The sequence below is a fragment of the Sphaeramia orbicularis genome, chromosome 13 (genome assembly GCF_902148855.1).
Source record: "Sphaeramia orbicularis chromosome 13, fSphaOr1.1, whole genome shotgun sequence".
Classification (NCBI taxonomy): Eukaryota; Metazoa; Chordata; class Actinopteri; order Kurtiformes; family Apogonidae; genus Sphaeramia; species Sphaeramia orbicularis.
The window spans coordinates 22,731,160-22,803,248 of record NC_043969.1 but is presented as its reverse complement, the minus strand read 5'-3'; the positions used below and the strand labels follow the sequence as shown (position 1 = coordinate 22,803,248).

The 72,089-nt window shown below is 38.3% G+C and overlaps 2 protein-coding genes across 4 annotated transcripts in view; both read left to right on the top strand.

Annotated features, from left to right (window-relative positions):
* The window catches only part of cwf19l2 (CWF19 like cell cycle control factor 2), a 22,241-nt gene extending 5,574 nt beyond the window's left edge, over positions 1-16,667 (top strand). Inside the window, exons 8-19 of one of the 3 annotated variants that reach the window (XM_030152233.1) lie at positions 217-745; positions 985-1,222; positions 2,256-2,370; positions 3,525-3,626; positions 5,393-5,521; positions 7,448-7,585; positions 12,966-13,178; positions 13,835-13,951; positions 14,082-14,237; positions 14,361-14,441; positions 14,953-15,054; positions 16,400-16,667. In XM_030152233.1, coding sequence (XP_030008093.1) covers positions 217-745; positions 985-1,222; positions 2,256-2,370; positions 3,525-3,626; positions 5,393-5,521; positions 7,448-7,585; positions 12,966-13,178; positions 13,835-13,951; positions 14,082-14,237; positions 14,361-14,441; positions 14,953-15,054; positions 16,400-16,540 — 2,061 coding nt within the window. In that variant the 3' untranslated portion in view covers positions 16,541-16,667. Of the gene's footprint in view, positions 1-216; positions 746-979; positions 1,224-2,255; positions 2,371-3,524; positions 3,627-5,392; positions 5,522-7,447; positions 7,586-12,965; positions 13,179-13,834; positions 13,952-14,081; positions 14,238-14,360; positions 14,442-14,952; positions 15,055-16,399 lie in introns of all 3 variants that reach the window. The other 2 variants (XM_030152231.1, XM_030152232.1) reach the window with 2 other exon arrangements.
* Positions 16,668-26,563: 9,896 nt separating this feature from the next.
* On the top strand, positions 26,564-63,654 carry gucy1a2 (guanylate cyclase 1, soluble, alpha 2). Its single transcript, XM_030151868.1, has 9 exons — positions 26,564-27,999; positions 33,834-33,895; positions 35,173-35,297; positions 37,860-38,761; positions 51,665-51,877; positions 52,859-53,131; positions 55,805-55,948; positions 61,059-61,213; positions 61,326-63,654. Exons 1-9 carry the CDS (start codon positions 27,679-27,681, stop codon positions 61,543-61,545), a joined length of 2,415 nt encoding a protein of 804 aa, XP_030007728.1. The 5' UTR covers positions 26,564-27,678; the 3' UTR covers positions 61,546-63,654.
* The last annotated feature ends 8,435 nt before the right edge of the window (positions 63,655-72,089 follow it).

Below are 72,089 nucleotides of genomic sequence, written 5' to 3'. Positions count from 1 at the left end.
AGTAGTGGTTTATCAACAGATACAGAATCAACAGTAACAACCAGCTTTGTAGCTTATCACATATCCAATTTCTAAGTGCAAATGAGCACACAGATATTTCATTTTCACTCTAATTTTTATTAATTAAGTCCATGTGGCTAGCAGCGACACAGATGTGTTGCTTTGAAAGAAAAGTTTCTTCGTTTTAATACTATGTCCTGTATTTCTCCTTTTTAGTCAATGGAAGAATTTCAGAATCGACTTTCAGAGGCTGAAGAAGCAGCATATGAACAGAGACGAGGAAGAGGAGGAGACAACACAACAAGAGGTGGATGGAGGAAAGACGAGGGGGAGAACAGGGAAAGGTGGAAACAAAAAGAAGGAGACGGGCCAGAAAAAGATAGATGGAGGAGAAGTGAAAGGGAAAGACACTCATCGCCTTCTAACCGAGATAGATACTATGGTGGAAGAGGAGAGGAGAAGGAAAGAGGAGCCTATCGGGAAAGAGAGCACGAGAGAAGTCGAGATGGAGACAGATATAGAGAGAAAGAAAGAGGACGAGACAGAGATCGGGAGAAGGACATAGAGAGTGAGAGGAATAGAGAAAGAGATCGAGATAGAGACAGAGAGAGGGATCGGGAGAGACATCGAGATAGAAGTCGTCCTGGTGCAGCATCATCATCTGAACAACCCTGGAGTTCCCTCTCTACTGGCTCACTGAAAGGCCGGTTTCTCAAACCCTCTGATGACGATGACAGTGCTGGAGGTGGGTTTAGGTCAAAGGTCAAAGCCTCACTAACTATCTCTGCATTACCCTCCATCCACATTATTTTATCTATATTTGTCTGTATTTGGTGCCAGGCCCACTTAGTAAGCGTTTGCACTTGTGCTTTTTAATAGAACAAACAGTCAGATTAATAGAATATGACCTCACATCATATTTCTGTGCAAATGAAGCAAAGCATCTTTTCAAAGTCCAACGGAGGTTTATCCTTTTTTGAGCAGTTCCAGAGCGTCCTCCAGCAGCACGGTCATCCACGGGTTTTCTGAAACCCAGCTCTGATGATGAAGACTCTGGTCCAAGTAACATCAGAGTTTCCGCCTGGAAGAAAAGCAGCAGTCCTGCCCCTGATCCCATGCATGTAGAAAAACTGCAGCAGGACAAAGAGAGGAATCCTCAGAAACCTGTAGCTGCTCCTCAAAAGGCTCCACATGGTGACAGAGCTGCTGTGATAACATCAAGGTATTTGAAGGCATCTTTTTATTTTGTTGCCTTGGAAACTAGATTTTCTGTAACATTAAACATTGCAGCAGTGATTGAATATTCCAGTTTTGATTGTTTTGAGGACACTCCAAATTGTCCAATCTATTGATTGTCCGCACATTGTTATGACAGCTGTGGCTACAGTTTACACATCCACTGTTCTCTGTGCTTGGGTATCATCCTCTTCAAACCCCTCAGCTGTTGCTCTGAAACTTTGTATTTTGTCTGAAAGGTTTTTACTTTTCTGTCAACATCAAATGACTGGTGCTGAGGAAATGTCATAGTTCTCTGAGCTTTTATTCAAGTCAGAATTGTTCACCTGTAACAGTTGCACCAGCTCCTTCTGAGCCAGTAGTGGTATAAAAGTCTTTTAAAATCTCTTCATAAGAAGCTTAGGTGTGTTCCTCCTTTCTTTGCAGTCTAACACACTGTAGTGTTCCAGACCAGATGCAAGAATATGGGTGCTTTGCAAAGCCCTCTCAGTTCCTTGGTGTTTTGCCTCATTAGGCTAAGTTGTTTGGGTAAACTAGCACCCAGAACCCCTGCAGCATGAAATGAGTCTGCAGTGTCGCAGCAGAATGAAATGAGGCTATGAGAAGTGTAATAGCCTAGAACAACGCTTCCCAAGCTGCAGTGTACATCCTTCCGGGCACAGCTGTAATGATCTCTTAGGGGCAGGAAAACCAGATGAACCATGGCAGATAAACAGTGTGAGAGTGAGAAAGAAAACAACTAAATGGTTAAATGAAAACTTCACAAATAACTTGTTTGAGTAGATTAGTTTAGTTGTTAAATCTTCTTGTTCACAGGACAAGTTGAAAAAGATGAAATAGGATCCAAAATGTCTTTTACAGTATGGTCAAGAGCTCATTTATCAATACTATTAATGCACTTTTCCCAATCTTGAGCCAAACAGACAGAAACTTTTCATTCAAAACTCTTAATATGGAAGAAATGTTATGCTCCTTGGTTTTGCTCTGCTCTTCAAACTGTCCTCTTCATGCATCACAAGGAGTGATAGTGACAGTGAAGAAGGGGAGGAAGAGGAGGAGGCTCCACTGCTGTCAGAGGAAGAGATGAACAAACTAGGAGCCAAACTGGTGAAGGCAGAGATCATGGGCAACAAGGTGAGAAGGCTGTTAATTTGTCAGATGCAAAAAATGATACTTAAGACATTAGCTGGTTAAAGACAGTGTGTGAAGATCTGTGCACAGACACAAGATTGAAATAACATAAAAGTACCATAAAAATGGATGATCTATGTCAGTAGTGGAAGAAATGTAGAAATTACAGAACCAAACGAGGTTCTTTAGACTAATAAGATTTATTTTACTGCTTTTACCTTTCATTCTTATGTTTTTGAGCCACTTTGAGTGAAATTTTATTGCACTTAATAAAAACTGGATTTTCTGAGATTCTGTTTAAAGATGTGCTTTAATTTAACTTGGTGTAACAGGACGATTACAGCTGATGCGTCTTCACTTATCCCATTTGTTTTGACTTTTCATAGTGATGACTTAATGGCACGTAAGGGAATCCATTAATTTATAGTGTTTATTGATCTGTGCACTCAACTCCCACTCTGTCTGTCTTCATGTGTCAATGCTAAGAGTGCTTTGGGATTGGAAGAGTGTTAAAGGGCCGACTCTTACAACATGCACATGCATGCACATCCTATGACACTAGATATTATCAGCCTGACATCCTGCATCTCCCTACACGACAAAGCAATCATATGGGTATTCCCAAACCTTTTTGTATGTGTGTTAAGTGCCTTTAATGGTCATGCACTTGGCTGTAGTGCCCTGTATGTAAAGCTATCGATATGTCAGGCAGGAAGACATTTATGTGCGTTTATTTTTGCCCAAGACAGATGTGTAATCTCTCTCATTTGAAGTGTGAATATATATGTTTGGTTTTTTTGTCTTAAGTGATGTAAGCCATTTGAAATGAACAAATGACAGAATATGAAGGCATTTGAATACATTAAATTCAATTAATTAAAATGAGAACTGATGTAAAGTTTTCTTTGAACTAGACTCTTGACAGAAAATAAGCTACAGCTACTTTGATGATATAAAAATTCTTAATATTCTCAGGTTACTGCACTACACTGAGGTGCTTTTTTTAAGCTTAGTTTACTCATATTGATACTTTATCTTTAGGTTCAACAGGTACGAAACAACTTGCAAAGTGTGACATTTTACATTTTATTGTGATGCAGATTTCCTTTCCACATTTTCCTGTTTCTGATATATTTGTGCATTTGTATACAATCAAGGCCATGGTTGAAAAGTTGAAAGCTCAATTGGAAGCAGCTCAAAAAGCCAAAGAGAGCCACACAGCCCACAAAAAGCAGCAAGAAACGGCTCAAGCAAACAAGGTACGTACAGTATGTAGATGTTTTATCCAAGTCCAGTACTAATGAAGAATATGTACAAGATTAACCTTTTTAATACAACAAATACAAACAACACCGTAAGTCACAATTACATAATGGTATGAAAGATGATTTATTGCAAAGCTTTTTCAGCCAGGTTGAATTTACCAGAGTTCTTAATATTAATCATTTATATGACAAAAATCACTCTTAAAAGTAGACTTTTTACTTGCTTTATACGTGTTCCCTCTCTACTGCACTGCTACTATCTACACAGCACAGCTTCCGCCTGATTTATTGTACGTGCAACACTCATATTCACACAAATTCTCAGACATAGATGCATCTTCCCATAAACTCCACATCTTTACTGGACATGACAGTCACATCTCACACAGATATAAACACATCCACCACCAGGATAGGATGATGACAGACACACCGATTGACTCTCTCCTCTTGTCAGATTTATCTCCTGGCTTCTATTTGCTTTCGTCATAATCTAAATGTTAATCCAAACACTCAAGGCTATTTCTTTTCTAAACGTACTACTGCAGCATCCATCTCTCTCAACGTGCTGCCAAGAGAAGTGTCTTCAGATGAAACTGAACTCTGCTGTCATGTCTTAAAGCTTTCAGGAGGAATGTATTTGTTTGAACTCTCTTTTCTGCTCCACTTCTCTGTTGTTTTGACTGTATGGACGCTGCTCCTGTTGGATGTTTTAAACAAACTTAATGGGAAACAAATGTCTTTAAGTGCGCTGAAGACACGCTTCTACCAGGGGCCATTAAGAGTGTGCATACATTATTTGTGTGTTTGAAAAAGATAGTAACAGAAGAAAGACAGTTCAGGAAAGAGATTGAGCGATTGTATGTGCCATTCTTTACTGGCTTCACATAAACATGAATCTACAATTAATCAGCAGCTTATTTCTCACAAATGGACTCCAGACAACACATGGAAATCAAGCTATGATTATTTGTATCATGTACAAGTAAGGCTGATTTTATCTTAAGTATAGCAACCCGTCTTAAATGAGAAGATCATGGTGAAAACATCGTAATTCTCAGGTTTTAGAACACTTATCAGCTGAGAGCTACTTAAACCCGCTTAGTGTTTGAGTGCTGTTGATTCAAGATCCTTCCTATATACTTGATATATCTTGTCTTTGTTGTTCTGGGTTTTGACTCCTGTTGCCTGTCTGTCTTCTATTTAGTATATTCAGCTTCTTGTGAGGTCTAACTGTGGCCAGTGGAGCTGACGAAACATTTATTTCCTTTTGACAGTTCATCCACCCCTCTGCTTTTGACTTTTTCTTATCTGTCTGCTTCCCTTTTGTCAGATTGAACCTCAGAGACTTTTTCTTTTCTTTTGGGGAGGGGTTCCAATCAGTATGATTGACAACTCCAGAGAGAGTGCTTGATTTTCTTGCTGCAAAAAGTTTGGAGAAAGTGTGTTGTTAATGAAAATCAAGGATAGCTCAAACACGTGATACTCGTACAAAAACTCAACATAATAAGCCTTTAAGTCCTTGAAAACACAGATACCGAATGTCCTAAGTATTACATTTTCACTGAAGCAGGACTTTCAGAATGTCATTTACATAAGTTGAATATGTGAATTATATAAGCCTCATCATGCGTTTTCAAAACCTATTCAACTTCTTTTAGAATAATTATAGTTATTTGAGGTGTTCATGGTATTTTACCTTTTATTAACTGCGAGAAATGTCTTTTTTTATTGACCTCATTGTCCCTTTATTTTTGTAGGTTCCAGATCGGTCCAGTGAGGATCAGGAAGTCCTGCTGTTCAGAACAGACCAGTCAGGTCGTGCCTGGCCAGTCAATGCTCCCTCTGGCTCTCAGGAGCCCCACGGAGGACGGCGGAAGAAGAAACCGGTAAGAAGACGGGGTTAAAGAGTGGTGTGAAGATGAAAATGAAATGAAGACAGCAGTTTTATTTACTAAAGAAATGATACTAAAAACAACTCCCAAAGTTCTTTACAAAAGTGCATTTTCAGCTTCAAATAAAATGTAAGATTTCAAAAGGAAGGAGTTCTGCACCAATAGAAGGTTCTTGCATACAGTTTCACTAGAGGATTTATTCATCAAGTGAGGAATTCGGGAAGAAAAATCTGTTCTTGGCTTGTCAGTCATCAGTAGGATAAAACATTTGTGTCCTGCTATTTGTTCCTCGTCATTTGGTGTTCATCAGTGTCTGTAATGAGAGCAGACTCCACCTGACATTGAGTTAAAATGTGTGTAATATAAACAGAACGCTCCACACTATTCTGTTTAAGGTTCCTATAAAAGTATGAAGTGGCTTCGTCTCCTTTACAGTGTCTGTCTCCTTAATGATCACCATCTTCTCTTGCTTTGTCTATTTCTGACTGTCACTGTTCATTTAAAGAGATGAACACTGACAGACGGTGACATCTCTCATTTCCAATCATATTTTTCCCCGTTTGTCCTTCCATTTTTTCTTCTTTTGTGCTACATATTCATATTTCCCCTTAAAAATACTTTTGAAAGTGAAGTAATAGAGTTCAGTTTTACATCCATTACCAAATACAGGGTTCTTATGGGTGCTGGAAATCCTTGAAAATGCTTGAATTTCAATGTTGTGTTTTCAAGGTCTGAAAAGTGCTTGAATTTTAGTTTAAGTTGTTACGACTCCTTTGGTGTGTGAAAAGGAGACGTTAACCCAACAATCAAAATGAAGATAGAGTCAGTGTAAGTGTGAAACAAGTGGCAAAGGTTTATTGAACAAAAAAATTAACAAAGGATCACTAATGTGGAGGAGGAAGGGACAAGGGGGTTGTGCCAACCAAAATCAGATAAATACAATAAAATTGTGCCTAATCTGGTCCTACCTTTAAAACAGGACTCCAACAAAAACCTAACTCCTATCTAAAAACAGAACTTAACCAAAAGATGAATACAGAAGTGGCACCAACCCTGTAACCTGATATGTCTAGACAACAGTGATCTACGTGTAGGAAAGAATGTACAGGGTACCCCAACTTACCTATGCCCACAACCTCACTCCACAAATGACTGACATTAATTCAGCGTGTGACATGCTGAACACCACGACCAGCAGCTCCAACAGACAGAGAGAGAGACCAATCACTGCAGGCATGGTCCTTTTATAGGAGGGCCCTGGGATGTGATTGGCCACCACCACTTTCCACAGGTGCAGGCCAATCAGGCTGATGGCACCTGGAGAGCAGACAGATTAGAAGAGAGAAAGGACCAGGAGGGAAAAACACCCACAAACACCCCTGCACTGCATCACTGTCTGGCACGTAACAAAGTGCTTGAAATTACAACTCTGTCATGTGATTTATTTATTTATTTTTAATATTAACTCTGCTAGGTTAGATGGCAAGCCAAAGCTACTTATAGAAAGGTGATACATTTTGAAAAATAAACCTTTATGTCAAAAAAGAAAATTCCCGGGTGCTCTCAGGTCGACTCCAGTTAAATTCTTATCTTACTCTTTGTCTTAGTGCGAGTGTGTCTGAAGAACGCGAAGTGGCTTCCCTTTTTTTGGATAAAACTTCATGTTCTCCTTTAATTTCTAAACTTTTTGCTATTATGAAACATAATTTTAGATGTTTATAGCATTGTGATAAAAAGTGGAAAAATCATGAGCATATGTATTCTCATAGATATGTATTTTACCCCAGCGATAAGGTGCTGTGCTGGAAAAATTTGAAACTGACCCTTAAAAGTGCTTGAATTTGACCTTGAAAAATGTATACGACCCTGCAAACATCTTCATCTTCTAATAACAAACATCCCTCCCTCACTCTCCGTCAGATTGAGACCCATGTCGACGGGCAGCGTGTGAGGTACTTCCAGGATGATGACAACATGGGTCTGATGGAGATGGTCAGAAGAGAGAAGATGAGCACTGCACAGGATCAGAATGCCCTCTACTCTCGCATGGCTTCCAAGGTAGGAGAGTGTTACCATAACCTATTAAGCCCTTGACCATTTGTTTCTAGTCTGAATAATTTCAAAGTAACACAAAACAATGGATTAGCCGTTTGCAGATGTTTAATTCATATGAAGCCAAGTTATAATCAGAAAACAGCAATGGTAAGGTAATATTCATAATCATTGTGTCATAATTCGATCTTTATTTTTGCTCTTCGTTGGTTTGTTCAGTGAGTTTTAGCCATAGAGAAATAATACTTGACTGTTGGATCTACTTAGCGCTGCAAAGTTTGCCGCATTGGTCTTTCGTTTTGTCAAACTATTCATGACATGCTGCTCTCGGACTGTTGGCTTGTTTTTGATATTTGCTCATTTAAGGGCTGTTTGAATTGTGTACCGTTTTCTGAAAATTCGTTTTGTTGAACTTTTAGCTGACATCCTTTTGGTTTCGTGGAAGTATAGTATGTGTCTATTGCTACAAGTGACGTGTCATTACCATGGCAACACAGACGGAAGTGTGGCCGCCCTGATACCGGAGGCATCTGGGTGTCAGAAAAAAAACACATGACGGCAACTGCCTGAAAGTACATAACTAATTCACAAAGGCAAGAACTGGGAGGGTTTAAAAAGCATATGATTATTACCAAAATGATTGATGAGAGTTTAGGGCTCAGTTGGAAATCCAGAGAATATATCATTTGATTTCTAATATGGCAAACTAATATTGTACCACTGACTGCATTTTTTCACATTTTGGCATCCTTTGAGCTGATGTTATCATAAAATTGGAGTTCCAAACTGAAATGATCTTGTCCAAACACTTCACTCTAATCACATATAATCAGAGCTCCAAGGCTTCATTCAGTGAAACGATACAATCTGCCTATTTAGTTCTTTCATGCATATTATTATAAACTTAATTTTTATTTTTATAAGGATGTTTCCTCCCATCATCCAAAGACATGCACTGATAGGTTAATCGGTTAATCTAAATTGCCCAGGTGTGAATGTGAGAGTGATTGTTTGTCTCTATATGTCAGCCCTGTGATGAACTGGTGACATGTCCAGGGTGTACCCCGCCTTCACCCATAAGTAGCTGGGATAGGCTCCAGCAACCCCTGCTACCCTAGTGAGGATAAATCGGGTTCAGATAATGAATGAATGAATGTCTCCCCCTTCTTTTCTGCCACTGATCTACCATTCTTACTGTGATTTCCCCAACTGTTAATTAGTCAAATTGGAAGCCACTTCGAGCTTGGAAGCAGAGAGTTCAGTATCTGCATCTAACGTTGCAGAAACTACCGTACCTTATCACTTGGAAAAAGTGGTTTTATGTGTTTTACTCACCTGTCCTTGCCTATGGTGAGTGAATAAGGTGAATTGAGTTTTTCATGTGGTCGAAGGAAACTCACAAGATCATATTCGCAAAGTATTTTTGGTCCTCTGCATGTGCGCTGGTACACTGAAATCATCCAGTAAGACCTTTAAAAATATGAGCAGTAACCGTGACTCATACAAGTAGTCTGTTATTTTGTGGACACTTAAAGTTCAGTAATTAGAATACAAATAAGAGTAATAGTAACAAAACGTATAACACAGTAGTTTAAAATTTGCTTGAAAATAAAAAATGTCAAAATTTAAATCAGGCAGAAACTAGGGTTGCATGATCTAGGAGAAATCAAGTGTGTAATGACATTTCAGTGCTGGTAGACCTGAAATAAATTAATAAATACTGACGAGTGATATATTGACTTCAGTAGTAACACCTGTAACATAAACTCCAAGCACAGCTGTTTGACATGTTTTACAACAGTAGCTGAGTTTTTAGCACGTCATCTCTTCTGAATCCAGAATAATTCCACATAGCAGACCTCCTTTTTTTTTTTATTGTAAGATTTTCATCAACCACATTGTTTCTGCTCTCCCCTCCTTCCTCAGACATCATGCCTCACAGTCGGCACCAAGCTGACACCAATTAATCTGAGGGTAGCTTACGGCTAGCTGGGGCTTCATTTGATTAGCCAAATGGTGTGAATGCACGGCTCATGTATCCAGGGTTCCAGCTGATAGGTCAAATGTTCGCTTCCCTAGAGTAGAATGATACTGTATAATGAGTTTCATTATTCTCTGTGTTTTAGTCTCTTGCTGCATTCTTGTTATTGTATTTGCTCATTCTTTGATGCTGATGAAAATGGTAAAATCAAATGTAACTTTAGCTTAATGGACTGATTTTGATCAGAAATTATGGCAACATCCTAGACATATTGGATGCAAATAATTTCTTCTCTATGCATGCTCAGTGGATGTTGATACATTTTAGAGCACAGACCTCTTTCCAAACAGAATCGAAAACCTTTTATACACTCAATAAACACTACAGTTTACATAAAATGACATAGAACCTACCAGTGTTTTCCCATTCTGGTGTAGGTGATGATTGGAGAGTGTAGAGTGTAAATGTGGTCAGTAGTGCAGTGATTTGGTAAAAAGCCAATTTGCCCTTTACTCAGGGCCTCGTGTTGCATAAGGAAGGCCAGCATCTATCACTCTCTATATCGCTCCCTCTCTCTCCCACTGTGTGCTTGAAATAGACATAGAGTAGCAGATAGGTACTGGCAGATTGTAATGTTTGTGTGTCAGCCTGTCAGCAGTTTTACAGTCTGCATTTTTTCATGTGCAAAGATATATTTTCCACTTTTTCCTTATTGTCTTTTTTTTTTTTTTTTGCACATCTTTGTTCCCTTGCATTAGATGACAAGTAGTGTGAAAATCCCCCTGTGTGTGTGTGTACTTACATGTGAAAAGGAATCCTTAATAAACAGACATGTTGGAGTTTCCATGGTGATTTAAATTAAGACAAGTGCCTTATCTCCGTCCACATTTTTCCTTTTCCTTTCTCGCGCTCAATCACTTGCCCTCACTTATATGTTCACTACACATGCATGCTTATAAAAATACACACACGCTCTGCACCTACAAAGAGTCCCACTAAAAATACTTCTACAGTTACCATGGCAGGGCTTCTATAAATAACCACTTCTGATCACAGCTATAGATTTATGATCTGTGAGAAAGAGGGAGAAAACTGTATTTTGTCCTAGCGGCTCCCTCCATCACACTACACTTCCCTCTGCTGCCCTCCCTCATCTATTTCACTGCTTCTATAATTATCTGTACAGTCCTTAAATCTGTTTGTCCATGTGTTTCACTCAGGTGTAATAGTGTCCCCCCCCCATCCCTTACCCTCTCTTCCCTTACAGCTCAGTTCAGCTGGACTGTGGTTACTTAACATGCTTCAAACTATCAAATAATCTAATCAGCAGGAAAAGTCTTGGTATTAAGATTTCACAAGCCTTCCCATTTTCTCCCAATTTTTTTTTCTACAATCTGTGTTGTAAACTAATAAACTGTGCTGGCATTGCATGTGCTTATTTCCTTCACACTCCAAGGAATAGCCATTTTATTTCAGTGACAGCACTTTAGATGGTGGTAAATCAGGCATTAGTCTGTATTTTAGCTGTTTTGCTGACCAAATACTCCATCAGTTAATGTAGGGGAAAAAATCAATTCATTTTTTTTTAATTGCAGAAATATTGATTTTCTTTTTGGAATTTTGTACAGCTCAATGACTTGTTCAAGGACATGTTAACAGAGTGGTTGCTGGACCTAATCATTATTGCCACAATATATTATGTACAGAGACTTGAAGCCAAACTCTGACTTTGACTTAGCACCTTTAAATCAACTTCTTTTCTTCCACATTTCCTTTGGGCATTGCAGTTAGATGGAGCTCTCACTCTATATTCTTCTAATTCTAATCTTTTATCCTCTGTGACCCTTTGAGATATGGCTCTGTCTACCTTAATGTATCCTCTCCCCTCACTTTGCTTGTATGCCTGCCTTAGTCTCATTCAAGCCTCCCTGCTCCTGTTTTGTCTATGTGCACAAGTATCTATTCATTACCTTTCTTCTATAGATTGTTCTCTTTGGCAGACACAGCCAGATTGATTATAGTGGTGTTTCCCCTGCACTTAAGGGTGGAACTATGGGTTTCATTCATAATTTGATATACAGTAGATAGAAAACAGACAAGAAGTTGTGGCACTGAGACTGAATGTCTGATCTTGGGTTAGAGAAAATCAGAGTAGATTACGCACAGATCCTTCATGCGTTAACTGAACACACTTTACAAGATCATAGGCTTTTTGACAGCTTGTCACTCTCAGCTTTTATTCAGTTTGTAAAAACACTGACATTTATCAATAATGAATGTGTATCCAGAAAGCAAAGGTGCACCTCTCTGTGCCTCTAATGGCCACTGATTGAAAAGGCACAAAAGAAAAAAGCTCTGACTTCTCTTTTCCATTGCTCTGCCTCAGTGGTTTTCCTCAGAGTAAGTACAAACTGGAGCTATTGAATGTTTCATTCAGTACCTAATATAGTAAAAGAATACACAATGTTTTGACCCATTGGCTGGAGACAGATAAACAAGCTGCTCTGCTTGTTGAGTTAGCAGACTAGCATTATAGCTTATTTCTCCAATAAAACATGGAGCAGTATGTTAGACATGGGCTAACTCCTCTCTTGGTCTTCTTATCTCTTTAATCCTCACTGTAATCTGGAGAAAGACCATTAATCATTACCAAAAAACAGGTGACATGATAGTGTAAGAGGAAAAAAGAAATGGACGGAAAACCAAAATGCAGCATGTGCTGATGCACACTTATGTGCAGCTCAATGCACACACATACGCACACACTCCCTCCCTCCCACACTGTCACTAAACTAATCCAATTTTCACTCTCACTCACTCCTACACACAGACTCATGCACACACACTTCAGCCATGCTTGCCTCTCACTCTTTCACATATACACAGATTCCAACCTGTTGCCCGGTTGCCATGGTGACAACACGCAAACGTAGAAACACAGTCGATACTTGGTGTCCTGCCTCACACTGCTAACACTCGCAACTTACATACAAGGCAGTTCAGACACACAGAATATGACGTGGAAATGGTAACAACAGTATTATTGCATGAGCATCTACATCCACCAGTTAGTGAAGCTACCCGCCAGTTTCCATGAACTATTAGTGTCTCTACAGCAGTTCTGTAAAGATGCTTGGTAATGAATTTTTTTATCAAAATATCATAGGTTTTAGCAGCACAGTTTGAATATTCACCTTTTACTACACATTTCTGCCCGTATACTTTACTGAAAATCTTAAAAAAAGGCCTAGAAAAATCACACTCCTGTTAAAAACCACTCACGATCTGTATCTTTTCTTCTTTTTCTTCTATTGTTCTTCTCTTCTTCTACCTGTCTCCCTCTCTCCTTCATCTCTTTTGATGTACCCGTCTTCTCCACTACCTCTACTCCACTCTGCTCTCAAGATGATGGGGAAGACAGATGGTGACAACTACACACTGGATGACATGTTTGTGTCAAGTGCAGCGCAGCGGGAGGGTGAGGGGAGGGAGGAGGAGAGGATGAGGAACAGAGCCATTGGAGAGAGCAGGAGACTGGCTGCCTTCATGGAGAAATGCCACTACTGTTTCAACAGCCAAGAGCTCCAGAAGCACCTCATAGTAGCATTAGGGAGCAAGGTAAGGAGTTGGTCAAACACAATGATCGGGAAGTTGAAAAATGTCAGGTTTTGGTCTGTGACAAGAAAAAAATCTGTAGTTCAACACTTAAAATGGCGATGTCATTCTTATTAGGTTACTTCAAGAAATTGGAGATTTTACTTTAATGTTGTCTGTCTGGATAGTTATATTTATTATTTCACATAAGTTCTTCATTTTGGCTTACTTTGTAATTTAGTTTTATTTTAAGGAACAGGTTGGTTTTTAGTTTAGCTTTAGTTTAGTATTAGTTTTGGTGTTATGGGGATGAAAGGATAGGATGAGAGGTTGCAACATGTCCTCGTAAATATGATTTACAGAACCAATGTTTATTAAAGGTACTATAATGTGCAAAGCCATCCTATTCTTTTACACAATGAACCATTAACATGTTAATCTACAAAGATCAGTAATTAGCATTTGGCCATAAACAAAAGGCTAAATATCTAGTCAAAAATTATGCACATTTTACTAGCAATGGAATTTGGTTTATTTTTCCTGGATCACTGTAGTTCTTATTACTTATCTTTCTCTTCTAGCTTTAGTTTAGGTCTTAGTTTGCATAACCTACTTAGCCTTAACTGTGTTGATTATGTCTGTAATCTCTGTAATCTGTGTATTTGTGTACATCACTGCAGGTTTACCTGAGTCTGCCTGCAGGGGTGTCCATGACCGAGGGCCACTGTCTCATCTGTCCTCTCCAGCATCACTGTTCTGCCACCGGATTGGATGAGGACATCTGGTCGGAAATGCAGGTTAGCCAGTCAGTAAACTGTCAGACTGAGCTAAAGTGAATGCTTCAGTTGTTTTACATTCGTTTTACTTACAATGACCAAATGCTGCTTGATTAAGTCACGTGACTCTGTGCTGCTTTCCTCACCTTAGCTGTTCCGACGTGCCTTGGTGCGTATGTTTGAGTCTCAGGAGCTGGATTGTGTGTTCATGGAAACACACATGAACCCACGCAGAAGACAACACATGGTCCTCGAGTGTATCCCACTTCCAAGAGAGCTGGGTGATATGGCCCCTATATACTTTAAGGTTTGTTTTCCTGTGCAATTAGTTTTTTAATCACACAATAGGACAACAGTCGATATATAAAAAAAAAAATAAAAAATTTGTCCTTGCAAGTGTGGTGAAAACAGTGTGTCTTTGTGCCTTTAGAAAGCTATCATGGAGTGTGATGAGGAATGGGCCATGAACAAGAAGGTCGTCGACCTCTCATCCAAAGACGTCCGCCAAGCAGTATGATTTCTCTGGTTTTTATTCTGACTCCTGTTCCTGTCTGTCTCTTTGGTTGTATTTCATAGATGCAGTCACTGAAACAATTATTAGACCATCAAAGTCATCCAAAACAATGGTTATGCAATCCAGTACTAACTCCTGTGGGTATCATGTGACTAAAACAGACAGAAAAGAAAATATGGAATGCCTAAAAGCACTGTTTTTTTCAGTAGTGCCATAGCTATTGATGTAAGAACTTAAGTGATTTTGGTTATTATCAAGAAAACATGGAAAATGGCTAGATATCAGTTCTGAAATTAAAGTCTTATGAGCTATTTTTGTTGTTATCATTATTTTTGTCCAAACAAATGTATCCATAGTTGTACCAGGCATTAAAATGAACAAGAAATTGAGGAAAACAAGGGTGGTCTAATAATTTTTCACAACTGTAGTCAACATGTTCCTCATGATAATTCCTGTTAAAAGTGTTTCTTCCTGAATTATTATTCATGGTTGCATTTTGTCATCTTAGGTTCCTCGAGGACTGCCATACTTTGCTGTAGACTTTGGATTACAGGGAGGGTTTGCTCATGTTATTGAAAACGAGCAGAAATTTCCGCCGTACTTTGGCAAGGTCAGTGTCTGCATTAGGACTGTTGCTAATCCCCCGTACATCATTATAGATTTTTCTTTTTTTTTGTTCTTTTTTTAAAAACTACAAATCACTGGTTTTGTTTCCAGAAAGTTCACAAGACTGTGCTGGTTCTACATGTTTAGTTCAGGCCCATGTCTGAGTCCCCATAGTACTAACAGTAATGTTAAAAGTATGCAAATAAAACTGAATTGCACTGGGTATATTTATATTCATTTATACAGTGAAAGGTTGTGTCCTTGTGTACTTTACATTAGTTTATGTTGGAGTCTATTTTGTGGTGGGAAATGTTTTTTGTGTCTTTTTGGGGGTTTTTTTAACCCCTGCCTGCCCAGATATAGATACACTAGGAATTCTGTCCATCTGTCTTAGATTTTTGTCCAACCCATTTGTCAAAGACTGTTCACCTGATGCTTTTCAAATTTGATACATGTTCTTTGTATGTGCCTTTCTCCCACTTTTTTCTTTTTTTTTTTTTTTTTTTACAAATTTTTGAAAAGTTTTTGAAATGATTATTAACACTCAAAATGAATCCCTGGGTAAGCAGGGTATCAGTGAGCAGGAGAGGCAAAGTGTTGTGCGTCCAGATTGGGGTATAAGTAAGCTCTGTTTACTTTTTCACTTTTTTTTTTTTTTTTATTACAGTAGTTAACACCATTACAGTGCTAATAACTGTCTACCTGTATCTATAATAACAGCCTTACGATACTTTTTTTTAAGTCTTTATTTACTCTGCAGAGGGCTTGAGTTTAAAAAAGCAAAAATCCTAAGGTTGAGTGCAGAGTTTACAGAAAAAGAAAGAAAGGTGGATGACATTGGTCCATTCAGAGCCATTCAGAGCCATTTAGACAGTTGTGTGCTTCTTCAGGGCTATGACAACTCGAGACAATTCTGTTTCAACACCTCTGTGTTGTCTTTAGGATTTTCACAAAGACACAGTCATGTTGAAATGTCTGTTTGCACTGTTAAATGACTCAGATTGGATTTGTGTGCTCCATCTTTCATTCACTAGCTGTTGTTTGCTTAGGAATGCCCTCAGCTAACATCAAAAACCAACAAGTTCCTAGTACAGCACAGATTCCGCCATGAATTTCGTTTACGTACGCAGGTACACATGAATCTTCCATATAGAATGTATAGGATCTTTAAATAAACTACATTACATGGATATGTGTAATGTCTGCAGCCGCAGTATGTTACTACTGTTGCTATTAAAACTTTTTCTTGTGTTTATTTATATTTAGGACATGTGACGTAACCGCCTCCAAAAATTTGCAAGATACATGTTTTCCTGCCAGCTGAAAGTCAGTTGTTCTTTGTCTCCCAGGAAGTGGTTGGAGGCATGATGGACTTGGAGCCACGGCGCTGGAGAAAGGCGATCAGAGAAAACTTTGATGATCAGAGGAAAAAGGTCCTGCAGTTTGCACAGTGGTGGAAGCCATATGACTGTACCAAGACTGATGACTAGCGGGGCATACTGATGGACAGCTGTTCACTTGAAATAGATGGGATAGAATTTTACTTCCAAATTTCATGTAAAATTCTAGTTAGGAGTTGTATTTTTACTTAAATAAAAGAAATGAGTTTAATATGTTTGTGGCCATTTGTACTTTTCTTTCTCATGTCTGGAAATAATTGTATTTCTTGACAGTAGAAAGCCCTCAAGTTCAAAATATAATACCCTGTGATGCAAAAATAGATAATCCATAGCATGGATCATTATTTGGGGTGTTTATGGATAAAGATTTATTGAGCAAAATGGACTAAATAGATAAACTCACTTCATATTGCCCATGCACTTAGTTTGGTCCTCAGTGGAGCAAATATAATGTAAGTTCCTGCAGGTAATGCACAAATTGAAGCTATCTTTGTGTCATACTCCCTATTTTTCAAGCTTCTCCAGCCAATACTGTCCTGCACTCAAGACCTGGGATTTTATTTCTTATTCTGTGGCCTTATGAACTTTGCAGCTGTCACTTAATTTTAAGAGCTTTCAGTGTCATCGTAGCCACATGAGTGAAGTGTATATACACGCACCTGCTCATGCCTGACACACATGCGCTCTTCTTATGAGCAATCAGCCACCTTGCCCTGTTGTGTGACCTCATCATATTTTTTTTTAAACTGTGCTGTTGGCTCTCATCACATCAGGGACCCACCTTATTTTCAGGTTTCCATCTCAGACGTCCTATAGCGGTTCATGCTGAATTTGTTTGAATCACAAAAGATTAAGAATTTGCTTCATGTCTTATTACGGTATTTTGGATGTGGTCAAAGCCTGATGGTTTCCTCCCTCTTAGGTTTCTTACAGACTGAGGCAGTGCTGTCAAGATCCTACTGGTTGTTTTTGTAGCCAGTTGGATCATTTGTAAATGTGCATCTAATCATCACTTCAGTTCCTTTATGATTTAATTTGTGGGAGAGTAATTGTAACTATAGATAGAAAAAAGGCCATGACTAGGCAGGATAAACCGTAGGCACATCTTTGGAGTTTTACATATCAGGACATGATGTAAACAAGTGGTGTCAGGCACAACAAACCCCGCCCCTCGCACGTATTGTAGCTTATTTTGGCATCGATCCAGCTGATGTCATCATGTCTATGCGTGTGCTGATGTCGGCATATCAAATGCCTCTATACATGTGGCAAGTTTGAAGTAAATTGATACAAAATTAATGTTTTTATAGACATTTGAAATGTTGCCCATTTTAAGTAATTAGGGGAAGAATAAAGATTTTAAAAATTCAGAAAAAAATTAGAACTTTGACCTACTTTTCCCAAAATGTAACCACATCTATTCTGGGTCGCTGGCAATCTATAAACCCAATTTGGTATGGATTCAACCAATAGTTTGGCTGCTATGGATATTTGAAATTTCGCCCATTGTAAGCGAATAGGGAAAAAAAAGATTTCAAAAATTCATTAAAAATTAGAACTTTGACCTACTGATCCCAAAATATAATCAGATCTATTCTGGGTCACTGGCAATCTATAAACCAAATTTGGTATGAATTCAACCAATAGTTTGGCTGCTAGTGTTAAACAAACAAACAAGAAAAAGACTCAGAGAGCGCAGACCTCCGCCAAGACACATCTGCCCCCCCCAACCCGATCACCACCAAAATTTAATCATTTCTTCCTTGTGCCAGTATCAACATTTCCTGAAAATTTCATAAAAATCCATCCATAACTTTTTGAGTTATCTTGCTAACAAACAAACACGCATGCATGCAAACACACAAAGCAAATTGATCACAATACCTACTGGCGGAGGTAACAAACTGAACCAAAAACAATACCCCTTGCCTCCCCTTTGGAGGGGCGGGGTAAAAATCATCTGTTCCTTACCAGGTCTTCTGGTCATCTGGAATACACCATACCTTTATTTAGCAAACCCAAAATGTAGAAGTGGTGTATGAAAAACTAAGAGCGCCCTTACTGACCCATAGGAATTGGATTTACTGATCATCCACCTCTATAAAAGCACGGATTTTAGGACTTTGTTGGTCTGGTGGAATTGGAATTGTATTATCAAATGGAAAACATCCAGCACTGTTTCCACTATTCTCAGAAGTTGACATTCCAGCAAATTCATGTCAAGGTCAGACCATGCAGTGCTCAGAGAAACTGCAAAAAAAAAAAAACAACCTCAAGAGCTACATCTTAGACTCTACTGGCCTTACTGTGTTAAATATTAAAGTTCAAGATAGGTTACAATAACAAAAAGACTGAACTAGTACGGCTTGCAGAGTCTTGTTTGGAAGAAGAACATGACATCATGGCATCTGAACATACTACAAGACATCTTCAACAATGTCCTTTGTGCAGAGGAGACCAAACAGATGATGTTTGGCCATGATACAGAGTGTCACATCTGGCAAAAATCAAACAGCATATTAACAAAAAACACCTCATACCAACTGCTGTTCTGCAGCCACAGGACCTGGGCACCTTGCAGTTATTAGATCGACCATGAACTCGTCTGTAAATCGTAGTACTCCAGAGTCAAGTGTAATGCAGTCTTGTCTGACAGTTAAAGCTCAGCTGAAACTGGGCTATGCAGCAGCGCAATGATCCCAAGCAAAACCAGCAAATCTACAACAGAATGGCTGAAAAAGAAAAGGATCAAGATGTTGCAGTGGCCCAGGCGTAGTCTGATAACCTCAACCCAAATGAAGTGACAGCTGTGAATGAATGACTGCTCACAAGCCTCAATGAACTGAGGGATCATGGTAAACAGTGGTTTGCTCAGTGAGTCACAATTCCTTCAGAAATTCCAAGAGACAGACAGTTGAACAGGAAACAATTTACATTTTTGCTGTAAACCCATAAAGACCCAGGACTACTTATGCAGCACTTCCCAAATGAATTTTTCTCTCTATTTAACCTTTCTTAAGTGATTTATCTCCATTTTTTATAAAACTATCCTCTGTATTTTGTGTTTCTTCAATAAAAATCTGGTATTTTCCCATATTTAATTTACTGATCATGTAGATGTTCATAAAAGTTCAGCAAATATCATTAATTGAACATAAAACAAGTGTGTCCATCCTCTGTCATTTATCAAACTCCACAGGTTTTACTGGTGAATCAATGTTGTAGAACAGGGGTGTCAAACTCATTTTAGTTCAGGGGCCACATTCAGCCTAATATGATCTAACGTAGGCCGGACCAGTAAAATAATATAAATAATAGGATAATAATAACTTTCGAGTGAAAAAATTAAAATTCTGTAATGAAAATGTTTACATCTATGAATTGTACTTGAACATAACACGAACAAATATGAACAACCTGAAAATTCTTTTGTAAAATAAGTGCAATGTTAAGAATATTATGCCTTAGTTTATCATTTATACATGTGAATCACAACTTGGAGATCACAGTGGATCAACAAATACACAAAACATTTAATAACAGGGAGAATATTATTAAAATTCCACATACGTTAAGATATTTCAGGTTATTCACATTTTTTTTATATATATAAAAGACTAGTCTGTAAATCTAAACATTTTTGTGTAATTTTACTTTTTTTACACTAAAACAAAGAGAAAAATTTACAATTTTTATTATTTATAGGTTATTATGATAGTATTTTACTGGTCTGATCCACTTTAGACTGAAATGACCTAAAATGATTTTAACATCCTTGATTACCTCCGCCAAGGAGGTTATGTTTTTGCCAGGGTTTGTTTGTTTGTTTGTTTGTTTGTCTGTCCGTTAGTGTGCAACATAACTCAAAAAGTTATGGACAGATTTGGATGAAATTTTCAGGGTTTGTTGGAAATGGGATAAGGAAGAAATGATTAAATTTTGGTGGTGATCGGGGGTGGGGGGGCCCACGGGGGGGCCCATTTCCAACAAACCCTGAAAATTTCATCAAAATCTGTCCATAACTTTTTGAGTTTTGTTGCACACTAACAGACAGACAAACAGACAAACAAACAAACAAACAAACCCTGGCAAAAACATAACCTCCTTGGCGTGGGGGGGGGCACTGATCAGCCTTGGCGGAGGTCTGCGCTCTCCGAGTTCTTCTAGTTGTTAATATCTTCAGTGTGAATTTTTGCATTTCACAAATTCATCCCAAGGGCCAGATTGAACCATTTGGTGGGCCAGATTTAGCCCCCGGGCCACATGTTTGACACCTGTGTTCTAGAAGATGACGATGTTTCCATGGTAACTACAGAACCTCTGAACATCCAAATGGGTCATATCTGATGATCATGAAAAGATGAAAAACTGTATTTTACACCAATTATTTACATGCATTGATGGAATTAATGGATCACAAGTTATTAAGAATTGTATATTAACCTCCGCCAAGGAGGTTATGTTTTTGCCAGGGTTTGTTTGTTTGTTTGTCTGTCCGTTAGTGTGCAACATAACTCAAAAAGTTAAGGACAGATTTGGATGAAATTTTCAGGGTTTGTTGGAAATGGGATAAGGAAGAAATGATTAAATTTTGGTGGTGATCGGGGGTGGGGGGGCCCACGGGGGGGGCCACTGATCAGCCTTGGCAGAGGTCTGCGCTCTCCGAGTGCTTCTAGTTGTATTTGTATTTGTATTTATTTATTTAGCACAATAAAAAAAACAGTGCAGGGAGGGAAGGAAGCCCAAAGGGCTTGTACAGAGTTCCACTCCCATCATCTATTATAAAATAAAAAAAAAATAGAATGTACAAACATAAGAAAACAACAATTAACAATATAGAAAACACTGAAAAAGTCAGGACAGGGGATGTTTTTTCAGTGAGTTTTTGAAAGATGTAAATGACAATATAGACTTTAAAGACATGTCTAGATTGTTCCACAATTTAGGACCTCTAAATAAAATATTAAATTGATGACCAGATGTTCGACAGAAGGGTAAATGAAGATTGTCGCTATGTCTAGTTGAGTATAAATGTAAATCGGATGAAAAACTAAAAAAATTATGAAAAGTGTCCGGAAGATCTTGCTTATTATTGATAAACTTGTGCACAAATAAACATGAGTGATAAACACTGAGTTCATGAATGGGTAGTATTGAATATTTCCTAAAAATTGGTGCAGATGGTTCGTATCTACTAGACAGTGAGATTGTTCTCAGGAATCTCTTCTGGATTATCGAGAGTTTGCTGAGATAAGTTGGATAAGTTCCTGACCAGACACGTATATTGGTAGATGATTATGGTCACCAGTTGCTGTTTGGGTCTTTATGGGTTAAATTTGGCTCTATAAGCTACTGAAACATGGGGTGTAGGTAATCAGTGCTGCGTCTCTGTTTTGGCTTAATTTTTGTTCAGTCAATAATGCTGCTGTGGAATCTGTTGTTGACATTTTTAAAATTATGACCTTATAAATAAAACCAGACTGCAAAGAGGGAGCACTTACTTTTTCTTGTCACTATATGCTTTTATCTTTATTCCTCTATTGTACAGCACTTTGGTCAGCTTTGGTTGTTGTAAAGCACTTTAGAAATAACAATTGATTGACTGATTGATTGATTGATTGATATTTTTCAGTTTCAGACAAACCATTTTAAGTTTAAAGTAATAGAAAAGTTAATAGTCTACCCTACTTGCGCCTCTTTCAGTCCTCATTGAAAAGATTAGAGGGTACGAAACATGATGAGCACAGGGAGATTGTTTTGTCCTTTCAGGATTCAGCCTTCAGTCCTTGTCAGCAAGGACACAAAAGAACTGAGAAGATTAATTTCCCTGCGGTGAAAGAGTTGTGTATCATTATTATTTATCATTATTTGAACATCACCTTGGCAAAACCTGTTTTATCGTAAAGACCACCAAGCCGTAGCGACATCTGCAGCTCGGCAGTCAATGGTGTGTGGATTATTTATCATTTATAAGTGTGTGAGGGGCCTATTTCTATCATAAATCATCAGTAATTCAATTTGTCTGTGACTTGTATTTGCTCGGCACTTAAATATGATCTAATTGCCAAAAATCATTGATGCAAAATGTGCATTCAAAGGTCACGTCACTGTGTGTTTGTTTTGCAGGTTTCTCTAATGCATTTTAGTTTAACACCACAACATGATTTTTCTTTAAACCTGATTCTAATTGCCATCTGTCGCTTGAAGACAGTACAGTGGGTTATTTATGTCGGACAAGTGACTGAGAGGCCCAGGTTCATGGTTAATAGCTGCAGCATGGCTTGAAGTGATATATGGTTATGGCCAATTAGATTGGCTCGGGGCAGATTTATGACCGAGACAGCCATTTCTCTGTCCTGTCTCTGCCTTCCACACACATACACACATCCTCTCTGAAGTTTTTTGCAATCTCACACACAATACTGTTTCATAGTCATTGTGTTTTATTTATTCATTTTGGTCTGTCTTCCTCAGGTTTTTTCTTAGTGCAGTGTTTTTCAACCTTGGGGTGGCGACCCCACATGGGGACACCTGAAATTTCTAGAAATTGATTAAAAAAAAAAAAAAAAAAATGTAATTACTAATAAAAAAATGTTTAATGATTCCATATATATTTCATTATAATTAAAACACCACACACTTTTACTAATAAAAATGGAGTTCAAATAAAATGCAGGATATAATATCTGAGAGGGCATATCTTGATTGACCCGATCATGTGACTGTATGTATTACTACACTTCAACCTGCCCGTACACAGTCGCAGTCAGAAAACCAGACCAAACAGAGAATGGAAAGATTTCTTCGCCCATCTGGCCCTGCTAAGGCATTTCCAAGAGAAACAGAAGCAGACACCAAAAAGATTAATTATATACATTATATAGCCTAAATGTAATCTAAAATTAATATTTATTTGCAACATAGTATAGCAAACTATTACATGATCAAAAAGAAATTAATTTTAACAAAAAAATGTCTCCGTTTTGAATGTCTGGGGTCGCCAGAAATTTGTGATGTTAAAATGGGGTCACAAGCCAAAAAAGGTTTGGAACCACTGTCTTAGCAAGTGAGCTTTACAGACACCATGAAGAAATAATACAGTGTTATTCGTGAGACAAGACCAAGACTGAAATGCCTTCTAAAGTTAAATAGAGCGATCAGATCTGAAGCTCTAGTCAGTATAGAAGCACCAGCTGTGTGTGTTTGTGAGTCTCTGCATGCAACAGATACATGGATGGATGTACAAGGGTTTGAGTGACTTCTATGAGTGTCTGCTTATCTCTAGGGAAAGGCACCTGGTTTTGACCCACTGGTGTGTATCACTGTAAACTAAGCTCTCTTATCTTCCTGCATTCCATACTTTGATATATTTCAGCTCAGCTAACTTAGGTTCTGCTCAGTGTGTGTCTGTTCTTGGTTGAGTCCACCTATGTATGGCCCTGTCTTTTTTTTTTTTTTTTTAGTATATGTGTTTATCGGTGCATGTGTGTGCTCTAGAAGTGGCCAGGCTTTTAGACTCCATGCAAATATAAAAACTCAAAAGTCGCTGTAAATCTGTCTGCAAAACATGCCAGTTATTTCTGTCCTCTCCTAGCCTTTGGTGTTCATGAGTCTATTTACTCCAATATGGTAAAATATACTGCTTGTTATTTAGAAATTCAGAGTAAATAATGTCTGGTTTGAAGTAAACCTGTGTCAAAATATGTTTGGATTTTAACTGTGATTTGATGCAATTAAATTTAGTTATATGTAGAAACTCTAGATTCTAGTATTTGACCATGCAAGGTGGGAGAAAGCTCCTGCGGTTTTTCATATACAGAGTTGCTTCTTCCAAGGTTATCAGAAAAATTGTGAATAAGTTTGTAATGTGTCCAAGACCACCTGTTTGAAGACTGTGAAAGCTGTTTATTTTAGACAAAGAAACTGACAGTGTCTTTTTTTTTTTTAATCACCTATGATTAGGTGTAATTTCTTATGGCATTAAAATGTGGATGACCACATTAGAGTAAGACAATAGTGTGTCTGTCAGTCCAGCTGCTAAAGGAGCTATTGCCACTGAGACTTAGAGAAATAGGATGTCATCCATGTTAGATGTACTTTGAATGAGATTACTCTGAAACACCATGGTGCTCTATCTAGCTATTCTAATTCCATGATAGCACAGTTACAGAGATATTGCCCTGTCTGTAGTCAGATGGCTGGTTGCCAGCTCAAGGCAGTCCCTCAGTTAGTGAGCTTATCTTCTCTGGAACATTATTTATTCTATTGTAGTGCTGGCTTTATTAAATGCCCACATTATTACCGATGGATAGCAGACTGACTGTTAAAAGCAACCAACCAGATAAAGAAAGACAAAGAGAGTCAGTGTATTGTGTAGTAGGCCTACATGATGCCCGAGTGTGACTGCGAGAGAAGAGGACATGTGGGTCTTTGTTAGAGAGGAGTAAAACTCTATGCAATGTATTGGGGTCATGGTGCTCCTGAAAGTCAAATGAATTAGTAGGCACCTCCAGGAAATTACACTGTACTGCGTGTGTGTATTGGATGATGCATCATGTCTGTTTTAATGTCTCTCTCGCTCTCTCTCTCTCTGTCTCTCTCTCTCTCTCCCTCCACTTGTCCCTTTAGGGCTCTTAATGAACAGAAATGTGCTGCCAATCGAGGTCAAGGTCATGGCTGTGATTAGTGCCAGACATGAACATCATCCTGTTCTCGGGTGGCAGCAAAAACCCTGTACCACTGCTGCCAGCTCCATGATCTGCATATGGAGACAGATTTGTCCTTCTGTCTCCATGTTGAGCACATTTGGCACATCGCCATGAACTTGGCTTATTGACCATAACTATTGTTTGATTACAGTCACATCTTGCTTGAAAGCAATTTTGAGCTAGTGAAGTGGAACCTAAGGTACCTGTTTATTTACAGCAACAATGTCATAATGTTAAGGGTGTGCTCTTTACACTTTTCAGGATTAAAATTCCAATAACAATCGAATAATTGATTAGGACAGCTATAATTAAGATTATTAACCTTTTTAGGCATTTCTGCACATTAACCAACTGTTTTAAAGCATGAATTGTGTGATACATTGGGTATATAAAAGTAGAAGGGTACTGGCATTCTAAGGGATACAATGTTAGAAAAAAGACATTGATGGTGGCCTGTCAAATATTTTTATTGTGCCACCTTTTCTATGAGTCTGCAAAATCTTTGTTTGTGGCAAAGAAACTCTTAGTTTTGGCTTAAACAGCTCAGTGGACTGCATTTGTTATTGTACATGACCCATGTCACCAACACCAAAGCAGCCGCTGTCTCAGTCCATTTTACCTGCAAGGACAAAAACTATTAAAGGGGTGAAAATGATCACTGGTCATGTTAAAATTACAGAGATTTTGGTAATTTCCTCACAAAAAGCAAGCTAGGCCCATTTCTCCATCAGTGTCACACAATCATGGTTGTTCACAGAAGAAGCCAAATAAGTTGTGTATTCATTGTCTGGTGTGATCATGGTGAAATTCATAGAAATGGTGAGTCTTGGACACAGCCTTGTGATTGTTTTGAATGTACAAGGCCTACCCTGCTTAATAGGTAAATATTAAAGTAATAAAGTTAATAGGAATCAGTAGGAATCACTTCATCTGATATTTGTTGGGCTTAGATCAAGCATCTGTATGTTTCAGGAACATTATGAAATGAAATCATGTTTTGGAGACAAACAATTTTGTCCACCACTGTGGGCCTGTATGTGTCCCCTGACCAAAAATGAGTTTGGCAGTGACTGTTAACGTTTTCAATGTAATTAGTTTGCAAATAGTAGGCCTACAGTTACTTTAAAGCCCAAACCTGGTGAACTTTTTGTGCTCCTGTGGGCAGTTTGTATAATTAACCCACTGGAAAATGTGGAAATTTAAACAATCTGAGGAGCAGGTTTTCTAATTTTAGCCGTAGAAAACTGGCTTCATAAAAAAGACACATATGCACCTGACAGTGTGTGTTCTATCTGTGGTCTGATTGGTTGTGCTTTAGTCCATCTGAACGCAAACCAGCCTGTGCGTTGACGCTTACTTCATAGCGCGAGCTGGGCACACCGCTCTGAGCCGCGCAGACCATCACCGGCGCGTGCTGCTGTCCGCTCACCGCGCGCGCTCATTCTCACTCTCTCTCTCCGCTCCCCATCTCGCGCACCTCTACTCCGGCCACCTCTCTCTGCGCACACCGCCAAACATGCCCGAAAGACCGCCGACACGCCACGGAGCATCGATGGAGGAATAAGTGAAACATGGACAAACGATGACAAGACGTTTAGTTGGTGCACATAGGTTTCAGGAGAACCGCTGTCGCAGAGGACGAGAAGGAGGAGGAGGAGGAGGAGGAGGAGGAGAGGGGACGAAGGAGAGAGGGAAGCAGACACATCTGCCTTGACTTTGGGGATTTCTCTCCGGCTAAAGTAGGCAAGAAAATAGGACAAGCCACGCTCTCCGGATGCCAGAATTCACCGTGTGTGGGTGGAATATTTAACATGTGTCAGGATAACCGTGTTGGACCAACATGTTCTCCAATTTATCGACCTTTGGCATTTTTCTGTTTAATAATTTCACCAGTTAAGGTAACGTCTGCGTTAAAATAGTTCAGCGCGAGCCCTACGTTTACGCAGCCTTTTAACGGTTGATAAAATAGGCATAAAGACAAACAACACTGTTGCTCCATTTTCCCCCCTAAATTTTTATTCTCTTTTCCGAAGCATCCTCTGTATACGGTCTGGCCTCCCACGGAGCAAGGTGTATTTTGTTTTGGGGTAAAGTAGGACGGTTTTTAGAAGGCAATACCCCCCTCCTTTCCCTTACATAAATGTTTGCGTGCCGTTAGTGCTCTCGTTCTCGGTCGACCCCCCCCCCCCCCCCCCCTCTCCCTCCCCTAGGTTGCTGAGTCTCACGCAGACAGACAACTCACATTCACACATAGACACACAGACCTGGACAGGATTCCACGCGCGCACACACACGCAAACACGCGTCTCATATGCATACATAATCATACAGACAGACCTTACCCCCATCCAGCCCACTACCCCTCCACCAACCCACTCACCCCCTCCACCACAATCTGATGAGTCCCCGGCGTAGAGGTGGACGTGGTACGGAACCGGCTGTAGCATCATCATCATTATCATCATCCTCAACACTACCACTGTCATCATCACCATCCTCCTCCTCTTCCTCACCATCACCATGTCCTCATCGTCGCGCAAGATCTCCTCCGAGTCCTTCAGCAGCTCGGTTGGCTCGGATTGCGGGCTCGAAAGCCCCGGGGGAGACGGAGGGGAAGGTGGTTTGGAACCAGCGGAGGAGAGCCGAGGATGCCCCTTCGCCTCCTTCTCCTCCTCGCACAGAGCGGTCCTGTGGAACGGGCGCAGTCCCGTCGAGAGGTCGGTGTGCCCGGCGGGCGAGGAGCCTCAAGGACCCAGTGGACCGCACAAGAGGGTGACACGGAGGAGACGGGTGAACCTAGACTCGCTGGGGGAGAGCTTGAGGCGGCTGACCTCACCCACGGTAGGCCCTCAGATCTTGACATGCTTTTATTAACACGAGAACCGCCACAATGCAGAAGTTGTGTCATAGAAGCATTTTTCTACCGTCAGGGAATGAGTTCTCCACTGTGCCACTACTTCCATGACTAATGAAACCATTTTCTACTGTAGCAATATAAAACTCTATGAGGCCTTTTATATAAACCAGTAGATCTGCTTTACAACATCTGTACTGACCAAATCAGCGACATTGTTGGTACTTCCAGATGATACTCAAGGACCAAACAGTCAGAAGCATCTGTTTAGCCAAAAAAAAAAAAAAAAAAAATCTTAAGTCTCCAGTCAGAAAAAAAAGACATAATTCAGGTTATTGCTACAAATTGAAATCTAAATCTCAGAGGACTTCTGTTTTTGCATCATTCTCTGGTGTGTGCTGTGCTGTCTATGAAAATAACACATTTTATCCTTCACCTCTGATAGCCTGAATCATCTGGCGGATTATATAATAAATATGTTGTTGTGAGGAGGGAGAGAGAGAGATGCCCATGCCCTGTCTGTATCTGTACTGATGTGACGAATGAGCCCCTCACTGTGTCTGTGTGCGTCTCAGTTGTAGTACAGGCTGTAATGTAATAAAGCAGCTATTAGACCAGGGCATAACTGTGATAGATGGTGCGTGATTAGGACATTTTCTGTTGCTCAGGTCTTTGTGATGGTACATCATTTTGGGCTTTAATTACATCTCCTGTGTTTGAGGCCTTATTGGTATGTGTTTGGTCAATAATAAAATCTACTGATAAAATATAGACGGAGAGATAAAGTCAGGCAGACAAAGCAGAAAGCGCAACAAAGACAACATTGCTCACGAAACGACCAAATCAAACCCTGTTATAATCTCATCAGCAGCTACATATACACATAGTATTAACCCATGAGGACCCAGTGTTACTTTTATGGCAGTTCCCAAATTAATTTTTCTCTATATTTAACCTTCCTTAAGTGATTTATCACCATTTATTGTAATATTATCTTCTGTATTTTATGTTTTTTCAGTGAAAATCAGGTATTTTCCCATATTTAATTTACTGATCATGTAGATGTTCATAAAAGCTCAGAGTAAATTTGAAGGTTATTATATCAAAAACAGAGAAAACTGAAGAAAAAGTGACTTTTTCAGCATATCTATCATTAACTGAACATAAACCAAGTGTGTCCATCGGCTGTCATTGATCAAACTCCATGGGTTTTACTGGTGAATCAATGTTATAGAAGATGATGGTGTTTCCATGGGTCATATCTGATGACCATGAAAAGATGACAAACTGCATTTTACACCAATTACTTACATGTAATTGATAGGATTAGTGGATCAACAGGTATTAAACAATTTAGATCAGTAGATAGTTTTGGTAGACAGTGGATGTTTGGGTCTTTATGGGTTAAGTGAAATAGAGACAAAACGTCAGATGTTTAGAAGCATCAAATAACTTGTTCTCAGTTTCCACTATGAAGAGTGAAATGCAAAGCTACACCATAATGATCTTCAAAGTTGTGAAAATATGTTAGTCAATTGCTGCTAACTGCTTCCTACAAAAGTATACATAAGATGTGAATGTCGTAAAAGCAAATCGCTTCGTATAGAGTGGTTTATATATTTTCTTCAGTGTACAGTTACGTTCCATAAAATTACCTGAGAAATAAAATGTTAAACATACAGAGAAAAAGTCACTGTTGCACAGAGATGCAGATGTCCAGATGTATAAGTGATGAATTGATCAACAGTTTTGTGGTCTTGTCTTTATGTCTAATTGTGTGTGTGAGTGGGGGGTGGAGAGGGTAGATTTAAATACAGTGCTTTGGCCTCTTATAATAATGATACAGCTGTGTTTTAGGAGGCCAAACTGTCACTGGTTGCACCGTGTCATCTCATTCCTGTGAGTGCTGCAGCAGAGAAATTGGTGTTGTAGAGCAGTGATAGTTAGTCTTTTTGTTGCCAAGGCAGAACATAGCACAATCATAAACTTAAAACCACAGGGAGACATCTGAAGTTTGCCGCTTACTGGAGATGGCTGATGAGAGTCAACTTACGTTCTCAGCTGCAAATGACAATTCTCTATTTCTGTTAAAAACAAAGCATAGGAGACCACTTAAAGATAGGTTTGTCACATCCACTGGCAAACATGTAATGCCCAGCATTTGCACGTAAGCATTGCATTTTTTAAAAACTGGACAGTATGTTAGCTGGACTGACAAAACAGCTTCTTTCTCTGCCAGTAATCATACAGTGGTTTTATTAGTACTAATCAGTTAATAATCAAGATAATAACAGTGTTTTAATTACTGTCATGAACAAGCAAATACAATTTGAAACAAGTCCATATTCCCACAACTTCCCACAACACCAAGACTTGCTCACAACTCAAAGCTTTAGTACCTGTTTTGTTCTCATGTACACACTCAGCACTCCATCAAACTACACATACACACACTGTGGCTTCGTGCAGTGGCAGTGTCTGTTGTTGACTGCAATGGACCGTGACAGAGAGAACAGAGCATGCTCTCTGTGGTTGTCTTTACTCTGACCACACTGACCCAGAAGCAACTACACACACACATTAACATGTGCGCAAACATTCATTTTATGTCTCTCCCTCTCTCCCTGTTTCGTGTATACTCATGGAAGGTGGCCATTAGCTTAGTGACCCATGATGCTGATCAAAAGGCCTAAGTGTTGGCCACAAGTATGAACAGAAAACGAGTACAAGGGTACCCGTGTGTTCATTGTGGTAAATCCACATCCTATATGTGGGGTCACAGCTGTATAGACAGTTGTTTTAACAGCTGGTTCTGTCAGACATCTTATATGGCATTTATCTTATGTTTTGACTGGTTCTTTTATGACATATGTACATATTCAGTTTCTGCAGATTAAACAGTTAGACCATGTAGTTTTGTGGCCAGAATCATCACTTAGCTAAGCTTACACACTTCTTTTGCTTTAAATTACACTCATGCAGAAAATGTTTGTGTCCAAATTGAATTATATAAAAAAAAATTATTCAATATTTTGCACAGTCAGTTCATAATGCACAGGCTAGTCTAATACACGTGATCACAACAAAAATTGCTGCACTTCATCATCAAAATAATTTCTTCACCTTGCTCAGAGACGGCCTCTAAAATCCTAATATAAAATATATTGGTACAAAATTGTTTTCTTGTATTCCTTCTGTATTCCTTACCTCCTCCCTGAGTGGCATGATGCATCTCATGCTGTGATTTATCTTGTGGGGTCTCATCTGGTGTATGAGCTTCTATTTTCTTTAGTCGTGGTGGCAGCTTTCCCACTGTGCTGAAGCACCAGTACCCCCTAGTTTGTGACAACAGACCACACCAGTTGGAAAGAAAGATGGAATAAAAGGGGGACTAGACGAGCCGATCTATTGAAATATGTCTCTCAGTGTGTGTGTGTGTGTGTGTGTGCATGTGTGTGTGTGTGTGTGTGTATGTGAGTGTATTTGCATAAGAGAGAATCAGTCACTCAGGAAAGGCAGATTGAGATACAACAGGGATGATTATGACTGAGCAACACAGGGAGAGAAAGCACCGCAGAGCAACAGAGCAAGAGGAATGGAGAGAGCATTGGTGAGATTCTGCTCTCCTCCCAAAAGTAAAGAAACAGAGCAAACACAAGAATGAAACAGGATTCAATAAAGAAGACATGGGCTGGAGAAATAGAAGGGGAAGTTAAAAAGAGGGGTGTTTGTGCCCTTAGAGAGAAAGAAAGAGTGAAAGAGAGTTCACAGATTTTAATGGAAATGTTCATTTTCGCTCCCTATTACATACTATTTTGCCTGTCTTACTTCAGTTGTTTCTCAGTGTAGGTGTTTTTTTTTTTTTACCTTTGTCAAAATCTAGGCGATCTCTCAGCTCTGCTCACTGTTTGCCAAACACTAACATCTATGCACATTTGTGTGCGTGTGAGTGAGATTAATGTGTGATGAGGTATCGAGTTGTGTATACAGTAAATAGGCCAATGACTGTAACAATGCAGACTAATGATGATGTGCCCATATGTGTACTGTGTGTTTGCACATGTGTTCTTGTGTATCTGGCTGATAACAGTTTTTGCCTGTGTGTAAGGCATGTTGTAGAACCTTGTGGATAGTAAATGAGTAGATGATTCAAGGACACACAGCTGGGCTAGATTACCACGAGAAAACACAGTTTCTGTCTTATACAAACTCACCCACCCATACTGGTGTAAACACAAGTGGGAAAGACATGGTGACATGTAATAAAATTCTAGTTTTTTCATAGAGAGCCAGAGAAAATATGTCCCATTGGGTATTTTTTAGCAAACAGGACATCACAGTTGTCGTGTAAGGTCTTGGCTTGTTGCTCCTCTTGTTGGTAAGTTGACACTTAGCTCTGCAAATAAAAGAGAAAATAAATGAAGAATGCAAAGATAAATGATATGTATACACAAGCAGCAAACGTCAGGCTCTAAGAACTTGATAAAAATGTAAACAATCCTCCTTTAGTAAAAGATAGGACATGCCGACATTAAACTAGGAGTGAAAAAATTGCAATTATCTTTTACAAGTCCTGCCTGATGCATACTTCATATTTGTCTCAATGTCTCATCCTTTTGTTGTACAGAATATAACATTTTCTTCCTCTGCCTCTACCCTTTCTGTCTCTTAATATACCGACACAAAATCAGTCCTGTATCTGTCCGAAGTGGGCGGAGGCCTCACAATGACCTCTCCAGCTGGCACACTGTGTTCTAGTATTGTCACTACAGCCCTGCATTTGAGCCGTATCACAGATAATCACATTGGACCCGCCCTCTTAAGCTTAGTCTGTCAGAAACACAAAATACACCAACTGCACACACACATGCATGCATGCACGCACACACACAGAAAATCCTGAAATTTATTATGGACATTGTGGTGTTATTGTTGCAAGATTAAGATACTGATATTATGTCCTTGGTATTAATTTTCTTGATTAGTTTCATTTCCTGATTTTATTAAATTTGAGTTTACAGTATTTAGAACACATAATGTGAATGAGTATGTTTTGTTTTGTTTTGTTTTGTTTTTTTCATTTCAGATGGATATGTGTCATAAGGTATCATATAATCCTTAAATAGTAAATATATGGCAAGTAGCCTTTTTTAACTGTAATGTAGCGTAATGGGTCTTTTTGAAGGGTATAAATCTATTTTCCCCATAATCATTCTCAGCTTTTAATGGACCATTTCCTGTGGGAAGACTGTCATCACTTTTTTATGTCACTCAGAACTGTAAAATTAAATAAGTAATGACATCTTGTAGTTTTTCCTTCAATGGTTAAGCTGTGAGAATAACATATTCAGGGTATTAGACTGGTCCAAATCAGCTGATGTAGGATAAATATGATAAAATAATGACAGAAGCACCATATGTTTACAATATAACAGCTGAAATCCTTTTTTAGGTTGGTTGATTTGGTTGATGTTTTAACTTTAATAAGAGGTCTGTAGATCCTAAGATTAAACATGAATATGCTTCACTTGTTACACACATAATCAACTTCAGCATGGTTGTCTGCTTAAGAGGTGCAGGTGTATGAATGTGTAGTCGGGACACGTCTGTTTGTCATCCTTGCAACTTTATAACAAGACTGTGTGTCAATAAGAAATTATGCTGATGCTATGACATTGATTCATAAGGTTTTTGAAACACCAAGAATGGAGGCCACTGTGGGTCACCATTTTATCAGGTTAAAATGACCAAATATGTGCACGATGGCTTTGAGGTATGGAGTCATATGTCAGTGTACTAACGTGTTTCCATCGTTTTGCAGACACAGACTGTTCAGGAGGCTCTGCAGCGAACCTTACAATTCTACAGACAACAAGAGATCAGGTAGGTTTGTCTGTCCTCTCCTTGTTCTCTGTCTCTCTTGCTGGTTATTCTCAGCTCTTCTCTCTGTCACTTGCTGTCTACCTACTACCTACCTACTTGTTGTCTTGTTGTGGCATTCCTATCTTTCATTTTCTTCCTTTTGCCGTCTGTCTTTCACACATGTACATACACACACCTGTTCTGTCTCTGTCAGTCTCTGCCTCCCTCTCTCTGCATCCATGTCTTTGCCCTCTCTTTTTTGGCGGACAGACAGAAAGAACATCACACACATATCGTACATAAAGATACACTCCATCACCTCCTGTCTTGGACTGTCTCTTCTTGTCAAAATAATAAAACTCAGTAGAGTAGTTGCAACAACAGCATCTATGAGGCTCATATTCTCTGCATACAGACACAGGACAGGGACTTTTTTCCTCTCTTTCATGCTTTTCTTTTTTATATTGCACATATTCATCATTTGTTCCATTTGTTTCTGATTCAGGTACAGTGGAACTGGCTCTTTTTTTAACTTTCAGATCATGTAGTGGATTGTGCTTTGACATTAGTATGATCTTGGGTGAAAGCATTTTACAGTGACCTTCATTATTATAATTTGGTTACACTGATTTCTATGTTGTTGTTTTTTATATGAGTGACTTTGGATTGAATTAAGAGTGGATGTTGTGCATTCCTAGCAGGAATGTTTTCCAGGGTCTCTGCAACAGGAAAGTAATAGATATTCCATTTTTGCAGACTGGAGTTAGCCTATAGAGCTTAGAACTGAGAGATTATTTTGTTTATGTCATAGCCATTGGTATGATGACCTTGAGCAGCTTTGTACACAGCATAGGTTAAGGGTTATCTAAGTAAAACACAAATGAAACAAACAAAACATAGATGTTTAACCATGCAGATATTATCAGTTTATTGGTTTTTCAGAGTAATGCAATGTTCGTCTGTCTGCCCTTCAGCAGAATTACTCAAATACTACTACACTGAGTTGCATGAAATTTGTTGCATGGTTAAAGCACGAACCAACGATGAACCCCTAAAATTTTGTAGATCTATGAAAGGGGGCTGTAATTATCTTTCTCATGCATGGTGAACCCCCACTGAACATCATAATTATATCAACTAAAAAAGGAATACATTAAATAGGTTTTAATATGTGTTATATTTGTGATAAGTGACATGAATAGGAAAGGTTCATACTGTTATCTTACTGGCATCTTTTTTCTCATTTGCTAATCTTTCCTAAAGATATGTATGTGTATGTATGTGTGTGTCCTCAAAAGGTGTCAAGGAGTTGGCAGTGAGGAAAAGCGAAGAGAGAAAAGAGAGGAAAAGTGCCCATTTCTGGAAAATTCTGGTTCAGAAGAGGATGTTCTACAAATTCTACAGTACATGGCGACCATAATGGGTAGGTTTGTAAACCAAACAGAAGTATAATTCACATGGATGTTGGAAAACAAAATGAAGGAAGGGTCAGTATGGCCAAATGCTGGTTTGTATGTGATTGAATCTTGTTGGGTGTGTGTATGCATTTTAGTTTACTTTTTATCACTGTTCCGTTGTGTTCTCTTGTGTCGGGATCGATTGTTCTGTACTGAGTTATTTTTATTACTCAACTACACAGAACATTCCCCAGAGGCTAGGCCTTTAAAACACACGGGAGACACTTCTAATGAAAAAGAGAGATCCAGTGTCATGGCCTGACTAGTGCACATACTGACACAAGTTATACAGTTATTTACACATGCACAAAGCACACGCTGACACAGCCACTGTGTGACTCACTGCTGAGGCTTTTACTGTCTCTATAGCCTAACATGAAAAAAAAACACACATACGCGGTGTCCTGGTGAGTCACCCAGTACATCCTCTTCCACCCATGTACCATCTAAAATCACTTCCCCCTTTTCCTCCTTCTTCTCCTTCTCCCCACACTCTCCCGGATTGCAGAGCATGAACTGCATACCACCACGGAATTACCAAACTTCCTCCTCTCCCCATGTGCTGAATATGTCCTTTTCCCTTTAACTCACTCTCCAGGCCATGACAAAAATGTTACAATTGTATTTATGTAAATAAAAGCACAGAGCAAATATATGCCGTTAAATCAATTTGTGCTCACATCTATGAGTAATTACAGTGACTGATTTACTGAGGCATCAGCTTGTTATGCAATCAGCACCTGGGAAAGCCTTTCCTGTGCATCTGATGAGAAAATGGTGCTTGGTTTGTGCATTTTATCCATTCATCCATCCATTTTATACCTCTTTATCTGGGTGCGAATCAGGCAGGCAACAGACATAGTGAATAGCCCCACCATCCCTCTCCTTGCTGCATCTCTCAGCTCTTCCTGGGGGATCCTAAGGTGTTCCCTGGCCAGATGGGATATCTAATGTCCTTGGTCAGCCCTGGGATCTCCATCCACTTGGAGGTGCATCAGGTTACATCCACAGGGAGGATTCTAGGTTGTGTTACGGTCAATGAAGGCATCTGTGGTCCAAACCACCTCAGATGACTCTTTTTTACTTTTAAAGAACAGTGTTCAGTGCTATCACACTGTCCTATATTTATTTTTTTCACTTGGTTTCTGAAGCTCATAGCCATAGTGATCATTACAGAGTGAATCAGCTAGTCAATTAGCAGCTTCATCTTTAGGCTTGATCTAAGTTGTTTACTTTTCAGAGGACTGAAAATGTAAGATATTGTATTGGATGGCATTTTTCCTCTATAAGAACCTTAACTTGAAACAGTATATTATTTGAAAAAAGAAAACCAGAAAAAGAAGAAGTTATTCAGTAAATTATTGAAGCACACTTACAGTGCTGCGAAGTAGACCTCTGAATTGATACAGAGAAATGAGAACTAGTCATTGTGCATTTGTATGTGACTGTAGGATCATGATCATACTAAAAAACTAACTTTGTATTTGACTCAGTCTGATGTTGATCAATGCCTGAATATGCATACAGTATACCATCTTACTGCATAGATAAAAGTATTAGCATATGTTTAGCCTGGTTACTGAAAGACTGGAAAGAAACTCCATGTTGGAAAAGAATGACACAAAAACAGATTCAGGTTAAATTCCGTATCCTCTGCAGGAAATGATGGTATGGTTGTGACCAGTGCCAGCCTGGTTGTCACTTGCGTTCCTGATTTCCCTCCTCACTTGTATTTTTTATACGTTGTGTGACAAAATGGGGCTGATGAGGGTTTTATAGTCATATGAAGCTGGACCTGGGGTTTGTCATTTTTACTTTTACTGAATTCTTTTTTAGTCTTCTACATGTACACAAGGATCAGGTTTCAGTGATCCATGTGGAACCTGCTGGTTTATAAGTTGTGCCCTGGAAATACCCCCCAAATTATTTATTTTCTTACATTTTTATTTTAATGTTTTGGTTATAATCCTTTAATGCATTTTTCTCAGTTATTATTTAGTCAGTAAACATGTGACATGATTCATTTATCTCATCATTCTTCATTATTTTAGGTCTTTGATCTTTGATTACTTTCTGGCTCATATGCATAGAGTTATGTTTGCTGAATTTTGATTCTATGCTAAAATACATAGTGTAAAATTTTATGTAAAAGGCAGCTGAAAGCAGAAGCGGATACTCATTTTCCAGAAACTGAAGGCAAAGTGTAGATTTCACACTGAGAAATGATACTGAATGATGATAAAACAATGTGTAGATTAAACTTTTACCAGTAAGTTCAAAGTTAGCCTGGGATGAAAACATGTAGTTTCATCCCTATTTTGTAGATCTGGTCCAATATTTAAGGGGCTAATACTTGTCCCATGTATGCTTCCACCAAATTTCATGAAAATTATTTTTTTTGCATGTCACCCAGACAAACTGACTGAACAGCTAAATAATTCAACGAATTACACCTGGCAGTATCAATGTCTGTTTATTCAGTAGACAGTCGTAGCTTATGGTTACACCTGTTTTGTGTCTACTTTCAGGAGTACCATTCTGTGAGCTGCGAGAGCATTTTGGTGAGGAGTTCTTTGGCCTGTGCTTTGAAGAAAATGAACGAGTGCTTCGAGCTGTAGGCGGAAACCTCCAGGACTTCTTCAATGGCTTTGATGCCATTTTGGAACACATTCGCACCTCTACAGGGCGCCGTGCCTCATCTGAGAGTCCCTCCTTCCAGTGCAAAGATCCTCATGAAGAGGAAAAAGGAAGACGAAAATTGGACAAAGTTGGAGAGCCAGAGGAGACAGACAGAAGAGGGAAGGTGTTGCTTCTTCACTGCTTCAACCCTGCTCCTGTTGTTGGCTTGGTCATGCCAGGGCTGATCAGAGCTGTTGCCAGGCGGATCTTTCATTCAGAAGTTGAGGTAGAAGAGGTGCCACCTCTAACCCCCTTATTGCCTAATGAAGACATAGAACACACAGATGGTGACTCCACAAGCCCCACTCCAACTGCATCACCCAATGCATCACCTTCATCATCCCCATCCCCTCCTTCATCTTTCCCAACTTCTGCTCCCACTGTTTGCCTGTCCTTCCAAATCCAGGAGACATCTCCACCTTCCCTCTCAAATTCTGCCCCGGTGAACTCCAAGAGGCCCCCCCTCTCGCTGTCTATCAACCCCAGTGATCTGCGCATTGGCCTGGCAACATTTTGCCGTGCCTTTCCCTTTCATCTTGTTCTGGGACCTCGCATGGAGCTACTGCAGCTTGGGGAAGGACTGCGGAGGCAGGCTCGCATCGAGCCTCATCGGAGCCTCTTATTCAGGGACTGTTTTGAGATTGTCTCACCCAAAATGGAGCCTTCATTCAAGGGCATACTGCTGAGGCTTGCGTCGCCATTCACCATTCGTACCAGGCCTGACACCACACAGACTGGTACCAAGGAGAAGGTAAAGATACATCTAACACACAACGCAGTTAATGAAATTACACAACACAAATTATAAGAAATTGTACCAGTAATAACACATGAAATAAGTCTGACATTTTACAGCAAAAGGCTGGCTGACAAAAACAGTAATACACTTCTCCTATAGATTAAGCTGTATATTTCGTATAATACAGACCATACAATGAACTTTACAATTTGGAAATTATTAAATTACACAAATTACATTGTTCAATGGGTAACATGATTTGTTATTGAATTATATGAACATGATAGTATGTGTAATTTTCTAACAACAACACTAGTGTTTTTTAAAGTTGTGTTTGTTATTTTGCATTGGCATCAAACATAGAGCTAAGCCTACTGTGAAATAAAGGATAAGGGTCACATTTCATTTCTCAACTGATTTTCTGTTTTGTTTAAAAATGAAGATGGCAAGATTTTTTTTATTTTAATGTGGTACAAATGGCCAAAGGTGTATGTGTGTGAGCAAAGTATTTATTTTCTGAGTTTTAATCTGATGGGGACAGTAACAGTTGACAAAATCTACACAGCCTTGGAGGGGGACACAACCACATGTTGCACTATATTCTCAAGCCTCCAATGTTTTTAAATGGAAGGAGGTTTCAACTGGTTTCAATTCGCCACAAACAATTAATCTGTCTGGGTTGTGTGCTATATCCAGTTCTTTATTGATTGGATGGTGTCCGCAGGCTGTCCATGACAGCACCAAACCCCCTGATGATAAGCAGAGCTGACAGAGATGAGATTGATCAGTTCAGCCACAGGCCTATGCTACGTGCAAATGTGCATTTGTGTATTGAAGGGTGACTTACTGAAGGTATGACTCCAATTTTGAACTGTATTTTTGTGACATTATACCATAAAATACACATAGTGAGGGACACAGTGAGAATAGATGTGCATCCAGCATAAATATGGGAAGTTTTTGATGGTTCTTTAACTAATTCTAACCATTAATACTTGAGTAAAGGTACAATGACTCAGAAAAGAGACCACTGATTAATGCAACCAGATGGCCACTTCTGCAGAGACTCTATCAGACACATGATAATGTTGTTGGTGTGAAGCTCTAGCATGTGCTGGTCAGTCAGTCACATTTCTTGTATTTACATCTTAAAAACTTTATGGTATGATAACTTTGTCCCACAGGAAAATGCAATTTTATTAATTTTTTGGAAGATACAGAATAATGAGGCAGGATGCACAGCACTGAAAGTCTGCAGCGAAAGGCAGATGCTGCAGTTACGAGTCCTGTCATGTCATGTTGTCCTTCTCATCATAGTCTTTTGCAAAAATAGAGCCCACAGATGGCTAGCATACTCACACAGCACTCAAACGAGCAAAAATAGATTTCTAAACAAGCCTGATTTGATTAGTATGTGCAGGATGATTGTGCATTGCTGCTTAATTTTAATTCATGTCAATTTCATGTTCTCCATTTCTGCAAAGGCTAATATGTGCGTCTATAAATAACATTATGCATGGATGTTAGTTATTGTAATTAGTGGAGGCAGTTACTATGTCATAACCTGGGAACTTGGAGCTTTGAGATAGTTTGAAGACCACAACTGTAAATAATACGTACTCCCCTTCTCAAGGTTTTCTTCACTGCAGTTATAGAGTTTCTGCTCTTGCAGAAGGAACTCTAACTCTAATTTAATAAATAAATAAAACACTAAACACCACAGGTTTAGTGCTTTAACTTCAACAGATCTTTGTGAAAAACAACAAAGCAGGATACAGGCCCTCCAAATCTTGAGATACACCAAAATAATCAATCCACATGGCATCAAAAATAAGAGCAGGAGCATGATTCTTATAGACAGCCTTTTAGCAGCTTTCATTTTCATCCTCAATTCAATTTAATTTTCTCCCCTACTTTGCTTTTTGCCAATTTCTGTTTCCTTTGTCAGATTGTTTTCCTATTTCCTCTTCCATTACATTTTCTGAGTTTTATTATGTGTTAATACAGTAAATTAATTTAGAATGGATTTCCATCAAAAATTGAAAAAACACCAAATAAGGCAACATCAAATATCTACTCTTTCATCAGTCTTTCTATCCACCCCTTTCATTTTGACTGTTAGTGTTCAATAGTAAAACAAATTTTGATTCTACTTTTTACTGTTTTACCTAAGCAAATTAGATTTTGCAGTAGTTAGTTTTGCATATTAAGAACTATTATAGCTAATTTTAGAGCAAATATAAAAATGTAGATTTAAATGCAGAATATAAAATATATATGGTACAGATCTGTAGTCACAAGATTGCAAGTAAATCTGTGAATACACAAGAGTTAGGGAATGTTTTCTAAAGTATCTGTGATGGTGTGTTTTAATTACCGTCTTCCTCCACTCCTCATTTTCACTGTGGTTTTAATGCGACTCTGTTTTTTTCCCTCCTGGGTGTGTCACTGTTGACCAAACCTGCTGAAGTTTAGGTTTGACACTGTTTCCACCTCCAGGCGGCATAAATCTGGCAGATTAGATATCTGTTAAGTATATGTTTGTAGAGCAGAGTAGAGAGTCAGTTGTTGTCTTAATTTTTGTCCTGTGAATCTTGTGTTACCTGGGCAGAGAAGCAGAAAAAAAGGGGGGAGAATGAGAGGGATGGGCTGACATTTTCACTAGAAAGGGCAACGAGACAAGGCGACAGGCCAAGGTAAAGAGGCCACACTCCCCAGTGCTTTCTTGTGTGTGTATTTGAGTGGTCTGTTGTGGAGTTTCAGTTTGACTTCTTTCCTTGTGTTCGCCCAGGGACATGGGCTGTGCAAGAGCCATCCAAAGACCTACTGAAAAGGTCAAATCACACCTATCTCTCTTTTCTCTCTGTGCTTACTGTGGGGAACGTAGGGGAGTGTATACAGGATGCACTGCACTCTTACAAACATTGCATCATCTTGTGCATCATGCTTCCCTCAGACCACCTCTTCCTATGACCTTATACAACTCATATTGTCTTTGTCTCACTGCCCTCATCTAACAGAAGTCACAGTTGTCCAGGTTTTACTACATTTAAAAATCTAGATACACTTACTGGATGTCCCATGTACACAATACAAAAGGTAAAACGCACAAACACTATCCAGTTTTTTGTAAACTTCCCATATGTCACTTTTCAGTCCATAGACAAAGAAACAATCCTCAGAGGTTTTGCATCTTGTTGACATGATAGCACTGCACAGTTGCTGCCGATTTGTGCGCAGTAGCCTCATAATGCATCTGCTGCTCCATCAAATCCAAAGTGCTGCACTGGTTTGACTGGTGAATGTGAACACAATGACCTGATTCATGACCTGTCTCAGAAACAAGTCTGAAATGACATGAGTTTTGTAATCCTGATTAAAGTGACCATTAGAAGATGAATAAACTGTGGTCATAAAGGGATGGACATGATCAGCCACATATAGAAAAGAGAGGTGGTAAAGCATAGTGTGAATTGTCCCAAAGTCACTGTCACCTCGGAGGGGGAAATCCGCACACCGAGACTTGCATTAACAAGCTTCCCAGTTCAGTGGCGTGCACAGACTTTTTGAAGGGCAGGGACGAAAAGAAAACAAAGGGCACATACAGTACGTTCTTGCCACTGAAGAGGGTACTGCGTGTTCTGTGTGTTTTTGAGGGCACTTTAGGCATGTCTGTATCTACAAATGGCACATTATATAGCCTTAAAACAGACAACCTAGTCAGACTACTCAAGAAAAAATAAAAGTCATTGTTAGGATAAGCATGTACAAGAACTGTGTAGATTCAACGTTGGACTGTGAAGAACACACAAAGACATGGATGTATGAAGGAAATAAATACCTGGGGGGTCTGGGGGTCCTCCTGCAGAAAATTTTCAATTACGTAGATGCCATTTCCTGTATTCTAGTGCATTTTAACACCATATTAGCACCAGATAATCCAAACTGGTTCTGTGAGATATAGTTCTGGCTCAATATAGATCAAAAAAGGGCCAAACACAAAAGTCATTGTAACAGTAATGTTTCTTAGTATTTCATAGTAATTTCATAGTATTTCTTGGTCCGAATAGTCTTCTGGAGTTTCACCCAAAAGGGCAGTTTAGTGTTTTTTCCATCCAAGACGGCAATTTAGTGTGTTTGGCCAACCAGGAGGGCATTGTAGCACATGTTTTTGCCTCCCAAGAGGGAGTTTATTATGTTTTAACTAGCGATGGGGGCAGTTTAGTGTGGTTTTTTCCACTCAAGAGGGCAATTTAGTGTATTGTGCCAACCAGAAGGGCACTTTAGCATGCGTTTTAGCTCCCAACAGGGTACTTTAGTATGCTTTTTGGCTTCCAAGAGGGCATTTTAGTGCACGTTTGGCTCCCAAGAGGGCACTTCAGCATACGCTTTGGCTCCCAAGAGGGCACTTTAGGATGCGTTTTTGCCACCCAAAAGGGCAGTTGTATTTTTGCCAACCAGAAGGGCACTGAAGGGTACATTTTGGCTCCCAAGAGGGCACCTAAGCATGCGTTTTGGCTCCCAAGAGGGACTTTATAGTGTGTTTTGGCTCCCAGCAGGGCACTTTGTAGCATGTTTGGCACCCAAGAGGGCATTTTAGCACACATTTTGGCACCCAAGAGGGCACTTAATAGCACGTTTTGGCACCCAAGAGGGCACTTTAGGATGCATTTTTGCCACCCAAAAGGGCAGTTGTATTTTTGCTAACCAGAAGGGCACTTAAGGGTGCATTTTGGCTCCCAAGAGGGCACCTAAGCACGCATTTTGGCACCCAAGAGGGCACTTTAGCGCATGTTTTGGCTCCCAAGAGGGCACGTTTTGGCTCCCATGAGGGCACTTTACCACATGTTTTGGCTCCCAAGAGGGCACTTTAGTACGTGTTTTGGCTCCCAAGAGGGCGCTTTAGGCCGCCTGTTTTTCAACAATTGAGCCACGAAGGGTTCACAAGGCTGTCCCCCCCCCGGTGCACACCACTGTCCAAGTGTCAGATTCTTGATTAATAGTACATTTATCTTGTCTGTCAACTTAATTTACACCTGATTTAGAGATACGAACATCTGAGTCAATATAGCATAATCTTCAAATGTATCAAATGTAAAATCATTCTTATTTTTTTATTTTTTTATTTACATTTCTGGGTTCACACAAGAGACCATTCTGACTTGCCCCTCCTAAGATGGGGATGCTATTGTTTTGTCTCAGGAGAGCACACTTCCTGTCTCCTTTTATATCAATGTAGTTAGAAACAATACTCAGACAGGCTGTGGCATTCAGATGATGCTCAGTTTGTAAAAAGAAGGAAAGAATGAAAGTAACCCATTCACTTCAAGGTTTGACATGTTTGTGTGTTCGGTGACTCTTCTGCATGCATTTTTTTTGTAATGACTGGTTATGCAAGTTACTCTGAGCTCTGCCATTATCGTGGCTTTTTCACACAGATTCTCCCAAGATCTTTTTTCTTTTTTATACTATTCTCTGTAAATCTTTGATTGTTATGCATGAAAATCCCAATAGGTCTGCTGTTTCAGTCCTCATACCAGCCCATCTGGCACCAACACACATGCCATATATAAAATTATTTAAATGGCCTTTTTTCCTCATTCCAATGCTTGATTTGGCCTTAAGCAGTTCTAAATGCAGTGAGTTTCTGCCATGTGATTGGCTGGAATACTTGCCTTAACAAGTGTATGTATCTGTTTAATACTAATTGTTTATCAGGCATTTTATTTCTCTTAAAATTATAAGATAAATAAGACAGAAAGTCAGTGAGAACAACACTTGTCTCCATAGTAGTGATGGATTTGCTTTAAACACCCCAAAGTCATCAGACTCTTCAGGTGAAAGAATCATCCTTTTGGTTTGCATGAGTAAGATAATTTTCATGGTCACCAAAAGGCCTAGTATGTGTGTGGGGTATTATTACATCAAAGTATAGCTTTCTTTTAGCAGATGTGAATAATATGGCACTTTGTATGTGCACAGAAGCATCCTTCTTTGCTGTGTAGCTGATTGAGTTCTCATTTATCTGTTTTTAATCAATAGGAAAGTTAATGAGGAGATTTAAGTCAAGTCAGAAAGGACTGCAGAGTGAAGGATGCTTTGAGGGGCCATTAAATGGTTCAAATCCTGCAGTGTCATACTCATTACATAACAAATATGACTGTATTGCATTTGTAAGGCATGCTGCTTGCGTGTGCTCCCTGTATCTGAGTACAAAGGGAATCTTAACATAAGCACCACCTTTGATCTGTTTCCTGATATATCACTGCTGTGATGGGTTGTTTGCTCACTAGAGAGTTCTTTGAGAGTAAATGGAAATACAAGGAAGGAGGAGAAACAGGCACAGGAACAACACTAGTAATAAACAAAATAGAAGTTTTTTTAATCTGGTAAATGTTATATTGACACTGTTCTTTTAAGAACAAAATCACCTTCACGAATGACTCCCTTAACCCATAAGGACCCAGTGTGACATTTGTGGCAGTTCTAAAATGAATTTTTCTCTATATTTAGCCTTCCTTAAGTGTTTTATCACCATTTATTGTAATATTATCTTCTGTCTTATTTTCCCGTATTGAATTCACTGATCATGTAGATGTTCATAAAAGATTAGAGTAAAGTTAAGGGTTTTATATCAAAACAGAAAAAAAAACTGAAGAAAAAGTGACTTTTTCAGTCCAGTCTCTCATTAACTGAAAATAAACCAGTGTGTCCATCCACTGTCATTGATCCAACTCCATGGGTTTACTGGTGAATCAATGTTGTAGAAGATGACGGTGTTTCCACTGTAACTACGGAGCCTTTGAACATCCAAATGGGTCATATCTGATGACCATGAAAAGATGACAAACTGTATTTTACACCAATTATTTACATGGAATGATAGGATTAATGGATTAGCAGGTTTTAAACAGTTGCATCAGGAGATGGTTTAGATTAAAGGTGGATGTTTCGGTCTTTATGAGTTAAGCTCAACATAAACTCTTTTTTATTGGTGAAGTGTGAGCTCTCCTAAAATGGCCACTATACCTTTACTATACAGTTTTGACAGTTTACCAACAGTCATGTAACTCGGGGTTTATGCATCTGGAAGTCCTCACTGTTGCAGCGATGAAAAAACAGCGATGTGCCTGCTCTGTTTGAGAGGACAGCTTTGTGATGTCCTCCTGCTGAATGTTAATCCTGTATTATGTAGCACCTGTGGGTAGCATTTACAGCATTACTGTTTATATGTCGACTGAACTGTATGAGCCTATTTAGACTTGAAATCTAAAAGGGAAATATTTATGAAATGTACATGACTGTTTGTGGTTGTGGGGTCATTTGGAGTTTTGTTGTCTCTACTCTCTATCCAAATTTCACTCCCCGGAAAGTGATATTTGATGTAAGAGCTAGTAATCAAATGAATACTCTTATCCAGCCACAATATGATTTTTCTTACGTCACAAAATGTGTCATACAATCTCATTTACTGTGTCTCTTTGTATGTGTCACCTGCATTTTAAAGCTCCTGCTGAGTCTTTCCTCTGATACAGTCTGTTACAAGGACATCAAATGCATTGTTGTATTTTGTGTGTTTATCTCAGCTACACTCTGTGTGTTAACATGTGGATGTGATTGTGTATATGTTTTACTGTGAATACTTGGTGTAAGAGTGGTGCTGCATATAGTCAGGGTCTGAGAGGATAAGAGAATTGCAGCATTTTGTGTGTGTGTGTACATTTACGAGAGACCAAGAAGGATGAGAGGGGCTAACTCATTGACTCTTTGCTGCTCAGTGCTTGTTCATGCAAATGAGAGTCTGTTGATATGCCATAGTCTGCTTACAAAAGACAACCCATTAGCTGTCCGTTCCACCTCCTGCTATCCTTTGCTCCATCTCTTTCTTTCCTATTTTCCATTTTTCAAGTCCAGTACATCATTATCCCCCTGCTGTCTCTTCTGCTTTTTCCCTACTCTCCCTCTGTTTCAACCTCTGGTCCTTCAAGTGTTTTCTTTCCTTTCTCTTTTCTCCTTAACATCTGCCCTCAGCTTCCTGTTGCCTATGGCAATACCGACCTGAACTGTACATTTAACTATGTGAAAATGCACATCACGGTGTGTGTTGCTCAGGTCTTACTATTTTAAGGCACAGCAGCATTTATGTGTCTGTGCAGTAACACAAACCCTATCATGCATAAATGTTTAGACATTGACACTAGTACCTGGAGTCATGTAGCCCAAAGGATAGCAACTTTTAAGGCTTAATTAATATGGTTTTATTAGAATACAAGTTTGATTAAGGGACTTTAACCAGATTAAGAAAGAAATTTTTAATCACTGGAGTCTTGACAAAGGAGAAGAATAGTTAATTCTGTTCTGTCAAGGTTTTTAAAAGAATGGCTCATGGTGATATTTTCCAATATTAGAGACCTTGAAGTAGCTGCATGTTGATAGCTTCAACATCCCATTGTGGGTGAATGTGTTGAATTACTGTAACTATTACCAACAGAGGCCTCTCATTGGTCTAGATAAAGTGAATATGGTATAATTCTGATGTGTATGTGAGTAGTTAATATACAGATGAATACAAAGAATACAATTTTTGCTAGCCTGGCCAGCCATCCGCTTTTCTCAGTGTATTCAGTACTGAGAAAACAGTGTGGAATTGGGCCATTCGCTGTGAAATATGCACAATCTATTCTATACCGACCAATCACAAGTCTGGGGGGGCAGGTGTTTTGCAATGTCATACATACCGACTTCTTTTTGTCACGAGTGAAAGTCAGTTCCAAGTCCACAAATCTCTTTAAAACTGTTGTCAGTTGTTTACTTGATTGAGAAATAAGGATTGAATTACCGATTACACCCTGTATTCTCAAGTTTCTCTGACAAAAGCATCACGTTTGTCTTATCTGTGATTGGTTCACTCTGCACCTGTTAGTCCTGCCTTCATATTCAAGCTCTGCAGTTCCAGACGGATCTCTCATTGAGCAAGATGGATGGTTGGCCAGGCTAATTTTTTGCCTTCATGAACTTTTTTCAGTCATCTGTGACCCCAGTATAACCTTTTTTTAAAAACCCAAATGATTTGTGTAAATTAATGTTAGAGGGGCTGAACCTTTAAAAACTTTCCAATATATATCATTTTCTGTGGTTTTACTGCTGCAGCCTGATGCTAAACAACTTGTGTCCTGCTACAAAGAGGAGTCACTGCCACTGTAGAGGACACATCATAGGTTATTACTTTTATTTTGTTCAGATGATAATATTAATCTGCAAATTAACATGCATACTTTACTCAAGTGTCTCAAGTCGTACTGTTATTTTTTTCTTTCAGTTCTTCTTTTGCTCATATTATTCTTTCCTACTCTCCATCCAACTATAACTACAATCCTACATCTCAGGTATTCTCCTTTTTGTTTCAGTCTTCCAACCTCATGTTTTTCAGTGTTTCTCCTACTGTACACCCTCCCCCCTCTTTCTTTATGAATATCTTCCTCTCTCCTCTCCTTCTTCCTTCCTTCACGCGCTTCGTCTTCTTCTGCGCTGTGATGACAGAGATGCAGGCAGAAGGAGAGGAGAGTGCTGAGTTAAACAGAGACGCACAAGTAGGCCAACACAATTGCCTCCAGGGATGTGTGTCTCTGTGTGTACATGTATATTTCTATGTCTGTATGTGTATCATTATGTGTGTTTGCGTTTGTGGCAGAGTAATACAGAAAATGAAAGTGACATGGAAACAGAAACAGACACCAAGAGTATGAGGTGATGAAGCAGTGGTACTTTTAAACTTACTGTACATTCTTGCAAAAAGACAAAACAATGTTGTTCAATAACCACCAGTAAAGCCATGAATTCAGCCTTTGGTGAATTCTGTATTATTTCTCTCGGAGAGCTTGATATAGCCCTGGTTATTGGCTGCACTCCGGGGCATCCCACGTACAGAGATAACAAAAATGTGCAGTAAAGTGACTCAGATGGTAGCATAGGGCACATTATCCCACACAACATATTTTAAAATAAACATTTAATTGTCACTAAATCACAACTTTTTGTCCAAAATCCAAATGACACCTGTCTTAAAGCACAAAAAAATCTTTTAATCACTAATTTAGTTTTAAGTTAATGTTTTTTTATATCGATATACAATTAGAATGTAACTGTCATTCATTATAACTTGTGCATTATTTTTATAGATTTGACTGTGATGCCTATTTTTAATACCAACATTTTATTCACCAACTTAATTACAGAGATTTGATGTGAAATGAAGGGGAACAATGAAATGAAATCCCAACTTTCTTGCCTTGTGAGATGAAACTATTGCCAGCTGCTATAATAAGAATTGGCTAAAAATAAGACCCAATTTTTCTCAAATCAGAGTTATTGTTGAAAGATAGAGTAATTTGTGACAACAGCTTTATCTGAATTTATCCTTTTATTACAAACTTTCCATGTGTTTCTTGTGTTCATACATATGAAGGAAGCATTATCCTTCTTTGATGTTGTATCTGGCTTTCCTGATTTTCCTGTTTCCATGGAGATGATTGTTAGTATGTCAGGCATGTGGGACCTCCCACCCAAGCAGACACAACCTCTGGAAACAGCAGCTCACATCCTCTGACTAAATGCAACTTCTGTTGTGTGTACATAAATGGGTGTACATGTGTTTGTGAGTTGTTAGCAGGGGTACTGTAATTAAAATTTCTTAAAATTTTATGTGATATTACAACAGCACTATGCAAATGTGAGGCATACGCATGTGGAACGATTGTAACATTGGTTGCTAGAGTTGTGCAGATTTGCGTATGTGTGCTGTCCTCTGTGTGTATTAAAGTGTTGAGCCTGTCAATCAGTAATGCATACTTCTTTCATTTGAGGACGCTGTGTTGCAGAGATGTGGGTGGGTCTTGAACTCAGAGCCTCTGGGCTGTAGATTGCATATGTGCTCATATGTTTGTGTATATGTTTGTCATCTGTAAGTCAGTGTTTCTCAGGAAAAAAAAAAAAACAGACGTAGGGGGTATGTGTGTGTCCCTGTTGAGGTGTATCCTGTGTATTAGTGTGAAGATAAATAGTGTGTGTGTGTGTGTAGATGTAGACTGTATGTATTATGCAGACCTAGGAGAGCCTTGTGCTATAAATAAAACAGGGCTGCAGTGTGCTCACTGGCGGAATAATCTATCTGACACTATGGAGGAAGACAGAGAGAGAGGAGGGATGAAAGAGACAGAAAGAAGAGCACAGAGAGGGAGAGAAGGAAAGAGAGGAAGGTAGGATGGAAAGGCAGGTAAAGATGCAGAAAGAGGACTAAGAGAAATTGAGAAAAAAAAGAAACAACAAGGTGAAGGAGTGAAATTTTGCAGAGTGATGAGAGTGGCTTATCCACTGGGCTTCAAATGATGAGAGTTAACATCATGAAAGAGCCAAGAGTCATATTCAATCTGTTTTCTTTACTGGACATTCCCCTTGTTAATATGTCATACATGACCATCTCAAACACTCCTCTGTATTTGCATGGAATACAAGGTGGTCATTGCCTGTATTATTGATGTTCAGCAGATCCTTCACACACTGTATCTGTCTTTGTGTAAGTAAATGCTTTTGAGCAAAACATAGGGTATTTAGTGATATTTTGTTCACATTTTGCAGGTAGTTAGCATAACAATGCAGTACTGATGAAAAAATGACAGACAGACATGATATCCATCTCTTATAATGAGCAAAACCAGCTTGAACGGGCGATTTTAATATGATTATTTTGTAATTACAAAAAATTACCTGAGAGAATATACCAATCAAGTATCATAAATATTGATGGAATCATTTGTGAGGTAGGCTGGGCTAATGAGCACAGTGTTGTTTGTGAAAATGGAAAGAATAGGTATAGAAATGTGACTGGTGTACTGTTAATAAGAACCAGTCCTTGAGTAAATGATCACAGCTGTATAGTTATATACAATATGATAACACACTAAACAAGATATCAAATGGTAGTAAGATCACAATAAAACACATGTCTCTTTATCATTAAAAGTATTTAATCTTTGGTCAGCATATAAATGGTCATATTTGTGGTTCAGGAGCATCTAGATGCCTATGGGGGTCTAACCAGTGACATTATTGTGATGATAGTACAATGCATGTCCAATATAGGTAAGCATACACATACTGTGCCATGAGGCCCTTAAGTATTTAGAAAAAGACATATTTTGTAGTTTTGGCTCTGTACACCGCCACAGTGGGTACAAAATGAAGCAACCGAGATGTAACAAATGCTGAGATTAATCTTCAGGTCAAGAGGTTTAACAAAAATATTGCATTAACCTTTACAAATTATTCAGAATAACTCCATTGTCAGAGGTGATATCATAAAATTTGTGTCACCGTCCAAATACTTATTGACCTGACTGAATATATAAGGCCTAACTTCAGCATACCAACTAAATTATGTTCCTGCTGAAATTATCAGTATGTACAACACTGTGTGAATAGCAAGTAGAACAGCATATATGTTCATCTGCAATATGTGAGTGTATGCTGACTTATGATACAAATGTCATGCTTGTCTTCTAATGATGTGTATTATAATATTACAAATTAAAAAATGCATTAGGTTATATGATCCACCACTGCTTTGAGCCAATGAACAGTCCCACTATGGCATAACACAGAGATCAAAGAACAAGTAGCTTTTTGCTTATTTGTTATGTGACATTTTTATGTAGGGTGGGCTACAGATGGTTAACTAACAATACATAATTTATGTAGCCATCCTCTGGCTTTCTGTCTATAATCTGTGTGTTGCTACCATGGCTTTAATCAGAATTGATATTTTTTTATGTAATTTCATCAGAATTTAAATCTATAATAAATGAAAAATTGACTTCATCCTTATTTATCTGAATTAATCCCCACTCTTCTCTGTTTCAGGTCATGGAGTTGAAGGGTCAGATGATCCATGTTCCGGAGTCATGCTCCCTGATGTTTCTGGGCTCGCCACGTGTTGATAAGTTGGAGGAGCTGATGGGCAGGGGCCTCCATCTGTCAGACATCCCTATTCATGATGCCACAAGGGATGTTATCTTGGTGGGAGAACAGGCCAAAGCTCAAGATGGCCTGAAGAAGAGGATGGATAAGTTAAAGGTAGAATAGTGGATTTAATAACTGTTTAAAGATGTATTTACAGAATAACTGAACTGAGGGAACTTCAGTTGTTAAGGCTGGTCAGTCATTACTGGGAAATAAGCATGTGTTGATATTCACTGTGTGTATATTTAGCTTTTGTTATTTATTCATTTTGTTACAAGGAAACAATGACATCTTCAAATATAACAATTATCAAGCTTTCATCAAGCCTTCATCACACTGTCTTTGAAGGAGCACAGATTCACTAGCACAAATTTATTGAAACAACCTTTACATCTCACAACAGATAAACACTAGCTACTGTATTGGTGAATGTCGTCTTATTTGAAAATAGCCAGTTTAAGTCATTAAGGTTGATATTAGGCCAATACCAGTGTATCTATGTACTAATATACTATATATATGCCTCACTATTGAGAAATTAAGTTGTTGGGTTTTTTTTGTTTATTTAACTGGTAAATCTTTATTTGCTGCTTGGTCTTTCATTGTCTTTGCTGAGCTACTGCATTAAATCTAATGCATCAGTTGTACTGACCAGTTAAATCTCAACATCGCCTGCTAAAAACCACATTAGCAATGAGAACCTGGCATCTGGGACTTGCTCTTATAATTTAGTTTCAAAGTACCCTTGAGCAAGTCCCTCGTATCTCCTCACTGCATCACTTTCTCACTGGAACTACCCCCTCAGGCCACTGTTATAAATAGCCATATTTTAATCGACTTGCCAGCAAGAACAATGCCACAGCCCCGCATCAAACAGACTTGGCATAGAGAATCACGCCTACAGACACAAATAAGCATATGCAGATACACACAATCAAAAATAAATCAAATTAATGCATAAATACATTTGCATGCTCCAGCAGTTTTAATTTGGTGCAGTACTCCCACATCTCAGCATCACTGTCATCAGTGCCTTCATCAAAGCAAAGCACGCAGAGCAGAATTCATAATCTTTCTGTCCCCATCCTCACCTAGGCCACATTAGAGCGGACACACCAGGCGCTGGAGGAAGAAAAGAGGAGAACTGTGGATCTCCTTTACTCCATATTTCCCGGTGACGTTGCCCAGAAACTGTGGCAGGGTCAGCCAGTGCCTGCACGCAAGTTTGACGATGTCACCATGCTGTTCTCGGACATTGTGGGCTTTACTGCAGTGTGTGCCCAGTGTACGCCTATGCAGGTCATCTCCATGCTGAACGAGTTGTACACACGCTTCGACTACCAGTGTGGCATCCTGGATGTTTATAAGGTCAGTAGACAGCAGCATCACAAACACAAGGCTGTGCTGTTGTGTATATTCAAACAAAACAAAGTAAGACATGCAGACACATAGATAAACAAATCATGTTATAATTACAGTCCCAAACTGCTCAGTGTTAATGCCTGCTGTGCTGGTGTTCAGAGCGAAGCATGAGCTGCTACTGATGTGCTTTACGGGTGTGAGACTGGTTGTTCTTTATTAGCCAATTAAAGCACATTCATGTCCCCTCTTTAGTATCCCCCCTTGAGTCTCATAATAACATTATCATGGAAAGCAGCTTATCTTTTCCAGCATCAGTAAAGGCTAGTTAACATTGCCAGCTTGGAGCTACGCTAAATGATCTCAGAATCAGAAAAATTACTGATGGTAAATCTAGTAGTCACAGGGCTTTTCTTGGAAGGTAACAATACAGAAGACAGATGAGAAATGGAAAACACAGGACATCAGGACCTCTTGGAAGAGGAGATCTTGTATCTCAATGGAACGTTCTTGGCTAAATAGAGGGGAAAAATGGTTCAAATCTAATCCCACAGAGTTTATCCTGTTGACGCTTCACCAGTCTGCCTTTGTAATAATCTTTTTTCCCTTAAATGCTCATTCCATTATCTCAGAAATGTATAGATGTTTGTTGACTGAACTGTTGACATAGTATTATTTTATTCTGTCTCTGGCAATCCCTGAAAATGTTTATGTGGCAGTACCAGTGGTTTGGGATGAGTGATTTTCTTGTGAGTATATATATTCCTCTGGGTGCGAGTGTGCTTGTGTTGTGGAAAAATAACTGATTAATGTCTTGTCTGTGGAAGCTTAACAAAGACGTGTCAGTATTGTCCATCTGACAGAACAGAGCCTGCAAACAGCCACTGAAGTATATCTTCTTTCCCTTTTTTATTGCTTTCTTCCCTTTTATCAGTTCTGTGTTTTCACTCATATTTAATCATTCCACCTTTTCATTTCACCGTTATCAGCTCAACCTACGTATTTTTGCCAATTTCCAGAAAAAAATCTGCTTATCTGCTACATTAGCTGTCACAAATGCCATGTAACAGATACATGGAAGAAGTGATACAGAACAGTAGCCAGAGAGATTGAGTTTATGTAAGTGGATTTATGTGAGAAGGTGTATGTGTAAAAGAAAGCACAAGAAGAGTGGAGACTGAGGCACCCATATGTTGCCATTGTCATGGTTACTGTCTGAATGACTTAGCCTGTGGAAAGCCTAAATGAAAACCATTTGTCTCCTACTTTCCTTTTTTCCCACTTAGTTTCTCTTTTCCTCTTGTGCTATCTCTCTTTCCCTTCAAAAGGTCATGACATTTATGAAATGACATCTATGGCACTTTTTGTTTGCTTTTCTTTCTGCCTTATTTTTTTTAAACATGAGTTTTAGTCTGGCCAGAAATTAATTCTTAAACAGGAAAAAACATACTTCATTACTGCTGCTGCTTGTTTTAACTATAATCCCACTGTCTGGTTTGCTAAATGCTACATATTTTCATATCAGTCAGTGCTGATAATATCAGGATAAATATCAAAGAATTATTTCTTTTCAATGCAAAGGAGTGTAAAAAAACAAGTATTCCATATGCATTTTCCACAATGATTCCAGTATTTTTTCTTTTTTTTCCCCCAACAATTGTTAGAATGACTGTTACATTAAAAACTTAAGATGCACACCTAACTACACCACTCTCACGACTAAATATACAGTGTCTATCATAAATATTCACCCCTTTGAATGTTCTACCCTTTTATTGCTTTCATGAATCAATCATGGTCAATAAAATTTGGCCTTTTTCACACAAATATTTATTGGAAAAACTATTTAATGTGAAAATAATGTGTCAAGTGAAAACAGATTTCTACAAAGTAATGTCAATGAAACAAAAATATATAAAGAAAAATAATTGTTTCAGTCTCTGGACCCTTCACACACAGGTGTTTTATACCTCAATCACCTGAGACATACCCACACCACTCAGGTGATCCTCATTTCATTAATTGTGAGACTATTGGCACCAACTGGATGGACCTCTATTAAATTAGACCATTAAATTTAATGAATAATTATGCAAACAATTATATTTCTTTATACATGTTTGTTTCATTGACATTAATTTGTAGAAATCTGTTTTCAATTTGCCAAAGAATTTTTCGAATACATTTTTGTGTGAAAAACGCCAAATTTTATTGACATGATTGATTTATGAAAGCAATAAAAGGGTAAAACATCCAAGGGGGTGAATACTTATGATAAACACTTTAATGTATGAATATTTTTAGCATGAATGAAATGCATCAGACTAATGTTCTTAAAATTATACCTCATGAATAAAACAAAAACATACTGTTTTTATATCTATGAAGCCTTGTCCTGGGTATAATTCAATGTAAATACATAAGGTTACATTTTCTTTTATTAAACTTACAAATGTAGTTTTATTTTAAAAAAAAACAAAAAAAAAACAGTCGTGTGTGATTGCAGTGCATTAATTTAATTTGGAATGATGTCAACATAATACTGAATCTAATCATCCTATGTAAAATTTTAACACGTAATCCCAGGTATTCAGTTGGTATGAGTTACATCATCATTTTCTCACATTTCTATTTACTAATCTTGGTGTCTAAGTCTCCCTCTCCTCTCATTTTCTGATGCAGATTGAGACAATAGGTGATGCCTACTGTGTGGCAGGAGGACTTCATAAGAAGGTTGATAGTCATGCAAAGCCAATTGCTCACATGGCTCTGAAGATGATGGAGCTGTCAGAGGAAGTGCTGACACCAGATGGGAAACCTATCAAGGTGAGTTTTCTTTCATTCCTCACCAACGGGTGTCTGAATCAGTTACATAACCAGCACTGGGTTGGATAGATGATGTTAAGACCCACCTTATTTGTTCTTTCATCCAATATTTTTTTTGTTCTGTAAAGCTGAAACGTGATTGGTTTAAGAGTCTTGAAAGGAAGCTAGACTGATCCAAGAGATTAAAAAAATAGAAAGTAGTAGAATCTGGTCAGTGTCAAACCATGGATGCTGCAGTTCCAGGATGTAACTGTTGAAAGTCTATGTTTGAATGCAATATGACAAGAGAGATTGTGTCTCTGTCTATTTTTACCTATTCTTGCTCTGAGTATATGTACTGTATATCACTGTTAGCATTATTAACTTGATCTGAATGCACACTGATAATCAAGGTTACTGAAATACAGACTACATAGCATGCTGTTGCCGTGGCGATAACAAATACTTTATTGACCAATTGGATTTGTTTTTTAATTCATTTTGCTCTGTTTTGCTGTTGGATTGTCATAGTACAGGTACAGATGGATGATGGTGGAAACAGAAACTTCCTTTCAGCTTTCAGCCATCTCTCTAGACATGAACCAAACATTTAGTTTGGACATTTGAGGCCTTTTGTATCGATGGTTCAGTTCAACGCACTTTCACAAAAAGAAGGAGATACAGAACATTTTAATTTTATGTAAGTGTACTTATTGTGGAGGATAGCTCAAAGTGTCACATATAGGTGATGTTGTGTTTCCTATATCTGGATATACTGTAGGTGTGTTTTTTCTTTTTGTGTGGTGCTTCTGTATGTGCATGGACTTTAAACAGAATATTCTCGTCACTCAACATCCCAAGGGCTGCTTGACTGACATTTTTTATATTTATTGTGAGTTTTGTGCCTTTATTTTAGAGTTGACAGTAGAGAAAAGACAGGGATGGATGCGGTTCATGGTCAGTACTCCTAACCATGACTGAACTTCTCCCTGACTGACACTAGTGGAAAACTCTGTTGTGTTGTTGTTTGATTCACAAGGGGTCACAGAAAACCGTGTGCACTGTATTCAACTACACTGTTGCCCTCAAAGCTGGAATAAAATATTTTTACCTCTTCTCATGAAATGATTGTGACAATGTGATAAATTATTGATAGATGAAGTAACTGGGACTCAGTATATAATTATTGCATCTGGTCAAAGATGATTACTGATGTGTGTTTGGGAACAGTTTTTAGTGATAAATAGCTTTCATCACACTAACTACTGCTGATATTGTACACGTTGACAGGTTGACTGTTCTACTTTTTATTAATATACCATTTTCCATCATTTAAAAGAAAAGTAAGCTACTCGTTTCCAAAAGGAAAACTAGTAAATATTAAGTAAGAATTCAAGGTAAAAGTCATAACTGAAGGAATTAAGGTCTTAAGCTTCTTCAGCAACGATGAGGGACCACATGACATGATTTGTTTTTGTCTACCCTCAGTCCGGGCTCTGTCAAGGTGAACCATCACTCTTAGGCTGCCGTGATAGATTCTGGATAACTGCCAGTGTCATAATGAATCTGAGTTTGGCACAGATTGTCAGTGAACTAGATAGACGAGACTTGAGTAAATGAGATGGTTCATATCAACTGAGGACCCAAAAGTATTGCCTCAAGAATGAAAGTTTTATCCTGCTCTGAGGTATAAGATAGAAGTCCAAAAATACATACATGACCTACACTGTTGCACAAGTGACATTTTCTGTCGTTACAATCATTAGCATAAATATATATTGTTACATATGTGAAAATAATACCAGCGCTACTGCTCTGTGTTTGTTAAAAAATATCCCTAACCATTTTAGGCATGTACTACATCCTTCTATAATCTGTTTATATTCTATGTGCAAAGTATTTCTGCCCTGGTTTATGTCTTAGGACTGAATAGCTTTAGGTGCTGACTGCAACAGGAGGCAAGGAGAGCATTCTCAGAAGAACTACTCAAACACATTGGCTTGATCCATACTAAGAAGATGTAAAACAACTATTAAATCTTGTCCTTTAACATTACAAGAGTAGTTGGTGTGTTTGCAGATGTTTTGATAAAGCACATCAGTATTTCAGTGTGAGAGAGGGAAGCTAAGTCTAAGGCTACAGAATAACAGACAGGACACTGTTCTGTGTGCTGCTGTTCTCCTAACATTGTCCATTTGTCTCAAAATAGAAAGGCCTTGCCAAGCATTTTTGGCATGCTCTCGTGCTCCTCCATTTTCTCTCTCTCTCTCTTGCTCTCTCTTTATCTGTCCCTGCTCCTTCCTCTCTTCTCACTCTCTCAATCTGCTGCACCCTCTATTTAATTCACGCCTTTCATTTTCTTCCTCAGTTTCTGACTTGATGTTTTTTGTTTTTATCCATGTACTTCTTGTCTCCTTTTTGCACCCTCTGTTAGACTCTCCACTGTTCCCCTTATTTTGGAATTAAGGAGTGTTACAGAGATATTTGACACTTCAGCATGATAAATGCTTTTCACTGAGTGCACTCAACTCCAGCCAGTGTTGCACTGTTATGCAAACTAGCATGAGAGCTCTACGCGAGGAAAGCGAGTGAAAAAGGTTTAGTGTGAGAGAGAAACAATGAGAGTGATCTGAGGACATCGAGAAAAATATAGAGGAGTTAAAGGTCAAGAGAAATAGATGTATAGGAACTAAACATTTATATTACTGCTCTAATTTCAGGCCTGTAGCATGTTGTGTGCACACAGGAGTGTAGGGACGGGTGTGGGTATCAGAGATGTGGTGCTTTTCCTGAACAACATAAGAAATTTTAGGGAGAAATTATGATTCAGCAGCAATTCAGCAAGATTTTACAAGTCCTGAGTTCACACAGATTGTCTAGAATAACAGAGGTCTGTATGTTGAGTAGAAATGCACCGACATAAACAATTGAATGTGCTGCTTGTTTGAGTGAGTTGGGCCTATAAAAGCAAATCATAAAACATTAATATATTTACATTTTCCACATTCCAGTCTTTACAGAAAATTGAGCCAGTGGCATGCTGTTTGCTGTTGTGACATGAAGGTGTTTAAATGTTCATGAATCAACCATTAACCACTTTAAAGACAATCCCATGACACAGGAAGCAAGTGAAATTTTAACCATAAATCATTCTATGCACATTATTCTGTGTTGAACCCTGTCTGCTATCTGATTTAAGGCTTGTGTTCAGATGAAATTTCATTTAATGACACTGAATTTAGTTATTTTTTCATCTGTTTATGTAACATTACACATTCATCAGTATCTTATCATTCTGGATTGAAAAACGTCTAGGGGATTACTGTAAAAGACTTATTTTCACAACATGTATACATACACCAACACTGACTTTACAATAAGCTCTGGATTTCTAGCTTTACCTTTCTATCTTTCTTTCTTCTTGCCCAAAGGGTAGAATGTGATTGGTGATCTGTGATGCTGCGCCATTTGCTGATTGGTTTGCTGAGGGCCATGTGCTGTGGATGCTGACTCATATCAAAAAGGAGGGGTGGAGTGTATTAGTGTTTCCAGTGTCTGTGTTTTGAGACTAAGGAATAAAGCGGGAGAGTGGGCGCTGGATGCAGATTTGTTTGTATGTGTATGTGAATGGTTGTCTGTGGTAGAGACAAACATACAAGTCTATAGCTATCTGTGAGCAGTTTAACTCAAAATTAGGTCACACTTTTGCACCCACTAGCCCTTACTCTCTCACTTGCTGTCTCTTCATTTTCTTTATCTCTGCTCCTGGACTGTCAAGGTTCTGCCATGTAATTATAGGTTTATTTTTGCCTTGCTCTTTCTATTGTCTTTCTTTCTGTCCTTCTGTCTGTCTATGCTCATTCTACCTTACTACCCCATTGCCTGTTGTTGCCATGACTACCTTGCAGTGTGCTGGCATGCTCACAGTGGCGTTGGTTACCTAGGCGATGAGATGCTCCAGCAGATCATTAGAAATCTACTGGATTCCTCTGTTTTTTCGTCCTTGTAAGAGCATATGTCTATGTCTGTTCTTTCTAAAATCAATAGTTGGCCAAATAGACATGAAGTGGAATGGTCTGACGAATATTGGCTGGATAGCTTTGCCTCAAGCCATTTATAGATTCAGGCTTTAGCCAGATTATGGGTGCTGTGATGTCTTTTAGGAACAGGAGATTATTTATTTGATTTAATTTTGTCAATTTAAAAAAATGTTTCCACATGAGCTAAGATTAGATAATAGCAGAAAGACTGGTATGGAAGTATGTTTATTTCAGTACGATTACAACTCAGAGGATCAATGTCTGCACTAAACAGGACTGGCCTTTGTGATATAAGGTGGACAGCATGTGAACGCACATGAATAACATTATTTCAGTGAGGAGAGCTAATTTTAGCACAGTTGCTTAGTTATTCTTTTACTGGGATATGAAGTAGAATACCTTTGCCTTAGTTTGAAGTGTGGCTAACTAGAGCAGCATTTCTAGTTTTATGAGGCAGCACACTTGTGAAAGTGTTTATTCCTGCAATAAGCCATGTGTACCGCTTTAAATGTGCAATATAAAATATCTGCCAGTAGATGATTCTAAAACAAAAACAAAAAATGGAAATTTCAAAGTAGCACAGGTTCACAGATGTTGATAATAAATCCATCTTAGTCTTGTTTTCAGACGGGGTAGTGAATATTAAGGGAGAAAGTTATATTGATGATGTAATGTTGAATATTAATTTGACACTTTACTTGCTGACGAAGAACAAAACTGATGAAGTCTCTTGGATGAGAGAAATGTTTTCAAGAACAAAAAAAAATCAGCACAGTTGAACTTTGAAAACAAACCTTGGATGAATGATGTCCTGGACAAATGAGAACTTAGACAATGTTAATTATTAATGTTAGCATATATGACACCACTGACAGGCAATCAAATGACATGAAATAACTTAGTTGTATGAATATGGGCATTGTGGTAAAAAAAATTATATACATATATAAACAAACAAAATATTTAATGCAGACCTTTCGTTTGATGCGTGGACTTGTGACTTGTCAGTATAGATATAGAAATGAAAAGCTACTTCACCTAATATCTGCTTAATTTCTGCTTCTGTTGTCTCTCTGTCCATGTCTGTTCAGCTACGAATAGGCATCCATACAGGTTCAGTGCTGGCAGGCGTGGTTGGAGTTAAAATGCCACGTTATTGTCTATTTGGGAACAATGTGACGCTGGCGAGCAAGTTTGAATCTGGGAGCCATCCACGGTGCATCAATGTTAGTCCCACAACATACCAGTAAGTAACCAAACTAACTGAACATGCTGCTTTTTAATATGTGGAAACAACAGTTAAGGTTTTGAGTAAAATATTCTTTTGTTAAGATCAAGCTGTGTTCTCATCTTGACAGGTTGCTGAAAGATGACCGCTCTTTTTCTTTTGTCCCTCGTTCGCGGCTTGAGCTCCCAGAGAATTTTCCCAAAGAGATTCCAGGGACATGTTACTTCCTGGAGGCGGGGACATCTCACAGCCATGCATCATTGACCAGCTCTCGCTCCGCCCCTCCAGCCTCTATGAGGAAAGTCTCCTACAGCATTGGGACCATGTTTCTAAGAGAAACAAGTTTGTAAGTTCAAAACAGAGACTCGGAAACCTAGATATGCATTATGAGAGGCTGGATTTAAACCTGTGGAACATGCAGGAGACCGATGACATGGGTCTAGGGATGTTCAAAAGCATTAAGTGAAAACTTGGATTCACACCTGTGGGATGTCCTTTATGAATGAAACTCAATACATGCTCCTCATCTAAGGTGAAAAGAACCCACAACATTCCCCACTGAAGAAGAGATGCTTTATAACAGTCAGTCTCTCATGGAGGCTGAACGCAATCTTTCCAGGAGAACTTTACTGACGGGGGTGAAACATTAATATAAAACTTTATAATCTAGCAGGAGTCCTCAGCCCAGAACTGGTGTTAAGTTCTTTCTAGAGGTCTTCTTCCAGACTGGTACCTAAACCTCAGTCTATAGGCAGAGAAGTTTGGACAAAACCTGGAGTGGGACCATTTCTACAGTCTGACCAGTGTTGCACTCATTAGCAATTGTATTGCGCAAATAGAACAAATCCACTTTCACTGATAAAGTGGGTGCTGGGGAATGAAATTGTGTGAATTACTATTCAAAGATGGCAACATTGCCACAAATGTTTGCTGTGCATCATGGCCTATTGTGCAAGGACGACCCCTACTGAAGAATAATACAGCTCCCCTTCCAACTGTCTCTATGTCATGTCATGTGTTACAAACATACCTTCAACATCCGCTGCCTGTAACATCAACCCTTCAACCTGGGACCAGTTGGTTGGGGATGGGGGGAGACATGTGAGAGGCAGAGTCAAAGAGAAACTATGTAAGAAATAGGATCATTAACAGACAAACGCCAAAAACGCTGGTACTAAGCTGATCTTAGAGCCTTTTGTGCTTTTCACCCACAGCAAATGATAAAAAAAACAACTATCCAGCCATTTCATCGCAGGTAAAACATTTAGAACTGAAAAGTTATACCCAGCTCAGTGCCTTTTTACTGCTCAAGTCAGGACAAAATAGAAGATGGGTATTTTCAAATATTTGACTAAATGAATACTCACAGACGGCTTTATTTATCTTATTGAATAAGCAATGTCCCCACAAGTTTAAAGATATTTTTACAACAGTTTTCTGTCCCTGCATATACTAACAGAGGGAATGGTACATGCCAGAGATTTTGGCATTTAGACTTCTGATGATGAAAGTTGGTGTTTTATCCCACTGAGCCAACAGGACACCTGGTTATTGGTGTCTTTTACTTTGGGACTATAATTAATAAATAGCACCTTCAGAGAGCTCAAGTATTTGAAACTATATTCATCTAACTTTGTCCCGACAAACTAATAATACACATGATTTAGTGCTGCATACCAACATGTACACATAGTCATAGTATGCACCTTTCACACATCATTCATATAAACACAATCACTTTCAACTGCATTATTTTATACAACATGGAGCTTAAAGCCCTGTACAAATGTAAGACATGAGAGTTAAATTCAGTTCTTCTAGTTTGCTGGTAGTATTCTCCACGACGGGAAAAATTTCAGCCCCTCCAAAAGTGTCAGTACAACTCATTAACATGGTGATTTTTTCAGATGTTTCTCACTCAGAGTACTCAATAAATATTGTCACAAGTGTAAAGTAAGGTTCTCAATGGGTAATCTGTTAATGTTTTACAAATTTGGTGCATTTCGATAATGAATAAACTCACTAGTCTAGTGATCCTGGCCTGACATCATCTACTATATGTATCCGTAGTGAAATCAAAATGAATAGCTGGCTGTGACACAGAGAAAATGACTTTTTCTAGGTGTTCAAGTTTTTTTCTAGTAAATCCAATTTCACTGTATGGCATCAGCTACTGGCAAATAAGCGTATAACTAAACTGGTCATTATATTTCCACCTCAGATGTCATGGGAGTAGCTTACTGTAGTTTCACTAAAAATCCAGGTGGGTAGTTCTTTAAGGATAACAAGTGCCAATAAATATATTAAATACTCAGAGTGCTGTTGATAAAATGCCAGAAATATAATCTGTGTTCTTTCTTCAGTATTAGAGCTGGCTTATTTTAAGAACCAGGTTTCTTCAGATTGTCTGTTTTGTATTCAACACTTTAAAAGGTAGGACCAGCACATGTCGACGGCCACAAACGGCATCACCTTGGCAGGGGTTCAACAGCTATGCTAACCTGCTAACTATGCTACACACAAAGACATGTACTGTTAGAGGTATAATTCTGTAACAAAAGAGCGGTCATTCTTTCTCATACATATTTTTCTTACTAATACACTAAACAGACTGGAATTCCATGATGAATAATTAACTAAAATATCATGAATACACTACCAGGCAAAAGTTTGGACTCACCTTCTTATTTAAATGACATGAGATGGACCGCAGATGGCCAACAAGTGCTCAGCATCATTTGGAACTCCTTCCAGACTTTTGGAAAACATTTCAGGTGACTACCTCATGAAGCTCATCGAGAGAATGCAAAGAATGCACAAAGCAGTAATAAAAGCAAAATGTGGCTATTTTGAAGAATCTAAAATATAAAACATGCTTTGAGTTTTGTCACATCTTTTTAAACTACATAATTCCATATGTGTTCATTCATAGTTTTGATGCCTTCAGTGAGAATCTACAGTGTAAACAGTCATGAAAATAAAGAAAAACCAGGTGAGTCCAAACTTTTGCCTGGTAGTGTATATGAAAAACTAATGTGTAACTGGCCAAACCTTCATTCATTCTAACCATAATGCATTGAGGTGCATTGTGGACAGTCAATCCGAGACTGACACCAGCATAAGAGAGTATTGTGCCATATTAGGGTGAAAGAGAAAGTAAGTGGAAGAGGAGCAGGAATAATCTCTTCTTGACCTTCCAGTGTTTCATTTATATAAAAAAAAAAAGTCACTAATTCTCTGTGCTATCACCATCATCATCAGAATTTACCGCAAGTTCTGAAGACGTCCAGATACATGACATTTTGGCAAAAAATAATCATTCCTTAACAAAACAGTCAAAATAGTTTTGATTTTTCTTTACATAACCATGTTTAATGTGTCTTAAAAACATTTTCTCAATTGTTTAGTGTCTCCTGGAGTATTCTATGCATTATACAGTAGAACTAACAGCAAGAGCAACCCATTTAAATGAATTAATTTAATAAATGGAATTAAATAAATGGAAATATAGTTTTAGTTAAGTCGAAACTTTAAAATAAATTAAAAAATATGAAAGCCCTTCAGTGGGCCATCCTGTAAACATAGACCCCCTGAGCCTATCTACAGTGTAAAATTACAATAAATTAGTTTGTTTTTACTCAAAAACATGATCTCATCTGGTGCAACAAAGTGAAAACTGTTTTGAGACCAAAAATTTAACTTTTTTTTTTCCTGTGAAATTTTTGAGAACCAGAATCTGCAACACTTACCTGTGACACCTGTTCAGCAGCACAGTCTTTATTTGTATATATTAATATTCCACAAAATGACTCCCTTCATTATAACATCTGCAATCCTGCCTTTTCGAAGTAACTCCTGTTTCAGTACAAATACACTTGAGGGTGGTTCATGAAAACATCTGTGTGCTGCGACTAAAAAAAAATGCTACATTTCTTTAGACGAAGATAAACCACTCGTCTTTGTATTTGGTTCCAGACCGTCTGAGCTGTACTGCAGAGACGCTCTATTGTATACCTAATAAATTTGTTGTAGCAGAGATGTAGAGCTTTTGTCACTTCACTTCAGCAGTGCTTGAATTTTGCGTCTTGGCTAAATAAGGGACATTACACCAGCATTACACCCACACAACAAGTGTCCAGTGCTTGTGTCTGGAAGTCTGTAAATTCTTGGCTTAATATGAAATGTTCGGTCAGATCTTTCAAGTCTCGCTGTTTCACATGGAGGTTTTGCAGATCCTGATTCTCAATATAATTGTTGTTGATGTGCTGCAGTGCATAACGTTGTTCCTCAAATGCAGATCCATGTCAAAAATACAGTGGCAATACAACTGAGCTGTACTGTATAAGCTGTGTCAAACAATGAATATGAACAAATGTTATCATGAGATAAAGGTAAGTGTGGGAGGCTCCGGTGTCCAGTGGGACCAAGACAAATACATCCATAACTTGAGCAAACATCATCTGTGTGCTCACACATCCATGTGTGCCTGTCTGTCTGTGTTACACAGAAGGAGCATACTGATGTTGCCAGTGTACAAAAAAATTTTAGATCTATTTAATATATTCTAACCAAAAATGGAAAATTGTAATAAAATTATATTGAGGGTTTTTGATATAATTCACAAACTGCATTGACTTTTTCACATTTTCCACTTTTTTTTTTTTTTCCTTTTTCTACTTCAGTCAGATACTTTCTCCAAAATACTAAAAAAAAAGTAGATTTTACATGTTTTAATTGTGTCTTTCTTCCATCTTCCATTACATTCTGAATGGTTTTCTTAGCACAACACTTGGATATTTAAGAAAATGTATAATTTTTTTGAATCATAATTTTTGCAGGACATTGTCATAAATTGTTGCTAAAACATCTCCTTTGTCTCATCTGATTTAAAAATACAAAACTATGGCTCTAAGATGAAACTGGTCCCTATTTGTTTAGCCTGATTCTAACAGCAGAGACAAACATGGTTGATGTATGTCCTGGGTCACCAAACAAATGCAGCCATTCTTTTTGATGGATACATAATAAACATTTCATCGTCACAACAACAGTAGCCTCCATGATGTTTGTTCATCCTAAAACTAATAAATGTATGTAACTTTAATAATTCATCATTCAACTGACATCCTTGTCAGACCTCAATTTTCAAAATCGCTGGTCTGTGTCACTTGATAAGAAGCTCATTTGTCAGCCGAGCCATGGTCTTGTAATGTTTTGTACCTTGATGTCACCTTGTAAACATACAAATCTGGCTGATCCTGGACATGAACCCTGTTTGACCATATAGTTGGAATCAGGCATGAATCTAAAAGAGGCTTGATGACAGCCGTTGGTTTCTGACTGACATATACGGCACATCTTCTGTCTTATATGATGTAAATAAAAAACACCAAGTATCTTTAATAAGGACCAAAGACTCTGACTGTTATTCTGTGTGCATATAAGGGAAGAGATGGGACTGTTTAGTTTAACTCATAAAGACCCACAACTATTGAGATGACTTCCAAATAAATGTAGCCCTTACCAAATGATTTATCACCATTTATTATAATATTATCTTTTGATTTTTTTCTGTGAAAATCATGTATTTTCCTACATTCAATTTACTGACAATGTAGATCAGGGGTCTCAAACTCATTTTGTTTCAGGGGCCACATTCAGCCCAGTTTGATCTCCACTGGGCTGGACCAGTAAAATAATAGCATAATAACCTATGAATAATGACAACTCCAAATGTTTGTCTTTGTTTTAGTGTAAAAAAAAAACAAAACATTAAATTATGAAAATTCTTACTTTTATAAACTATCCAAACAAAAAAGATAAGAATAACCTGAAAAAAATGAAATTTCTAAAGATAAATCAATACAATTTTAACAATATTATGCCTTGACTTATCATGTCTACATGTGCATTATGGATCGGATCTACAAAGACACTAAACACTGAGTAACAGGCAGAAAATAGTTAAAATTGTGCTTAATTTTCTATAGACATTTCAGGTTGTTCATATTTGTTCAGGTTATTCACATTTTATTGTTACATGATAGTTTGTAACTGTAAATATTTTCATAATTTAATGTTATTTTTTGCACTAAAACAAAGACAAAAGTTTGAAGTTGTCATTATTTCTAGGCATAATGTAATATTTTTTTCACATCAAACTGAGAGGAAAATCATTTTTTTGTAGGTTATTCTGCTGTTATTTTACTGTAGATCATATTGGTCTGTATGTGGAACCTGAGTTCAACAGCCTTGACTGTGGAATTTTTATACTTTGCAAATTCATCTCAGGGGCCGGATTGGAAGCAATGGCCGCATGTTTGAGACCCCTGATGTAGATGTTCATAAAAGCTCAGAGTAAACTTAATGGTTGTTATATCAAAGAGAAGATTGTTTCAAGCCAAATATATCATTAATTCTACATAATAAGCATATACAACCCTTGTCATAAGTCAGAAAACAATGGTGTTTCCATGTTCACTACAGACACTTTGGACAGACTGCATTTTAACAGAATTATTTCACTGTATTGATAGTATTAGTGATTAAAAAGTTCTTAAGCAATTTAGATCAGGAGATGGTTTGGGTCTTTAACCCATAAAAACCCAAATGTCCACCAGCAACCACTGATGTAAACTGTTTAATAACTGTTGATCCACTAATCCTATCAATGCATGTAAATAATTGGTGTAAAATGAAGTTAATCATCTTTTCATGGTCATCAGATATGACCCATTTGGACGTTGAGAGGCTCCGTAGTTACCATGGAAACACAGTCATCTTCTACAGCATTGATTCACCAGTAAAACCCATGGAGTTGGATCAACGACAGTGGATGGAGACACTTGGTTTGTGTTCAGTTAATGGTATATTTGTCAAAAACGTTGCTGTTTCTTCAGTTTTCTCAGTTTCTGATTTTCAATAATCTTTGAATTTACACTGAGCTTTGATGAACATCTACATGATCAATGGATTTGACATGGGAAAATACCTCATTTACACTGAAAAAAAAAAAAAAAAAGCTAAATACAGAGGATGATATTTTAATAAAAGGTGACAAATCTCTTAAGAAAGGTTAAATAGAGAGAAAACGTCATTTGGGAACTGACACAAAAGTAACTCTGGGTCTTTATGGGTTAAAAGTTAAGGATTAAGTTTAAAGTTTAGTATAACTTTATATAGACTAAATTCTACTTAAGTCCACAGAAACTTCTCTAGCAATCCTACATACAGATTAAAAAAAACAATGCCATAAGCCTGCGTATGTTCAGTTTTCATCATTCTCCCCATTTCCCCCGCGGTTTTCTTGCAGCGTTTCAGTTCACCGCTCCTCCATGTTCAGCTTTATCTTCCTCTCTCCTCATTTCTCTCACCCTGCAGCCCTCTGTGCATCCTTCCTCCCTTTATCTTTCACCGCCTCATACCCTCTGTATATGCAAATACATCCCCATTACACTAATTGGCTCTGCAAGGTTTAAATATTTCACACGGACTGTCCACACTGCACAAAATGCGTGCATGAGTTTAGGCATAACATCACCCAAGCTAACGCGGCGAAGCAAACCTCACACATGGAGGTATGAATGAGTGAATAAAGGTCATGTGATTTACACACCATGCCTGTCATATTAGCCAAATGAAGCAGCACTGAATTATGGGGTTCCTGACAGTATCAACAGTTCGACTGGGAGTTATGAGGGTTTTGTGGGGTTAGTGTGTGTATCAGGCTGCTGTGAATCACAGTGAATTATGCAGTCATTATTCATGGAGGCATCTGTGAGGACACACTCTGATCTTTGTGTATATGTGTGTATTTCAGGGTGTGTGTGTGTACTGAGAACATAAGGAGTGGTTTAACATGCTTTTTGTTTAATTTGACCTCTTACTTGGACAGTTTCTTCTTATTAAGAGGGCAGCTGAGTTCATGCGCTTTCTTTTTAACCACATAAAATATTTCTTAGCATTAACTTAAAGCTGTACAGTTGTTGTGTTATGTTCCTTTAAAATCTAAACAGCGTCAAACAGCAAAACACACCGCAACGTTTTGCATTTTGAGTGATTTTTTCATCTATAGAGCAACTTTTCTTTACAATTAACATAAATTCAAGCTGTTTAATTTACATACCATGACATGCATAACTTTATGGCTCTATAGTTTCATCTTTATAAAATTTCCCTCTACCATCGGTGCTGGAAAGGTTATAGGTTAAGTCAAAGGTTGCATTTATCCCGCCCCCTGAAGGGGAGGAAAGGGGTATTGTTTTTGGTTCGGTTTGTTTGTTAACACTCTAGCAGCAAAACTACTGGTTGAATTCATACCAAACTGTGTTTATAGATTGCCAGTGACCCAGAATAGATCTGATTATATTTTGGGAAAATTAGGTCAAAGTTAAATATTTTTAGGAATTTTTAAAATCTTTTTTCCCCCATTTACTTACAATGGGCATTTTTTTAAAAATTTTATTTATTTTTATTTAACCTTTATTTAACCAGGAAGTCCCTTGAGATGAAATCTCTTTTTCGAGGGAGACCTGACCAAGAGGCACCTCAGCACAATACAAATGAACTAACAGAGTATAAAGCTACATACAATTAAGACAACATAAAATGACTAAAAACATAAAAGCTAAAACCAGTTTAAGAATTTCACATGTCGGTAGCAGCAAAACTATTGGTTGAATTCATACCAAACTGGGTTTAAAGATTGCCAGTGACCCAGAATAGATGTGATTACATTTTGGGAAAAGTGGGTCAAAGTTTCTTTTTTTTTTTCCAATTGTCTTTATTAGATTTTATTACATTTTTTACAACAACAAATGGCTCAGTACAACACCCAGTCTATAAGAAAATAAAAAAAATATGAAGCTGCTGGAAGATAAGCAGAGTAAGAGAAAAAAAGAGTAGACTAATCCAAGATAAAGTAACTAGTACACAGTATGGACTAATACTGAAGATAAAACAAAGATCAGACAGTGACAGGTGAGACCAGTAGTGATCTTATTGTAAACAGGCACCAAAGATTTTCAGTCACTGATGAGGTCTGAAAGCATAGAAGTGACTGATGAGTTAGTGAAACAGAGGTATGGAGTTCAAATTTTCATAAACTGTCCCTTTGAAGAATGAAGTAAACAGGTCAAATAGTCCATAGGAGAGCATTCCATAAGGATTTTATGCCAAGTTGTTTTAGTGGGAGGTTTGTCATTTATCCAAGACATGACAATATTTTTCCTTGCAGCATATGCGAGGATATCATACAGTCTTTTCAAGCTGGTGTCGATAATGTTCTGACTTGGACGTCCCAAGAGTAGAGATACAGGGTCCACTTTCAAAGACACTCCAAGAATCTTTTCCAAAATTTCAATTTTGTATGAATTTCTAAAATCTATAAAAACATCAATTTTATTTCAATTTACTTCAGACTTGTCACATATATAGAGGCATTTGATATGCTGGCACCACAAAATAGGTATCTTACTTTAAAAATAAAGATGAAAAGACCTGAAAATATGAAGCCATTTTCCAATTTCCAACAGAAAGTATTATTGAATTTCCAGATCTGAATGGTTAAGATGTAACTCCTTTGTCATCACCAGTATTTTAACTCTTTAAAACCTGACATGTCATCGCTGACACACCCTGTGCTTATGCAGCTTGGATGGCTGTAACTTTTTCACTGTTTGTGCAATTAGAAAAAATCCAACGTTTTCTGAAACCAGAGACGTTGAGCTTTATAGGTTTTATTGGGTCATTACAGTCATTTCACTCATGCCTGTAGTAGAAGCTGGAAAAAAAAGCCACTTTAGCAGTATTATGACATGCTGTAAATTGTAACTGATTGCCAAATTAGAAAGATCTGGAAAGAATAAGTGCTCTGGAATAATGGGTAAACAGTCTCGTTCATCGCATACTGTAGCACAGGTGGAAGTATGGCAGCAAGTTAACTCTGTGCAATGTATGATCTATAGTAGAGCTTTTAATGTATTGAACAGGAAGATCAAACTCAGCATGATCAGAAAATCAGATGAACAGGATAGCCATTGCTCTGCTTATGGCTCTCACTCAGGGTGCAGCTTTACAAATTACAAAAATACAGAAAAAAATAAACAAAAAGGCCAATAAGCATTGCCATACACATATTAAGTCAAAACTAGTACTAACACAACAACCCCGCTGAATTCTTGCACATAAAAATAACACATTTGCAAGAAAATACCCACTAACCATAGTGCACTGCGGCAAACATGCCACAATATTTTCTAACCTCTTAGGTTGTCAAAATAAGAAAAAGTCCAGCTGGACTATTTCAGGCTCAGGGTTTAAAGGGTTAATTAGTAACTGTATATGTTTTCTTCAGTAACTAACTGATTACGTACATATATCTACTAATCTTATCTCATTTTTTTCTTAAAACATGACGCAAGCCATAGATTTATGACTCACAAATGCAAAAGTTTGATTAACACAGTAGTTTTAATCAATATATTAAAAAAAGCTCTTCTTTTTATTGTCTAATTTATTGGTTCTATTGGTATTATTACAAAGAAACATCTACTAATTGAATTCTGGAAAAGTTCGCAAACCTACCTTTACCCTATTATTTCTTACAATTATTTTTAAATTTCCTTCTTTCTTTCTACTAAATCTTGCAGACAAACCTGACACATCCTGTTCAGCAGCTCTGTTTTTCTAAACCGAATGTACATGTTCGTGTTGGTGTTGCGTCCTTTAACAGATAAACGTGCATCTGTGAGGTGTAAACGTGTAGATGAAGATGTATGAAAGAAGCGCCGACCTTCATCTTCTTTACGGTCCTTTTTAGATATTAATCTGTCAGATGCAGTGGTTGATGGGGCGTGTCTGAACACACCCCTCATCAACCCACATGACGACACTG

Coding starts and splice junctions, on each gene's coding strand:
- gucy1a2 (XM_030151868.1), top strand. CDS start 27,679: ATGTCCTCATCGTCGCGCAAGATCTCCTCCGAGTCCTTCAGCAGCTCG. Junction 33,896..35,172: donor TACAGACAACAAGAGATCAG/GTAGGTTTGTCT, acceptor TGTCCTCAAAAG/GTGTCAAGGAGTTGGCAGTG. Junction 51,878..52,858: donor AGAGGATGGATAAGTTAAAG/GTAGAATAGTGG, acceptor ATCCTCACCTAG/GCCACATTAGAGCGGACACA.